Source organism: Acomys russatus, chromosome 7 (assembly GCF_903995435.1).
Source record: "Acomys russatus chromosome 7, mAcoRus1.1, whole genome shotgun sequence".
Classification (NCBI taxonomy): domain Eukaryota; kingdom Metazoa; phylum Chordata; class Mammalia; order Rodentia; family Muridae; genus Acomys; species Acomys russatus.
In genome coordinates this window covers 13,883,933-13,956,021 of record NC_067143.1, presented here as the reverse complement: position 1 = coordinate 13,956,021, position 72,089 = coordinate 13,883,933, and the positions used below count along the sequence as shown (strand labels likewise).

General features: G+C 42.0%; 1 protein-coding gene and 1 pseudogene across 3 annotated transcripts; both read right to left on the bottom strand.

The window, feature by feature from the left end:
- Positions 1-13,454: 13,454 nt before the first annotated feature.
- Positions 13,455-14,490, bottom strand: LOC127191510 (very-long-chain enoyl-CoA reductase-like; annotated as a pseudogene).
- Positions 14,491-14,651: 161 nt separating this feature from the next.
- Positions 14,652-51,289, bottom strand: Tubgcp5 (tubulin gamma complex associated protein 5). Of its 3 annotated transcripts, XM_051148634.1 has the most exons (24): positions 51,121-51,289; positions 49,584-49,637; positions 49,365-49,473; positions 45,114-45,210; positions 44,219-44,298; positions 42,800-42,868; positions 42,165-42,225; positions 38,756-38,870; positions 38,062-38,151; positions 36,802-36,895; positions 36,142-36,388; positions 33,835-34,037; positions 29,692-29,807; positions 28,414-28,682; positions 27,537-27,735; positions 26,755-26,943; positions 24,967-25,149; positions 23,581-23,665; positions 23,375-23,495; positions 22,093-22,271; positions 19,630-19,755; positions 18,893-18,981; positions 15,931-16,031; positions 14,652-14,786 (listed from the first exon to the last, which is right to left on the bottom strand). In XM_051148634.1, exons 1-24 carry the CDS (start codon positions 51,264-51,266, stop codon positions 14,740-14,742), a joined length of 3,069 nt encoding a protein of 1,022 aa, XP_051004591.1. In that variant the 5' UTR covers positions 51,267-51,289; the 3' UTR covers positions 14,652-14,739. The 3 variants fall into 3 exon arrangements, with proteins under 3 accessions (XP_051004591.1, XP_051004590.1, XP_051004592.1); XM_051148633.1 differs by lacking the exon at positions 42,165-42,225 and having other exon boundaries at positions 42,733-42,868; XM_051148635.1 differs by lacking the exons at positions 19,630-19,755; positions 42,165-42,225 and having other exon boundaries at positions 42,733-42,868.
- Positions 51,290-72,089: the final 20,800 nt, after the last annotated feature.

The following is a 72,089-nucleotide window of genomic DNA, read 5'->3' as shown; positions in this document are numbered from 1 at the left end:
AAATATTAATAACTCGATCAGGTTAATGAATGAACGTCCACACCCCCAATTTTCAGGCAATATAGGTGCATCCAAAGCTCACCCCAAAATGGAAAAACCCAGGTGGCCATTTCATGTTACTGAGGTTCCCTGATACAGAAGTCATAGGTGTGGCTCTGTCAGTGCACAGCCCACCGGACCCCAGCTTTTCTGTACATATATCCAGGTATCTGTCCTTTCTTCATTTTCTCACCATTCCCTAGTCAGAGTTCCAGAGAGACCCAAGTTGCATTAGCTGAGGCACTTAGATTTAGTGTTACTGTCTCAGTTACTTTTCTATTGCTGTGAAGAGACACCATGACCAAAGCAATTTATAGGTAAAAAGAGGTTATTGGGGCTTGATTACAGTTTTAGAGAGGTAGTCCATGCCCATCATGATGGGGAGTATGGCAGCAGGCAGGCAGGTATGGCACTGGTGTAGTAGCCTATATCTTATCCACAAGCATGGGGCAGAAAGACAGACAGAGACAGAGAGACAGAGAGACCGAGACAGAAAGAGAGACAGAGACACAGAGACACACAGAGAGGGCAAGTTTACCCCAGTGACACAATTCTTTGAACAAGGCCACACTTAATCCTGCCCAAACAATTCTACCAATCAGGGACCAACCAATCAAATACTTGAACCTCTGTGCTGTGTGATGGCTCTTCTTGGTTGTCAACTTGAGTACATTTGGAATTAACCAAAACAAATGCCTGGGCACACCTGTGAGGGTTTGGTCCCCCCCCCCCCCTTTTCTTTTCTTTTCTTTCTTTCTTTCTTTTTTTTAATGTTTTTTGAGACAGGGTTTCTCTGTGTAACAGTCCTGGCTGTCCTAGACTTGCTTTTGTAGACAGGGCTGGCCTCAAACTCACAGAGATCCACCTGCCTCTGCCTCCCGAGTGCTGGGATTAAAGGCGTGCACCACCATGCCCGGCTTTTTTTTTTTTTTAATTTCATAAATCATTTGAAGTGACAAGACACTTTTTAAATCAGGATCTTCAGAGTGGGAAGATAAATCTCTATCCGGATCATTTGCGGTGGGTATAAAGTCATCACAAGACACCCCAAGGCCAGTTCTCTGCACAAAGAAAATTTGTTTGCCCTAGAGGGACAGAGGCAGAGATAAGAGGCAGTGACAGAGATAGAGGAGCCGGAGAAGGGGAAGGACACAGGGAGAGGGGGAAAGGGTAGTTGTCCCCAGGGACAAAGGACTGCCCCTGGATAGAGAGGAGACAGGAGTGGCCCATAGGCAAATTGAGGTTTATAAAGGGAAAAAGGGAAATCCCCGCATTCCGATGAAGTGTTTAATTTTAACTGGGCATGTTAATTAGATGGGCCAAAGGGGGCATTTTTTTTTGTTTTTTGTTTTTTGTTTTTTGTTTTTTGAGACAGGGTTTCTCTGTGTAGCCTTGGCCATCCTGGACTCACTTTGTAGACCAGGCTGGCCTCGAACTCACAGCGATCCGCCTGCCTCTGCCTCCCGAGTGCTGGGATTAAAGGCGTGTGCCACCATGCCCGGCCAAAGGGGGCTTTTGATTGCTGGATTTCAATTCTTTGATAGCTGGACCTTGCTAGTCAGCCTCAGGAGGAAGAAGTGGCCAAATAAGGGAATAGACGTTGGTGGCTAGCTTTAGGGATGTAAGCTAACAGTTTTTAGCAAGGCAGAAGGAATGAGGAGAAAGGCAAGGACTGCCAGAGCCATGCTTCCCAGCTGGCTAGAGTCCCTGCACTGCGAAGATCCACATTTAATCTGGCCACACCGTCTGCTGACGGCCAGTAAAAGGGATCTGGAAGAGCAAAGGTTGCTCTCTCTCTTTATCTGCTTGCTCTTGCTGGGAAGCCCATTCCTTCACTGGCATTACAGCCTACTTCTTCCGGATTCCAAGATATACTGAAGGCCAGGTGAAGATCTAGCCTCACGGACTGAATAATTACTGGACTCTTGGACCTTCTGTTCACAGGCAGCCATTGTTGGAATAGCTGGACCACAGCTTGTAAGTCATTCTGATCCCATATATGCATAGTATATGTACATATACACACATACATACATACATACATACATACATACATACATACATACATACAATGCATTAGGACATTTACTGGGAAAACCATTATTTCTATACCTTCTGTTTGTTTTGTGTTTTGAGACAGGGTTTCTCTGTGTAGCCTTGACTGCCCTGGACTCACTTTGTAGACCAGGCTGGCCTCGAATTTACAGGGTCCAACAGCCTCTGGCTCCCAAGTGCTAGGATTAAAGGGGTGTGCCACCACACCCAGGTATCTACACCTTTATGAAGATATATTCAAAAAATTATAAACTCAAAAAAATTTATAAACTCAGCAACAGAAACATTAGAAGTTTGAGACATTATTTGTTTAAGCCACTAAAATTATGATGTGTTACAGCAGCTTCAGAAAACTAGCTTAGTGGCCAGGTGGTGGTGGCCCACACCTTTAATCCTAGCACTTGGGAGGCAGAGGCAGGCAGATCTCTGAGGCCAGCCTGGTCTACAGAGTGAGTTCCAGGACAGCCAGGGATACACAGAGAAACCTTGTCGCGAAAAACAAAAAAACAGCGGGGGGGGTGGGGGGGTGGCTCACACCTTTAATCTCAGTGCTTAGGAGGCAGAGGCAGGGGGATCCCTGTGAGTTCGAGGCCAGCCAAGGCTACACAGAGAAACCCTGTCTTGGGGGGAAAAAAGAAAGAAAGAAAAACAAAAAAGAAAAGAAAAAGAAAGAAAGCAAGCTAGCATAGTATTATAAATTCTGTATCCCTGAGGTCCAGCTTAATCAATCTCCCAGGGTAATTAATGCTTGCCTGTTATGAGCACTGATCCTGTAAGCATGCTACTTTTTCTTTTCTAGTCACTATTGGCAGCTCCCTTATCTCAACTATTGCCCCCTTTGCCCATCATCAAAGCCAGGGCTTAATTTCTCTCTAATACTGCTTCTATTATCAGAACTCTTTTTCTATCTCCATGCTTTAAAGAACCCTTGTGATATCATCCCTCCTCCTTGCTACCATGTTATCATGGTAGACTGGAAAAGGACACACAGACAAGAACGAAAGAAAAGGTCCCTTCAGTTTCTGTCTTGTGGAATAAATTGAGCAGTATTGGTGTTAGCTCTTCTTTAAATGTCTGGTAGACTTCTGGAATGACTCCATCTGTCCACGGGCTATTTTGGTTGGGAAACTTTTAATAAATGTTTCTATTTCACTAAGGATTACTGGTCTGTTTAAATTACTTATTTGATCTTGATTTAACTTTGGTTAGGCCACATATATCAAGAAAGTCATCCATTTCTTTTAACTTTTCCAGTTTGGCGGAGTACAGACTTTTAAAATATGCCCCATGATTCTCTGAATTTCTTTGGTTTCTATTATAATATCCATCCTTCCTTTTCTAATTATGTCCATTTGAGTCTTCTCTCTTCATCTTTTAGTTAGTTTGGCTAAGGGTTTGTCAATCTCATTGATTTTCTCAAAGAACCAATTCTTCGTTTCATTGATTCTTTGTATTGTTTCTATTTCACTACTTTAGCCCTAAGTTTGATTATTTTTTGCCATCTGCTATTTTGGGGTATTATTTCTTCTTGGTTGTTCCAGAGCTTTCAGGTGTGCTGCTAAGTTAGTAATGTGAGATTTCCCCAATTTATTAGTGTAGGCACTCAGTGCTGTGAACTTACCTCTTAGAACTGCCTTCATTGTGTCCCATAGGTTTGTTTGGTGTTTTGTTTTTGTTTGTTTGTTTGTTTTTTTCGAGACAAGGTTTCTCTGTGTAGCCTTGGCTGTCCTGGACTTGCTTTGTAGACCAGGCTGGCCTCAAACTCACAAAGATCCACCTGCCTCTGCCTCCCAAGTGCTGGGATTAAAGGCATGCACCACCACGCCTGGCAATCCCATAGGTTTGGTATATTGTCTTTTACTTACTTTCTTCGCCGCCCCCCCATCCTTGAACTCAAAGAGATCCACCTGCCTCTGTCTCCTGAGTGCTGAGATTAAAGGTGTGCGCCATCATGCCTGGCTCCATGTGACCTTTCTTAACACTCAGAGTATAAATGGTCTGGGGCCCTGCATACAGTTGACGATTGCATGAGGCTTTCTTTAGTCTACCTCATTGACTTGCTCCATCCTTGCAGGCCTCACCACATCTACAGTAGTAACACATGACCACTAAAAACAATGTAAAAGGGCTGGAGTGATGGCTCAGAGGTTAAGCGCACTGCCCGCTCCTCCAGAGGTCCTGAGTTCAATTCCCAGCAACCACATGGTGGCTCACAACCATCTATACTAAGATCTGGTGCCCTCTTCTGGCCTATGGATACACATGCAGGCAGAACACTGTAAACATAATAAATAAATAAATCTTTAAAAAAACAATGTAAAAGGTCATATGGTAGCCGGGCGTGGTGGCGCACGCCTTTAATCCCAGCACTCGGGAGGCAGAGGCAGGCGAATCGCTGTGAGTTCGAGGCCAGCCTGGTCTACAAAGTGAGTCCAGGTTGGCCAAGGCTACACAGAGAGACCCTGTCTCGAAAAACCAAAAAAAAAAAAAAAAAAAAAAAAAAAAAAAAAAAAAAGGTCATATGGTGTCTGAAGTGATATATGAAGTCAAGACTTTCTGCCTGGCTTTAAGTGGAACGTATAGTAAAGCCTTTATGTCTGGCTTGGAGTGAAATATTTCAGCAAAGCCTTTGCTATATATTTGGGCCAATCTGAAGAGGTTAAGAAATTGTTTTGAGACTGTTCAAAACCTTGAGAAAATGTTGTCTCTCTGGAGAATCTGCAGATGGTGCTTCGTGAGAGCTTGCAACTGCATAGACCCTGGTTCTAAGACACTCTTGGAAAACTGGAAGCTCTTGCTTTTGATTATGGCTAGCCATGGTCAAAAGGGACTGAGACTCGTTGTGGGGTGTCTGCTCTTATGGGCAGGGCAAGGGCAAGATAACTTTCATAGTTCAAACCGTTCCCAGCCCCAATTATCCATGTATAATGTTTGACTAAAGTAACTGGCATGAGCTAGCTGGGCGTCAGCCTTTTCCAAGAAGACTGAAGCCCTCCGCTCCGTCAGAAAATGAAGGCTTAGCAACTTGGTGAGCTTGTTTCTCGGCTGTGGCAGCTACAACCAACATCAATCAGTAAGTGTCTCAAGGTTTCTGTTGCTTCAACAAAACATCATGACCAAGAAGCAAGTTGGGGAGGAAAGGGACCTATGGGAGGCAGACAGTGGTCTTAACCTCTGAGCCATCCTTCCAGCCCCTGTTTATTTTTTCAAGACAGGTTTCTCTGCTTAGTCTTGGCTGTCCTGGCTTCACTTTTGTAGATCACGCTGGCCTCAAACTCACAGAGGTACACTGGCTTCTGCCTCCTGAGTGCTGGGATTACAGGTGTGCACCACCAAGCTGGGCTTTCAGACTCCGTTTAATCAAAGGGAGAAACTAAATTCAAGGTCCCAGGCCCTAGTGGAGCTGGGGACTTCCCAATAGCTGGACAGCTTCTGGTAAGGAGGCTGTTGTCTGAGTCCAGACATCTCAGGGACATCTCAGGGACAGCTTGTTAAAGAGACAATTGTGGCCAGCCATTTCAAGGACAACTCCATCTTGCTGGCAGTCCTACACTGACTGGACAAGGCTACAGCCCACCTCACTTCCCCTTGCTTTGTGGTTTCATCCTTTAAATATGCTGTACAATGTTCCTTCAGGGTTGTAGTTCAGCTCGACTCTGTTCTGCAGCCCTGATCGATCAGTATTGGCTTGATTACAATATATGTTTTTGTCGCCTGCAACCACATGGTGTTTGAGTTATGTTGGGTTTAAGTGGATCCCACAACAGTTTGTAACCTCAGTTAAAAACAAACAAACAAACAACTCATTGGGGGCTGGGTATGGTGGCTCACGTCTTTAATCCCAGCATTGTCGAGGCAAAGGCTGGTGGATCTCTGTAAGTTCCAGGTCAGACAGGGCTATGTAGACAGACTTTGTCTCAAAACAAAAACAAAACGAAAATACAATATTCATTGTTGCACCAAACTTGACACTGGTGTAACTGTTTAGTCTGTAGCGGGCTCCCTTTCTGGGGTGATTAGACCCATATGTGTTGAATTACTCCTTCCAATTCTGTCACACAACACTGCTTATTGATATTGAGAAAACTTTTGGTTTGTAATTATTACTACTATACAAAAGTATTTTATGTTGATTTTAAATGCTGACTTACTACATTCACTTACTAGTTCTTGTAGTTGGAAATTTCTTTACATTTTCTACATATGATACAGTAAAAACTGGGAATAATAAGCTGATATTACAAAGGATCTACTAAACTTGATTAGGAAATCTTGTTACACAAAACAGAATTTAAAGGAACACTCTGGCCCTATCAAGAAAAGCATAATTTTGTCAGGCAGAGAAGATGACCTTGGTTAAAAGCTATGGCAATATTTTACATTGTAAACTTCCCCGTTTATTCAAGCAACCGAATCTTGGAATTTCTGTATTTGTGAGACATGTTTGATTACTCAAAATGCTGACACAGATTTTTATTTAGGCCTAGTTCCCTTTCACCTGACATGCACTATTAAAACATTTTTCCTTTATTAATCTCTAAGTGGTAGGTTGGTTTCTCAGTGGGCATATTCTACTTCACATATACATATGTAAAACCATGTAACTTATTGAGTTCGCTTTTTTCCCCAGTCAGAGCGTTTTTTCTGTTATATACCATGTAGTGCTTCCAATATAACACTGAATAGAAATTCTGGATCAGATAGACATTTGTCTTGTTCTCAACCCCAGGAATAAAGCAGTTTTTCACATTTAAATAAGATTTTTAAAATGTCCTTTAGAGTGGGGCTATACTGGTCTGGAAATGGTTTGAATGTATCCCTCAGGGATTTATGTGTTGGGAGCTTGATGCCCAGTGCGGTGATTCGGAATAGGTGGCCCAGTGGTGGGTACCTAGGTCACAGAGCAGCTGCCCTCAAGGTGTCACTCACTCGACCCTTAAACTTTTAAAGAATGGGCCAACTGGCCCAGGCGGTGGTGGCGCATGCCTTTAATCACAGCACTCAGGAGGCAGAGGCAGGTGGATCACTGTGAGTTCGAGGCTAGCCCGGTCTTCAAAGCTAGTCCAGGACAGCCAAGGCTACACAGAGAAACCCTGTCTGAGGGGGGGGGGGAGTCTCTCTCTCTCTCTCTCTCCCTCTCTCTCCCTCCCTCCCTCCCTCCCTCCCTCTCTCCTCCACTCCCTGTTTGCGGGGGTGGGGGGGGAGGGACAGGGGAGAAGAGGGAAAGGATAAGCCTGTCCTCAGTGTTTGTCTCGCTGGCATGGTGGCACACATCTTTAATCTCAGCATTTAGAAGGCAGAGGCAGGCGGGTTGCTGTGAGTTCGAGGCCAGCCTGGTCTACAAAGTGAGGCCAGGACAGCCAAGGCTGCACAGAGAAACCCTGTCTCAGAAAACAAAACGAAACAAAAGAATCGACCAACTAGTGATGAATAGCTTTAATCCCACCACTCAGGAGGCAGAGGCAGGTGGATCACTGAGAGAGAAGTCCTGTTTTGAAAAACAAAAAACAAAAACCAACCAAACAAAAAGAACAGGCTTCATTTTCAGATGTTCTCTCTCCTTGACTTTTGATATTTACTAGAGGCCAGACATTTGGGGCTCTTTCATCTAAACTTCTAGCCTTGGAAACTGAAGTTCTAAAACCTGTTTATAGAATTTAGTTCAGCTTTCCATTATTGTAATTCAAACGTGTGTGTGTGTGTGTGTGTGTGTGTGTGTGTGTGTGTGTGTGTGTGTGTGTTTACCCTTTTGGTACTGTTGGGGATGGAACCTACGGTCTTGCACATGCTAGGTAAACACTCTACAACTAAACTTCATCTACAACAAAACAAACATAGGAAAACAGGACATTGGTTCTAGAGTGGAGCTCTTTAAAAACATGGAAGCATCTTTGGAACTGTATCACAGAAGTTGGAAGAGTCTGGAGAAGCATTCATAAAGAGACAGGTAAACTAGTCTCCAAGTGCTGGGTGTGGTGGTGCACGTCTTTAATCCCAGAATCGGGGAGGCAGAGGCAGGCTGATCACTGTGAGTTCGAGGCCAGCCTGGTCTACAAAGTGAGTCTAGAACAGCCAAGGCTACACAGAGAAACCCTGTCTCAAAACAACAACAACAACAACCATGTTATGTTCTAATACTTGCTAAAGGCACTAACAGGAACCCTAATCTTCAGAACTGGGAAAAGAACAAGGGGCTCTCTGAAATCTTTTTATTTATTTATTTATTTATTTTACTATCCTTACTTTAATTTCTGTTTCTCGGTGTGAGTATATGCCATATCTGTGTTGGTGTCCAAAGAGGTCAAAATTATAAAATTTTGGAACTCTGGAAAGTTCCAAGTGCTCTTAGCTGTTGAGCCTCCAGCTTTCTGAGGCCACTTCTCCTACCACAGGGTTGGAATGCTCAAAGGCAGAGTCATCTCATGGGACACCACAGTGGTTGTCTATAGATGTCCAGACACAGGACCATCCTGGGATTCCTCATGCTTAACCAGGAAGTAAGCTTTCCAAGAAGAAAAGCTTAAGGTCTTATCTCCTTATTGGTGAATTTCTACCAAACATTCAAAAATATGAAAATATTAACGGGCTGGAGAGATGGCTCAGAGGTTAAGAGCACTGGCTGCTCTCCCAGAGGTCCTGAGTTCAATTCCCAGCAACCACATGGTGGCTCACAACCATCTGTAATATGATCTGATGTCCTCTTCTGGCCTGCAGGTGGACATGCAGATAGAACACTCATATACATAAAATAAATAAATAAATCTTAAAAAAAGAGCAAACATTAGCAAGTTGATTCCAACAGCATATGCATCATGACCTGGATGAGTTTATCCTAGGACCAAAAGGTTTGTTCAATGTAATAAACCAATAGACCCAAAGAACAAGGGACAAAAACAAAAACAAACAAACAAAAACCTCAGACTCACCAGGATATGTAGAAAAATCATCTTAAAAATGTAATTCTGTTATAGTAAAAATACTCAACAATATAGAAATTATAAGGGAACTTTCTCAAATAAAAAGCATATATATTAAAAAATAACACCCAGAGTTAACATTATAACGTTGGAAGACTGAAAACTTTCTCTTTAGGCCAAATGCCGGGACATTGTCTTATACTTAAGACTGTCGTATAGTTTCTAGCTATGACAATTAGGAGAGAAAATGAAGTAACTCACTAATATTGGAAGAATTACTGTGTATGTGTAGGTGTGGGCATGTGTGTATGAGTGTGTGTATGGAGGCTCTATGTCAACTTAGTGTGCTGTTCCTACGAAGCCAACAACTTTTTTAAATAGAGAATTTTATTATAATCTCTATGTGTGGATGTTTTGTCTGCATATACGTCTGTGCAACATGTGTGTGCCTGGTGCCTGTGGAGGCCAGGAGAGGGCTGATCCACTGGAGCTAGAGCTATAGAGGTTGTGTGTTGCCACGTGAGCACTGGGAACCTACCCCAGTACTCTTAACTGCTAAGCCATCTCTCCAGATTCCAACTTTTCTTCTTACAGTGACAATGAAAGGCGCCATTGTGTGTGTGATGTGCATGTGTGGGTATACATATGTTATGACATGTGTGGAGAAGTCAGGGGACAGCTTTGTGATGTCAGCCCTCTCCTACCTTTAGATGGGTTCCTGGGACCAAATTTAGGTTATCAGGCTTGTGTGACAAGCATTTCATTCACCGAGCCATCTTGTGGACCTTGTCACACTGTTTAAAAAAAAAAAAAAAAAAAAAAATATATATATATATATATATACAATTAATTAATTTATTCATATTACATCTAAATTGTTATCCCATCCCTTGTATCCTCCCATTCCTCCCCCGCCTCCCATTTTCCCTACTCCCCTCCCCTATGACTATGACTGATGGGGACTTCTCTGTATATACTCATAGGGTATCAAGTCTCTTCTCGATAGCCTGCTATCCTTCCTCTGAGTGCCACCAGGCCTCCCCATCCAGGGGCCGTGGTCAAATGTGGGGCATCAGAGTTCATGTCACACTGTTTTTTGAGACAGTATCTTGTGCTGGAACCCTGAGCTTGCAGGTTAGGATATGCTGGCTGTCTGGAGAGGCCCCGTGCTGGAATCACAAGTATATGTCACCATGTCTGGCTTTTTATGTGGGTGCTGGAGATCAAACTCAGGACCTCTCACGCTGCTGACTAAGCCATCTCCTGCTCATCAAACATTTACTGATGACATGATCGCATATGTAGAAATGCATAAAGGCAACATGTATACACAGAAGAGTACTGGTGTGCAACAAGGCCAGCAAGTTGAAGGATATGACTGATATAGACAAATCACCTATGTTTACATATTAAAAATTACTAACTGAAAAAAGAAAACAAATCTACAATACTATATATAAGAAAATACTCTCGGATAAAATTAACAAAAGTATAAAACTTTTACACTGAAAAACAACACTGCTGAAAAAACTTTAGACCTATGTAACAGAGCAAAGATCCCATGTGCTCACCATGTAGAGCCCCGTGTCTGGAGACTCTCACTCCACGTGCAGCTCAATGAACTTTTTGGCAGCTAGAAAAGCTGATCCTAATATTCATAAGACTATGTAAAGAGTCTTGAGAAGACAAAATAATCTAGGTAAAAAATGAATAAGATTACATGACTCAAAAACTGGAGTTAAAACACCCTACACGTATACACCATGCTATCCTGAATGTGCTTGACCTTGGAAATTAAGAATAGACATATATAAAGGAATAGAGATAAGTGCATAGAAATAAACTCATGCATCTGTGATTAGTGGATTTAAAAAATTCAGTGAAGAACGCTTTTAAATAAATTATCCTGGGATATCTTGGTTCTTTACATGAAAGAATGAATTCAGAACTATTTCATACATGTATTATAAGAGCTAAAATTTCATTTGTTGCTTTGATACATAAAATACTTTTTAAAAAGATTTATTTATTTAAGTATACAGTGTTTTGCCTGCATGTACACCAGAAGAGGGCATCAGACCTCATAGATGGTTGTGAGCCACCATGTGGTTGCTGGGAATTGAACTCAGGACATTTGGAAGAGCAAGCAGTGCTCTTAACCTCTGAGCCATCTCTCTAGCCCCCCGATAAAATATTTTTTTATAAGTTGAAACAATGGTTTATTCAGTTAACTCAGCATCTAATGCCTCCCCAGAGCTTCAGGGCCACATCTGACTGAGACTCACAGATACCAGGCTCCAAGACCAGGGAAACAGGAGCAAGTCTTGGTCTGGAGTTCCTGCTTGAGCGTGAGGGCTGAGTTCAGCAGAACCCTGACAGCCCACTGCTCCGGGAGTGGCTGGTACTTTCAAGTTTCGTGGGGACATACACATTGTGTTTCTGTGCATCTCCTGTTCTCACCACAGGCCCACAGTCCATCTGGTCTTGGACAGTCCATGTGGCCTTCAGTCTAAGAGATTTCACTTCCCTGTCAGCCACAAAATTATCTTCAAGCTGATTCTCTACGGCCATGACTCTCACCCTGTAGGTTGTGTCCCCTTCAGCTGTCAAATGACCCATTCACTGGGGTTGCCCAAGGTCATTGGAAAACACAGACGCTTACATTACAATTCACTACAGCAGCAAGGAAAATATTTCTATGGTTGGGACTTACCACATGAGGTTCTTTTCTTCTTCTTCTTTTGGTTTTTTGAGACAGGGTTTTTCTGTGTAGCCCTGGCTGTCCTGGACTCACTTTGTAGACCAGGCTGGCCTCGAACTCCAGAGATCAACCTGCCTCTGCCTCCCAAGTGCTGGGATTAAAGGCGTGTGCCACCACTGCCTGGCTTATTTTAAAGGGTCACAGTATTAGGAAAGTGGAGAACCACTGCTTTATGGGATCTTGTACTTAGCACTTTATTTGCACTGTGACTAGAAAGTATACTTTGTGATTTGTTTCTAAAAAGTGAGTGTGGTGGCAAGTTTTATGTCAACTTGACACAAGCTAGAATCATCTGAGAAGAGAGATCCTTAGTTGAGAAAATCATTCCAGAAGATCAGGCTGTGGGCAAGACTGTAGGACATTTTCTTAATTGGTGATTTATCATGGATCCAGGCCATTGTAGGTGGTGCCATCCCTGGGCTGGTGGTCCTGAGTTCTGTAAGAAAGCAGGCATGATGACCAAGCCAGTAAGCAGCATCTCTCCATGGCCTCTGCATCAGCTCCTGCCTCCAGGTTCCTGCCCTGCTTGAGTTCTTGTCCTGACTTCCTCCAATGATGAAGTTGTAGGTCATGGTGTTTCACCACAGCAATAGTAACCCTAAGAAGGACAGTAAGCACATGCTAGGTATGTTTGTGCATGCATGTAATTATAGCACTTAGGACACAGAAGCAGGAGGAGCCTGAGTTTGAGGCAAGCCTTGGCTAAAGAGCAAGACTGTTTCAAGAATGCAAAAAATAAACTGATGGTACACACCTTTAGTCCCAGCACCCTGGAGGCACAGACGGGAGGATCTCTGAATTTGAAGTTAACCTGGTGTAACAGAGAGTTCCAGGACAGCCTAGGGCTGTTACATAGAGAAACCCTGTTTCCAAAAACCAACCAACCAACCAACCACCACCACCAAACAAAACAAAAACCACAACAGAACAAAACAAAACAGAAATCCCAAGAAACCAAAGAAAAGATTAGGTGCATCTCATGCACAGAATATACAGACTATCTGGTGAGTGTATTTTATAATCTCAGAAAGGTAGGTATTATCATGGCTGGATGAGGATATCAGTTTGACTCAGCTGGCTATAAAAGTTCAGTTCTGCTATGTCCATACTGTACTTATCTGCTTACATTTTCCATCTGTTCTTATACAGCACCTACTGAAAAATACACATAAAGATACAACGTGGAAAGTTGAATTATATACAGTTTTATTTGAGATATTACTGGTTAGCTAATGAATGCTAAACATCATTATATAACAGCTGGCCGTAAGTAATGTTCAGTTTACACAACGATATTGGTTGTTATTTTCCTTTTGGAATTTCCTATATACATAAAAATTCAAATGCTTCAAGGATAGTCAGATCTAAGGTAACATTTAGGCGAGAGAATGTAAAACTTACAGGGTGTCTGATGCCCCCTGAGCACCTGCTCTGCTCATGGTGCACGTATAACAAGCAGGCAAAATACTCATAAGATAAAAATAAGTCAATTTTTTAGAAGAAAAGAAAAATTAGTAGTCTGTTTTTATATAATACCTATACATATTTTGCAATTAGATATACAAATATATATATACACACACACATATTTGCTAATTATCTACAATTCATTTGTATAGATAGGTTTAAAAATAAAAAAGATTCTTTTTTTGTTTTTCTCTTTCTTGGTGTGTTGGGGGGGATAAGCAGGTTTTATTATTGCTGTTGGAGAGCCATGGCCACATCGGGACAGCGGGGCAATGGGTGGAGAGCTCATGAGGAGCTGCTCAGAGCAGGAAGGGTATAATGGGCATGCGCAGGGGCGGGAAGTAACGGAACTTCTTCAGGTAGGGGCGATGCTTGCCCTTGGCCCAGACAGTCATCTGGGTGAAGCCCACCAAGGAGAAGAGGGCCACTGGGACATACTGTGTCATGATGGCAAAGCCAATCCAGGACCCAACCTCGTAAGTGTAGTTGGGACAGACACCAACAGAAACATCCAGGTGAAGGGGTTCTTGGTGAGGTATGGGGTCATCCTTTGGACCCAGAAGGCTGAAGGTCCTGAAGAGCCATGAGGATGGAGAAATTGCCAAGCTGGCAGATCGCAAAAACGGCCAGCACTGGCTTAACTCCATAGGTAGGGGGTGTATACGAGGATGGTTGATGTAATAGGCCATCCACGCAGCAGAGCCCCAGTAGTAGGTGCAGTTTTTAAAGATGTTTCGCAGAGGCATGGTTCTGTGAAAGAGGCAGTGAACAAAGTGACTCCGGCAGGCGCTTGATATGGTGGAATGGGTGGCAGATGCAGGCGACGTGTATCACTATGTGTCGGCAGGAGGTGAAATCCTATTTGCGGCCATAAATGAAGGGCATCTGGAAGTAGAAGAGCAGATAGATGAAAAGGGGCCCGGCATACTCAGTGAGGAAGACCGTCACCCAGCTGATCTGGGGCCCCAGGTCCCAGAAGTAGAGCATGGCCATGGTGGCCACAGGAAGCTTCTGCATGACATCCTCCTCTCTCAAGGACTTTGCCTTCAGGTCCGCGGAGGGACTGGAGGGCAGGACACCACTGCAGGCGCGTCTTGGTGAAAAGGTTCTTGATCTCAGCAATGGTGGCTTGAGGCTCCACCAGTCCAGGAAGCACAGCTTCCCCCTCGGCTTTGCATCCTGAATCTCCACCTTGCAGTGCTTCATGGTTCCTCCACAGGATGTCACCCGCTCCGCTGCAGCTCAGTGGCCATGCTGCCTGGGCCTACACGCGAGGAGCCCCACTTTTTTTTTCTTTCCCAAGACAGGGTTTCTCTGTGTAGCTCTGGCAGTCCTGGACTAGAACTCACATCGATCCGCCTGCCTCTGCCTGCCGAGTGCTAGGACTACAGGTGTGCACCACCACGCCCAGTTGAAAAAGATTCTTAGTCCTTAGCTGCAAACAGCCAAAATGTACACGGATGATGATGATGTGTGAGGTACTTGTTACATTAAAGATATTTAACTTTGCTCCATGCCAGCCATGAGTGAGAGTGCAAGAGATTCCACTGTGGGAAGAAAAAAAAAAAAAAAAAGGTTCAATATTAGGTCTAAATATGTTTAAATATGTTAAATAAGGCTGCAGTGAATTCAAGACTTGAAGGTATTTAAAGATGTATTATATTTTAAAGTATCAATATTCTTATTATATAATGAGGAGGATATTTGTTAATATAAATGTAAACAGTTGATGACATTTTTATCTCAGATCTTTTAATCTTGAAAATGAAAATCAGCTTTTTGTTGGACACATCATTTGTTTATATGGCATAAACCCTGGGCTAGCTCATAATACAGTGCCGTATTCTAATCTGCGGATGGCATCTGCTTCCATAACCCTGGCCCTGTGTAAATACAGACAGAATACATCAGTGTTACTCAACAGGCAGACTGCAGTATTTCCCCCCACATCCGGTTATGCTTAGTAAATATATTGCAGTCAGAAAATGCACACTATATACATCCTTTTTTTGTTTGTTTTTTGTTTTTCAAGACAAAAGTTTCTCTGTGTAGCCCTGGCTGTCCTGGACTCACTCTGTAGACCAGGCTGGCCTCAAACTAACAGAGATCCGACTCCCTCTGCCTCCCAAGTGCTGGGATTAAAGGTGTGCGCCGACGCAGTCACCACCTGGCTTACCACTACACACATTCTTTACCAAAAGGGGGGCGGGGGTGGCCAGATACCACTTATCTGTTGCCACAGATTAAAATCTCCTCAATGATTCACTTCAGAAATCTCTTATCTCCTTCACACTCTATATTCTGGACTGAAAAAATGCACATTTCTTTGTAATGAGAGGTAATTTGAAAGTTCTGAAGTTGCTAAAATCTGTATTTTTTAAAGAAAGGAATAATAACAAAGGATTCAGATGACAGTCAAGAGGGAGAAATTAACTCTCCAAGCCACTACATTTCAGTTTTAGGAATCTACTGGATAAAAGGCACACAAATAAGCAAGACCTTCAGTTTTAGTGATATCTATATAATAGTTATCCCCATCATAATTCTGCAAAAGCAATTCAAATCATGGCTAAGTACTTTCTTTCCAGTTTTGAAACGAGAAGAACTCATCCTCCCTGAGACTAGTAGCAAATACTGACACCTACAATGTAGTTACAATAAAGCAGTGACAAGGTAAGATGATGTACTCACAATGGGGAAATGATCCTCTACAGACTGCTTTATTTAAAATGGTTACGAGAAACATGTGGCAGTTTTTAAAATCGGATTCCATTTTTTCTATAGACTCCATTCTAAGAAGGAAAGCAAATTTCAATTTTTATTAAGTTCATAGGAACTAGTAATAGGTAGACTATAAAATTATCATTGGAGTTAATTTCTAAAATCCTAAGGCTAATTATTATAAACTATGAAACATTGTACTTTACATTAATTTGCATTATTTCTCATAGACAGCACCTCATTGTATTGGCTTGGTTTGACAGGCACTTAATACCTTAGCTCCTAAGTAGCTGGAACTACATCTTATCTTTCTTTTTCTTTTCAAAGACAGGGTCTCTCTGTGTAGCCCTGGCTGTCCTGGACTTGCTTTGTAGACCAAACTGGCCTCAAACTCACAGAGACCCACAACATACACAGGAGAACACGTTACAATATGTTCATGTTGTACAGGGGTTTCCTCCAAGCTGATCTATTCCCTGCAATCACCCACCACGCCCCACCCTTCAGGGAAGCACAAGACTCATGTGTGGGAAAGTGGAAACTAGGAAGCTTCTGGATGTTTCCTCTTCACCTTTACAGAAGGTAAGACTCTGCTTACAGGAGGCGTAGAGGAGAGACTGTCAAGATGCCTGCAGGTCCTGCAGAGAGGTCCCGGGATGGGATGAAGCTTTGATAAGTTATCACCCATATTGTGGTGACATGGCTGATAAATTTTTGATTATCCTTACTCTTGACCTATCATCCGGACTCATGTTAATATCCCCAGTGTGTACTCACTGGTTTACCAAGATGGACTCTGGTCCATTTATTAGGTATATTTTCTGGGTGGGTGGGTGGTGTGTGTGTGTGTGGTGTGTGTGTGTGTGTGTGTGTGTGTGTGTGTGTGTGTGTGTGTGTGTGTGTGTGTGTGTGTGTGTGTGTGTCCGTCCCCCACGCATAGCTCATCAACCATCTTTGGCAGTCATTTACCTAGAGCCAACAAACCTCCTCTCATCTTTTCCATAGTACTTACTTAGAAGCAATTTTGATACATTTTAAACCAAAACATTTCATAAATATTGGTGTGCACAGAGACTTTAACTCACGATCTTCCAGCCTCCACTTTTCAAGTAGGTCAAAATTTATGTCTCCACACCAGCTCTAAAGTGCTTAAGTCCTCACCCTTGCTTTTTTGCTTTTGTCATACAAATGGAATAATTTAAACTTAGTAAAGCATCTGGAGTAGTGCTTCTCTCTTCTGGCTCAGTGTTACAGAGAAAGTACTTTTGTATACTTTGATAGGATATATCAAGCCAGGAAGACTTCTGTTTTGTGTTGTGGGGAACGGAACTCAGGACATAAGCTGTCCTAGGCAAGTGTTTCACCACTGAGCTACATTCCTAGTGTCTGTCTTTTTTCTTGTATTTACTATTATCATGCATGGCTGTGAGTAATGTGTTGGTTATGTGGGCACCACTGCATGCGTATGATCTCAGGCAGCAGCTCTCTGCAATGAGGGCTCTATCTCCACCTTTATGTAGCTTTCGAGGCTTGAGTTCAGGTTGTCAGGCTCGTGTGGCCTTTCTGTGTTGAATCATCTCACCAGCCCAAGGCGAATCTTCTCATACCCACAATTGTGAGCATCCTTACTATCACAACGCTACAGGTTAAGCTTTTGAATGACAGCAACACAGAGGTGAACGCTTCCCTCTTTACTAACATGGACTAAATACAGATGTTGTTATAAAACCCAGTCAAGGGTTGGAGAGGTAGCTCAGCTGTTAAGAGTGATTGCTGTGCAACCTCGAGGCTCGGAATTTGGATCCCAACACCTATGTAATAACCTCTCACATGCCTGCAACCACAGCTTTGAGGAGGGTGGAGACTAAAGGCCTGCTGGAGCTTACTGGCTTCCAGTCTGGCTGAGGGACTGTGAGTCCCAGGTTCAGGGAGAGACTCCACCTCAAAGGAATTGGTGGAGAATGACAGAGGAAGATATCCAGACACCCTCTTCTGGCCTCTATGTACAGACTAAGCTACTTGCATCCTTGCATATTTGTATGAATATACTCCTGATACAGGGACAAGCACACAAACAAAATCTCCAACCCACAAGGCATGAACTTTTACCTCAGCAAAGTAAACTATCACTGCATATAATTCATAAAGGAGACAGGCTAAACACTGAAACGCATATTCAAGTTGACATAAGAAGATAGCTGGGCTGGTAGTGCAGCTCAGTAGTAAAGCAGTTTCATAGCATATGCAAGGCCCCAAGTGCAATGCTCAGCATAAAAACAAAGCTGGAGATGTTCTTGGAGACTGGAAGACAGAGTTCCTGGGCCCTTTGCTGCTTATCGACTTTTAAGTCTTTATGATACAAGTGAAAATCATAATGGAAATAAAATATACATTCTTTTAGAGCTTACAAACACAGAAATCTGCACAGTATCCCAGCATAATGTTCATAATTTAAGTTGTTTCAGCAACTGTGAGGTGGTGGGGCTCTGTTCATCTTCAGAAACTGCTGAGGTGAGTCACGCTGGTTTGTTATGCTGTCCTATACACTTCTCCATGTTTGAAGGTATCTATAAGAAATTGAGCCTTGTATATAGTCTAGGGATGTTTCTTATTTTAATTAAAAGATGTCAGATTAAAAAAAACAAACAAACTTGTTTTGCTCCTTATAAAAAAACTGACTTTCCTGATGCTATTTAGTTTAACTAGACAGATTCTATTTATGGTACTGCATAGAATTGAACTTCAGTCCTTAGGCATGGTAGGCAAGCCAATAAAGTACACTCCCATTCTTCAAGTTAAAAATGTAAATTCTCAGTTACAGTGGTGTGTGAACCATTATCAAGATTAGGCGTGAAAAGACTCTTCAAATGAAGCTACTTAGAAGGAAAGCTGAAATGGCTACCATACGGGTTACCACATCGCACATACTTACTGCCAAGCTCCTAGGCCTGCCTGCCAACCTTCTGCAAACATGAGCGCCAGGTTCAACACTTTCATGATGGCTTCTTTCACAAAGCTGACCTAAACATCAATGTTGGAGACAAAATATGGGTTTTGTAACTATTAACAATGACACCAATACTTCTATTTTTAAGTCACAGAAAAAGTAAATCATTAGAATGACTGTCTTTTATGTGTAAGGAAGGTGCGAGGCTTTGGACCAAGGCCAGGTGGAATGTAACCCTGCACTCCAGGCTGGCAAGCTTTCTTGCCATCTAGACTCATCAGTGAACCTGGGGCAGAAGGTCAACAGGAGTAAAACTACTCATACTCAGCTCCACATATTCATAACAAATTGGCGGTGCGCTTTCATTGCCTAACTGCACACTTGAGTTTTCACTCCTGCAGGCAGACTGTGGGCACCATGTGTAACCCGTTGAACCTGTTCTTCTCTAAGAGAAGATGGTGTGGGACAGCAGGTTCTTTGTTTTTTTGAGACTGGGTTTCTCTGTGTACCCTTGGCTGTGCGGAACTCTCTTTGTAAACTAAGCTGGCCTTGAACTCACAGAGATCTGCCTGCCTCTGCCTCCCAAGTGTAGGATTAAAGGCGTGCACTACCACACACGGAGGGCCGTAGTTGTAAGATTCTAAACTCCACAACAGACAGACATTCCTGCTTGCCTAGATTCCTTTCCACCCACTGGTTATACCCAATGGTACTCTACATACCTTTTCTCTCAGCAGACAGCGATCATGGATGGTTGACAAATACCTGTAGTGAATTTTAATCAACTGATCTAAATCTTTGGCTTCCTCAACTTGATGCTGAAATTCCAGCCCTGTACTGTGAAGAATCTTGAATGAGAAGACAAGAAGCTTAATTAGCACTGATCTGTTTGTCCAGGCTGCACAGGCAGCAAGCTCTAGGATTCTCTTGTCTCTGCCTCCTCCCTAGGTGTGTGCAACCACATACGGATTTTCACGTGGGTGCTGGGGATCCAAACTCAAGTTATTAATGCCTTTGGGGTAAGTACTTTACCAACTGAGCTACCTCCCCAGTATGCCTTTTCTTTCTCTCATTCACTCAGTGCTGGGGATAGAACCCTCAGTTTATTTTTGTTTTGAGACAGGGTTTCTCTGTGTAGCCTGGCTGTCCTGGACTCATTTTTGATCAGGCTGGCCTGAAACTCAGGAATCTGCCTCTGCCTCCCTGAGTGCTGGGATTACAGGCAGGCACCACCATACCCAGCTCCTACGCATCATCTTTATAATACAAACATTTTCAATGAATTTTTGTAAGTTCAGACAGTACAGTATTGATCTTTCTCTAAGAAGAACCTAACTTTACTTCAAATAGAAAACAAAAAACTAAGTAAAAATTAAGCTCCTATTTATCCCTTTTCACAGTTAAGTGCTTTACGCTGGCTCTGTGAAGGCTAGTGGTACTGCAATCAGGCATGCAGAGCAACCCAGCCACATTCTCACACTGGCTTTTAAGTCACTGCATCCCAACAAGATGAGTTAGACCATCTTGCCTAGAGGTAAACCAAAGGGGCAGCACGAAGGGTCTTTGCTGAAGTGAGTGCTGTCCTCTAGTGCTGCCACAGTCCAGGCATCTGAGCTCTTCTCTGACAACTGCATCTCTGGAACTGGTTTTTGCATGACTGAAAAATGCACCTTTCTTGCTTTCTGGAGAACTTCTTTTCACCTGTACGTGTGTGTAGTGAGTATGCGTGAGCACATGTATGGAGACCTTCACTTTATTTACTGAAGCAGGTCTCTTTCAGAAGCCCAGGTTCCCTCCATCTGCTGGTTTATCCTGCCCTGGGCATTTCCAGTCTTTGGCTCCCTGGGCAGGTCACCACCATCCTTGCTGGGCCCTGTGTGTTCTGGAGACCAGTCCTCATAAGCGCCTTATTTACTAAGTTGTTTCCTTAGCCCATTACATCTTAAAAAAAAAAAAAAAAAAAAAAAAAAAAGATATAATCCAGTTGTACCTCTTTCTTAAATATCACCCTTACCTAGGATTTAGATTATTATTAAATACCGAAGCCATTTTTCAGAGACAGCTATCACCAATGATGAAATTTTAGTGGTCTACTAAAAAGTTCTAAAGGCCATTCCACAGGCTCAGACACAAATGGGCATCTATCTTATAGCCCTTCCCCAAGGCAAGGACCATCATGGAAGATGAAGTGGAAAGATTGTAAGAGTCAGGTGATCAGGGAGGACAAAGCAAAACAGTGTCTTGTGGATATGATGGGACCACTGCGCTCAGGAAGCAAACAGCAGCTGTCAGTGCCTACTTAAGATCAAACCAGTTAATCTTGGGTACGGGGTTCATGAGCTCCCACTGTTAAGTGAGGAGCTATGGACAGCTGGTGGCATTTGGGGGAGAGACAATCAGTTTTCTTTAGGGGTATGGCTCCTTGTTAGTAGGTCAACCATGCTCCCATGGATAGGGCCTCCACTCAGGAGTATACGGACACAAAATGGAGTTCATGAGTTATTTAAAATAAAACAAAATAAGAGCCGGGCATGGTGGTGCACACCTTTAATCCCAGCACTCGGGAGGCAGAGGCAGGCGGATCACTGTGAGTTCGAGGCCAGCCTGGTTTACAAAGCAAGTCCAGGACAGCCAAGATAACATAGAGAAACCCTGTCTTGAAAACCAAAATAAATAAATAAATAGATAAATAAATAAATAAATAAAATAAATAAGAGAAGTGGGTCTGGGAGGAGTTAAGGGGTGGGACTGAGATAAATATGATCAAAATATATTGTATGATTTCTCAAAGAATAAAAATATTTACTAAAAATATATTGTCAGGAAAAAAATATTGTCAGGGCTGGAGAGATAGCTCAGAGGTTAAAGGCATGATTGCTCCTCCAGAAGTCTTGAGTTCAATTCCCAGCAACCACATGGTGGTGGCTCATAACCATTTATAATGTGATCTGATGTCCTCTTCTGGCCTGGTAGAGCACTGTATACACAGTAATAAATAAATATTAATATACATATTACCTCTCACAGACATGTTATTGAATAATGAAATTATGTTTACTTTTCTTTTTTTTCATAATCTCTAAGTGTTTGGTGGCTCTTTTGTGGTTATAAACACATGATGAGTGTTCTCTTTGAATTATCACCTACATGAGACAAAAGAACTGGGGAGATAGATAAACACCAACCCTAGTCATGATGTAGTTGTGTAAACTATTCACAAAGTGCATGAGCTTCACTCTTAAGAGAAACATGCGATGAATCTGCTGTCTCAGTGATTCTTTTGGTGGTCCAAACTGGGAGGGTGTGTCTTGTTCATGTAGAATGTCTTCCTTTGCTTGGGATCTTTCAGCAGCATTAGCCAGCTCTATAAAATTGAAAAGACAAAATGGGCAGAAAGGGAATTAATTGGAAGCCACCGGTTCCCTTCCATGAAATGAGGGATGCTGCATCAGCAGGGCTGGGAACCCAACAAGGGCATATTTGTGCCTTAGGAAGATGAAATACCAAGCTTCAAGAGGCTGGAGCTGGAGCTCAGCTGGTATAGTACTTGTCATGCATATTTTTTTTTTTTTTTTTGAGACAGGGTTTCTCTGTGTAGCCTTGGCTGTCCTGGACTCATTTTGTAGACCAGGCTGGCCTCGAAATCACAGTGATCTGCCTGCCTCTGCCTCCCAAATGTTGGGATTAAAAGGCGTGCGCCACCACTGCCCGGCTTTGCCTCTCATATTTGAGGCTCTAGGTTTATTTCTCAGTACTGAAAACCAGTCATAAAGACACAAATCTGTTAATCCCAGCATTGGGGAGACACAGGGAGATGGATAAATAATAAATACTTATCACGGTTGAGATTAAAATCTCTGTAAGACCCTGACTAGACTTTTTGCATGTTGCAAGAATATTTTAGAGTCAATTCCTTACAAGTAATTACATTTAAGACCCATCCTATGGGTTCCTGATACTTCATTATTTTTATCTATGTGTGACTGGGTGTCATATGTGTTTGTGTGTGCACTGTGCACTGCAGACCCCAGAGCGTGTTCTGATACCTTGGATCTAGTATCAGGAGTAGATGTAAGCTGGCCAAAATGGACCCTGTAGAAGAGCAGCAGGCACTCCTCACTGCTGAGCTATGCTTCCAGCCCCAAACTTAATTCCTATAGCTGGGGACTGGTAAATATGCTGCCATACAACTGTGCCAATTTGGTTTTTCTTTGCATATACAAAATAATGAAAACCTTAAAAAAAATTTCCAGGACCAAAACAAAGTAGTTAATTCATTGAAATAAGTCTTCAGCACTCGGGAGGCAGAGGCAGGTGGATCGCTGTGAGGTCGAGGCCAGCCTGGTCTACAAAGTGAGTCCAGGATGGCCAAAGCTACACAGAGAAACCCTGTTTCAAAAAACCAAAAAAAAAAAAAAAAAAAAAAAAAAAGAAAAAGAAAAAGAAAAAGAAAGAAATAAGTCTTACCACCAAACAGCAGAACATCCAGGCTGTATTTTGCCCATTTTATTTGCAATAGGAGAAGAAACACTTGATTATAAATTTTTTGACATTCTACACTTATAACAATGTCCACAGGCCATGGGACCTACGAAAGCAAAAATACAAGTTACTTATATACCTTAATTTTAATTAACATTTTTTTTTTAATAATAAAAATGATTAGTGCTTACCTTGTAGCTCAGGGTAAGACCATCTAAGATATGAACTGGTAGTTTCTTCTTGGTTGTATCAACATTTTCAAAAGATATAGATAAACTAAATGAAGAAGTTTCAGTTTTAGTTTGTGATAATACTACAATCACATAAAATATGTCCTTACAAAAGGGTCCATGGGCAGGGTGTGTCCCTCAGTGGTACAACACTTGTGCACTGTGAATGAGGTCCTGACATTATTAATACCCAATAACCACCGCCCTGTCATGCAATATAAATATGCTAACAAACTCATATTTTCCGGCATATACCTCAAAAAACAAACTTGCTTTTAGAAATGAGTGGCAGTTGTTTTTGATGCCCCTTATGCCCCTCCCCTTTATTTTTTTGGGGGTGGAGGTACATATATGTGTGTGGAGTGTGCAATGTGTGTGTGTCTGTGTGTTTAGGTTACAGGTTAATCACTTTTCATTTCACTCCCTGAGGCAGGGCTCTCACTGAACCTGATACTTGATAGCCAGCCTGCTCCAAAGACCCTATCCCCACTACCTGACACCTCCCAAGTGCTGGGCCTACAGTTTAGCTATCATGCCCATATGGCTTTTGTATGTGGGTGCTGGGGACCCAAACTTCGGTGCTCATTCTTGTGTGGCAACACCGCTACCTAATGAGCCATCCCTTAGCCTTTTTTTTTTTGGTGTGTGTTTTGCCTGGAGATAAAAGGCTGGCCTCAAATTCCCAGGCTCAGATAAGCTCCTTGCTTCAGACCTTAAATACCTGGCACCAGAGGAATATGCCACCATATCAGCTTGATTTTCTTTTCCTTTTTTTTTTGAGACAGGGTTTCTCTGTGTAGCCCTGGCTGTTCTGTGACTCACTCTGTAGACCAGGCTGGCCTCAAATTCAGAGACTTGACCGCCTCTGCCTCCCAAGAGCTGGGATCAAATGTGTGTACCACCACTGCCCTGCTCAGCTTTCATTTTCTAACTTGTAGGGTTAATATAAAGACAAAATAACATAGGTGGTATGGTCTGAATACATAATATTCTCCATATATGCAAGATTTGAATGCTTAATCCTCAGAACGTAGAGCTATTTGGAGAGGTTCTGAACACTCAGGAGGTGGGCTCAGCTGCAGTAAGCAGTTCACTGAGGTGTCCTTGGGACTGTTTTCCTTGGCGCTGTTTCCTAGCCCACTACTATATACTCCCCTTGACAAGATGTCAACTGCTCTGCTTAACTGCATCCTCCCTGCCACGACACACACAAGCCTTTCAATCTGTGAGCCCAAACAACCCTGCCTTGAAGTTGCTTCTATTAGGTAGCCTGGTTATAAGGACAAAAATTAACTAATAATAGTGAGTAAACATTCACAATGATTTCTTGGCACAGGTCTATGTTACCGTAAACTGTCTTCGGGATACCGCTGTCCTACTGCTTCTTGGAGTTGGACATTAAGAAAAGACACATTTTGCCAGGTTTCCTTTTCTCTTATCTTATCAAAAATTGAAGTATAGAAGTCATACATGGTGTCTCCACCTTCCATCAAGAAAAAATTCCTCATGGCCTGCAAGTACTCCACCAACCTTGAAGAGAGAGAAGACATGTAACATTTTATGCCTATCCTGTAAAATTCTGGAACAATGCCAGGTTTATACAGTCATTTGTCAGTCAGGTATATATAAAACATTCACTCATGAAATTAGAATATTCATTCCTATCAAAACTTTTGGCAAATCACAAAAATGAAACAAAAAAAATAATTAAAATTCTACTATCCAAACATTTACTTAGTAACTATTTGGAATATTTCCTTTCAGTCTTTTGCTGAGCATTAAGGAAAATATATCTATCCTACTGTATTAAACATCCTACTTATTAACCTCTGTATTTAACCTAATATGCTGGCAAGTTTTTCATCAACTTGACACCACTTTGGTCATCCTGAAATAGGAAACCTCAATTTGGCCTATAGGCAAGTCTGTAGGGACATTTCCTGATTCATAATTGAAAAGGGATCCCCAGCATACTTGTAGATGATGACACCTCTGTCCTGGGGTATAAGAAAGTGAGGCGTAGCTGGGTGTGGTGGCGCATAGCTTTAATCCCAGCACTTGGGAGGCAGAGGCAGGTGGATCACCGTGAGTTTGAGGCCAGCCTGGTCTACAGAAAGTGAGTCCAAGATAGCCAGGACTGTTATACAGAGAAACCCTGTCTAAAAATAAAAAAAAAAAAAAAAAAATAAAAAAAAAAAAAAAAAAAAGAAAGAAAGAAAGAAAAAGAAAAGAAAGCAAGGCGCCAGGCATGGTGGCGTATACCTTTAATCCTAGCACTTGGGAGGCAAAGGCAGGTAGATCTCTGTGTTTGAGGCCAGCCTGGTCTACAAAGCAAGTCTAGGACAGCCAAGATTACACACTGAAACCCTGTCTCAAAAAAAAAAAAAAAAAGAAAGAAAGAAAGAAAGAAAGTGAGGCATGGTGGCATAGGCCTTTAATCCCAGCACGCAGCAGGCGAATCTCTGTGAGTTTGAGGCCAGCCTAGCTAAAAAGAGAGTTCTAGGATAGCCAGGGCTGTTACACAGAGACATCCTGTATCGAAAAACCAAAAAAAGCAAAGAAAAAGAAAACAAAGCAAGCCAGTAAGAAGTGTTCCTTCCTCTGTGCTCTCTCAGCTCCTTCCTTGGCTTCCCTCAATGATGAACTGTAAGCTGTAAGTCAAATAAATCCTCTCCTCCCAAGCTGCTTTTGGTTAGTGTTTTATCGTAACAGTAGAAGCAAACTAGGACACTTTAATTTTATGAACGTTATGGAGTTTACACACGGATATGAATAAGTTAGCGTTAGAACTAGCTATCTATTACCAAGTAATTTATGTTTTGAGGGTTTCTTTTTCCTTTTGGAATGTCTTTTGGCACAAACTCTCACATAATGAATTAGAGTTACAACATACTTAAATTTTGATGGTTAATTGATCTTTTAAAAAGAAGACTTAACTACATATTTATTCTCTAATTAAAGTTTACTTGAAATAATAGACTTTAAATAATATTATACAGAAGGTTCTATACTTAACTCTCAGTACCAAAGACCAATATACACACAAAGAAAAATAAAAAAGGAAAAAAAAAATCCACTGGTTAACAAACAATAACTAATTACTTCTAAAGCTAAATTACCTTTTTTTTTTTTTACCTGAAATCTCTCTTTAAGGTTTGCATGAGATTTCCACAGCAATGTAGATACTGTTTATCAATGTGAGGATAGAGGCAAGATCTTAGTGTTAATTCAAAAGTCTGGCAAGTCACAGATTCTGATGATCTATCCACACATATGTCACCACCAGCAAACTTCTCATGAAAGTCGCTCTGCTCCAAATACAACCTTCAATATTAAAATGTGAGTGAGTCTTCATTCTGTGAGCAGCTGTTGACAGAATTCTAATAAACCAGAGCTGAGAGTCCCACTTTCACCGTTACTTTCCGATGATCAATCATCATAGAAAGAAACTTCTCCCCCAGAACATCCTTTCTGGATCACTGCTGTTTAGGGTCAGCACTGAAATTAGTGCTTCCATTAGTGCACTACACAATGAATGGTCCTCAGAGAGTATGAGACCACAAGGGAATTACGGCTTATTCCACTGGAGTTAAGTTCCTGAAAGCATCTCAGCCCAAGACACACACAATACAGAGGGAGACCGTGCAGAGCCTTTCCAGACTTTCAGAAGCATACTTTATGTAAGTTACAATATTCTTAGGCATATGCCAGCTGGGTCACATCTGTATGCTTTCATAAATGAGGGGGCAAAACTACCCACTGATATAGGTGAGCACAACCTTCTCGTATTCCATTGTGAGAAAGGACAAGGCTTTTGTTTTTAAGCCAGCAAAAACCCACCTGACAGAAGCAATTATGAAGTGTTATATAGATACTTCTAGCTTAGCCACTGAAAATATGGTAAGTTATGTTATCACCTTGCAAAATTGATGGCCAGCAGGGGGTCATGAATATCATCCAGCTCAAGATGCCTTTCAGCAATGGACTGCATCTTTACTAAGTTCTCTTTGGTTGCCTGCTGATCAGTAAGAATGGGCGAAGTACAATCTTCTCCATGTTGAAGACGCAACTGTATAGATTCCAGAAAGAGTGTATATAAGCTTTTTCTTTCTGCATCTGAAATACAAATACACAAACTGAATTTTGTTCTCACCTGCACAACACCAAGATGGCTAAGAATGAGGGAAAGGCTTTTGAGGCTATCCTCTGAGTGGATGAGCTATTGCAGGTTAATGGCTACTGAGGGACAGTAACTCTTCCTTGGGGATGTGGCCAGTGTTAGGTTGCCCATACCATGTACCAATGAGTACAGTTAATTGGATTCAATGAATTATAAAAACATAATATTTAAGAGGGATAAAATTAGAAGGATGTATGTTGGGGGAAGCCTGGGAAGACCTAAACAAGTAAAGAATCAAAGGTGATTATGATCAAAATATATTGTATACATGCATGAAATTTTAAAAGAAAAAAATGCTATTAAAACAAACAAACAAACCAATCAACCAACCAACCAACCAACCCAAGGTGATGTCTGGGTGTGGTGGTGCACACTTTTAATCCCAATACACAGGAAGCAGAGGTAAGAGGATCTATGAGTTCAAGACCACCCTGGTCTACAGAGTGAGTTTTAAGACAGCCAAGGAGACCCCACCTCAAAAAACCCAAACGAAGCTAATAAGCAAAATCTATGGTGATAATTTCCACTGACATAAATGGCTTTGCTCACTTTGTGTTTGAGGGAGACAACAGTTGAGCCAGGCCAAAGAAGACATGCACAGACAAAACGGCTACCTCTGGCTGCTGCCTGCCATGCAGAGCCCTCTGCACAGCTCAGGTTCTTCAGCAGCTGCATTGACTTGCCAGCCATGATGATCTGCTTCAGCACAGGCTTGAGGAAGGACACCATGGTGTGCTGTCTGCTGGGGGCGCCCTGGTCACTCCCAGAACTGGCGCTGCCATTGTCACTCATTTTTTCTTCATTTTCTGTCTTTTCTGATACACTATACAACGTGTAAGTTGCATACCAGAAGTCTCTGTGATTTACTGGAACATTTTTGTTCCTATGGAGATTAAAAAGAATTTTAAGTGTTAATTTATGTTCCTTAAAAACAACAGTATACTTTGTTTTAGCTTTAGGTAAGTTGTTCAGACATTCTATACTATAGCTAGTAAAATGATCTTCAGGAAAAATGGAGTCGTTTTTATCTAACCTCATTCAGTTTCATGTATAAAAATAAGTAGTCCCAATTTAATTAGAATTTAAATTAGCATTTTCCTAACTTGGAATTAAACAGAATATAACTACTTAGTTCCCTTTAGAAATAGTACAAATTGTTTTCCATTGCAGCTTATGAGCTTGTTTGAAAAGTCAACTGACCAATGGGAAAGTTTTATAAATGGACTAAGATTTTTCTTTATTAAATATTATGTTAAGAAGAAAATATGTACCTTATTTTAAGAAATAAACTCTGGGCATGGTGGTGCATGCCTTTAATCCCATCACTTGGGAGGCAGAGGCAGGAGGATCACTGTAAAGTCGAGGCCAGTCTGGTCTACAAAGCCAGTTCAGGACAACCAAGATAACACAGAGAAACCCTGTTACAAAAAACAAAAACAAAAACAAAAACAAAAAAAACAAACATACAAAAAAAAAACAAACAAAAGACCACACACATACACACACACACACACACACACAAGCGCGCGCCTCAAAGGCATGTCCTATACTATTGTCATATCTTACTGATAATTTACAATAGAAATAGTTTGTAACATTTGATGTCATGTAGGTTCATCTCATAGGGAAGCAGCACACATTTAAAAACCATTCAAAAATTTAATTGCTATGAAAAGATATGAGTTGCCGTAAAACTCAAAGATATGTTTAATTGGTTGGGACCTGACACCTCTTTGTAAAGATGTAGCAGAACAGGCCTGTGCTATGGTAGCAATACACCTCTATCACCACCCTACCCTCTCAGTTCCATGTGAAACTTACTAAGTATTCAGTTTTGAGGTGGTATCAGATAAACGCCAGCAGCATCCCCTGAACTCAATGCAAAGCCTCACCTCTGTATGATAAACTCCCTTGCACCATCCCATAGGTGTCCATGCACGATCCATTCATCTACAGTCTGCAGGTAGGGTCGCACTGTTTCCACCCAGAGAGAGAACAGGAGAGAGACCTAAGGATGAGACCTTGCTTGGTTAGTCTTCAGAGCTCCTCTCACTAGACTAAGATCAAATTTTAAAGTTCAAAATGCTTTTAAAAGTGACTGTTTGGGCTGGAGAGATGGCTCAGAGGTTAAGAGCACTGACTGTTCATCCAGAGGTCCTGAGTTCAATTCCCAGCAACCATGTGGTGACTCACAACCATCTATAATGTGATCTGGTGCCTTCCTCTGGCCTGCCGGTGTATAAGCAGACAGAGCACTGTATATGTAATAATAAATAAGTCTTAAAAAAAAAAAAGTGACTGTATTGGCTGGGCGTGGTGGCACACACCTTTAATCCCAGCACTCGGGAGGCAGTGACAGGCGGATTGCTGTGAGTTCGAGGCCAGCCTAGTCTACAAAGCGATTCCAAGACAACCAAGGCTAACACAGAGAGACCCTGTCTCAAAAAAAAAAAAAAAAAAAAAGGGACTGTATTGGCTGGATGTGGTGGAGTCTACAAAGCGAGTCTAGGACAGCCAAGGCTACAAAGAGAAACCCTGTCTTGAAAAAACAAAATGACTGTATTTCTATACTTTCTGAAACAAAGAAACTGAAATTCTTTTCTTTCTTTCTTTTTTTTGGTTTTTTTTTCGAGACAGGGTTTCTCTGTGTAGCCTTGGCCATCCTGGACTCACTTTGTAGACCAGGCTGGCCTTGAACTCACAGTGATCCACCTGCCTCAGAAACTGAAATTCTTAAAACATAACTGTAAGATTCTTATTTAGAAAGCCATCTAAACGGGATAATTTTAACATGCATCATTTATATGAGAACCCTCCTGTACTGATTTGCCTCTTTGTTAACTTGATACATCTTAGGGTTATCTGGAAAAGAGAATCCTCAACTGAGAGAACGGTTCCATCAGACTGGCTTGCAGGTAGGTCTGTGGGGTATTTCCTTGACAAATGGTAAATATGGAAGGGCTGGGCCCATTGATGGTGGCTGTGTCATCCTTAGGCAGGTGGCCCTATGTTGTATAAAAAACAAGCTGAGCAAACCACAAGGAGCAAATAGGTAAGCAGCATTCCTCTAAGCTTCCTACCTCTGATCTGCTCCTGCCTTGAGTTTCGTCTTGGCTTCCTTGGATGATACACTGTAACACGGATATATAAGCCAAATAGACTCTTTCTCCAAGTTGCCTCACGTAATGGTGTTTATCACAGCAAGAGAAAGCAATTTAAGACAAAAATTGGTACCACAGAGTAGGCTAGTGGTGTGAGAGACCAGACTATGTTGTTTTGGGGAAGACTGTGGAAGGACTTCGGAACTTTGGCATGAAAAAGCCATGGAGTACTTAGAACTTAATGAGATGTATAGGAGCTTGGCAGATAAGAATGCAGAGAAACGAAGATGATGGAGACCTAGCTTGTGAAGATTCAGTGGGAAGCTTCCTCCAAGACTAATGGGGATATTAACATGACATATGTAAATACCCGTTTGCTCCTTGTGGCTTCTAGTCAGCTAGGGCTGAAGAATCAACTGTGATTAAGAGGAGACCAGCATCATTGTGTCAACATATTCAGGGACTATTTCCTCAGGGTAAGAACACAGACGCTGTGGTCCAGAGGGAGCGAAGGCTGCACATCGCATGCTGGCAGATGAACTAGTCATGTGTAAGAGTCTCTCATAAAGAGGGCATGGAGAGTAGCTGAGGCTGTATCACAAGAAGGAAGGAGAGGCCATTGGTCATGGCACAGCCTCAGCTGCAGTTGAGACTCCAGGATTTGACAGGGTCAGAGAGAGGCTGAGGCTTGACACTTTGTAGCAGGGCCAGAGTCCCTGAAGAGAGGCCAGGAGGCCATTGGTGAAAAAAGTGCAGCCTGTAGAAACTCTAGCGTACTGGAGATGGCAGGACAGTGGGACAACTGCCAAGCACAGCAATAGCTGTGGAGTGAAGCTGACCTGAACCTGTAAGATGAGCTATGTGTGCATTAAATGGCAAAACCAAAGAGGCAGAGCTGCCTAAGCTCTTTGAGCCCAGAAAACTGTGACTGAATCCCAGATGCAGGGCACTGATCTACTGTTAAGAGTTTGATTTTGCTTTGCTCAGTTTGCCTGTGTCCTGGTTCTTCTCTCTTAGAGTAAGATACAACTTACTTGTGATCATACAGGAGGACATCAGTTAGATTTTGGATTTTAGAGATACTTTAATGTATGGTTTCTTTCTTTCTTTCTTTTTTTCTTTTTGGTTTTTTGAGACAGGGTTTCTCTGTGTAGCCTTGGCTGTCCTGAACTCACTTTGTAGACCAGGCTGGCCTTGAATTTACAATGATCCGCCTGCCTCTGCCTCCTGAGTGCTGGGATTAAGGCGTGCGCCACCACTGCCTGGCTTTAATGTATGCTTTAAAGAAAGGGAGCTTAGCTGGGCATGGTGGCACACACCTTTAAGCCCAGCACTTAGGGAGGCAGAGGCAGGCAGGTCTCTGTGAGTTCCAGGCCAGCCTGGTCTACAAGGCAAGCTGAGGACAGTTAAGGCTGATGTTATACTGCTTTACATTATGATGATAACATGAGACCTTAGGGCTAAACAAGAAAGAAAAGGTTATGGTTAATAGTGACACATCTGTGTATCAAACTGATAAGAGGTCAACTGTATTGGTCAGCTTTTGTTAACCTGACACAAGCTAGGATTACCTGGGAAGAGGAACCTCAGTTGAGAAGATGCTTCAATCAGATTCCCTGTAGCCAAGTCTGTGGGGCATTTTCTTAATTAATGATTACTGTGGAGGGGCCCAGCCCCGTAGGTTGTTTAATAAAGCAGGTTGAGGAAGCCACAAAGAATAAGCCAGAAAGCAGCATTCCTCCATGTTTTGTTTATGTTCTTGCTGTCAGGTTCCTGCCTTAACTCCTATCCTGTCTTCCCTCAATGAGGAGAAAACTAAGTCCTTCAAGTCTTCGGACCTCCATAGGCATGCTGTGGCATATGTGTCTCCACCCCTACTCCCAATTAATAAAAAATGAGAAAATTATTTTATTCTCCTCTGGGTACTGACAGGAAAAATACTGCATAAATGAAACAAGTAAAATTCCTTTATGTACTAAACTTTGATATTAAAATTGCAAAAAGACAACAGTTGCACCAACTGTTGGAACAAACCAGTAACTTACCCATCAGTCTCTAGTTGGATTTGTAATTATAAAAAATTATGGAGGGGCTGGAGAGATGGCTCAGTGGTTAAGAGCACTGTCTGCTCTTCCAGAGGTCCTGAGTTCAATTCCCAGCAACCACGTGGTGGCTCACAACCATCTATACTGGCATGATGCCTTCTTCTGACATGCAGGTGTACATGCAGATAGAACACTCACATACATAAAATAAATAAATAAATCTTTAAAAAAAATTATGAAAAAAGCACGCATCACAAAATTTATTACCTTAGCCTCTATGTTTTGATAGGGATTGCCATGGAGCCAGTATCATCTCAACCTTACAACCCTCTTGCCTCGGCCTCCTGACTGCATGTGCTTACCACCATCTTAGCCACTGTGATATACAAGTTCAGTAGCATTAAGTACATTTATGCTGAAACTCTCCACCCTAGCTCCTAGAAGTCTGGTATACAATGTGACTACTTTAGACACCCCATGTCATAGGCTTGAGACCTCTTTCTTTTTAGAAAGGTGTCTCATTATGTAGCCTTTGATGACCTGTAACTTGCTATGTAGACCAGGCTTCAAGTTCTTCAACTTAGAGACCTGCCTGCTTCTGAATGCTGGGGTTAAAGGCGTGTGCCACTGTTCCTGTCTGTCTCGTATGTAAAGAAGATTTATTAGAAATATCTATATAGGTATTTTTAACTTCTTGTCTTTTTTTGCCTCATTCCTTTTGGTTCTTTCGATAATTAAAACTAATAAGCCAGACATGAATTCAGAAGCTAACTCAAACTTTGAACAAATGTCTGGCAATCATGACTTATACATCATTAAACAAAAAATTATGAAACAAAAAATTAAACAAAAAATCATGCACTTTAGTTCAAACAGAAGTCCAACATACGGTTTGTTCAGAGGCTTCGCCAACATTGTCATATTCAAGAATGGCCTTGTACAGGGTGTTAAGCAGGTGAGATGCCCGTACGACATTCCGAGTATCCGGTGGGACTTCCGCCACTCCAGTACTGAACACTTTGTGCAGGACTTTTAGCTGAGCCAATCGAGGTGCCAACTTGTTCACCACTATTGCAAGTGTTATTGTTGTATCTGTTAAGTATCAGTAAATCAAAATGAATAGCAAGGAAAAATGTCTGTGACTAACATATAATACTTATGCTAATAATGCTATTTCTTTGATATATGGGAAGGCTAGCCAAATGAGGATGGTAGATTTTAATATCATATCTTCCTTCAAGAAGGAACTCTCATAAGCCAAGGAGAAAATAATCCAGACAAAAGTATTGTATCAGGGAACTGACATACATCAGAATAGGAAAGACAAGTGGTTTTTAATGTAACAGAAAGGCACTCAACTTCATTTAAAAAAGAGCATTAACTAAAATTACACAAGGAAAAGCAACCCCACACCTACTACTACTAGTTCACCACCACAATCTACTAGTTCACCACCACAATCTACTAGTTCACCACCACAATGTACTAGTTCACCACCACAATCTACTAGTTCACCACCACAATCTACTAGTTCACCACCACAATCTACTAGTTCACCACCACAATCTACTAGTTCACCACCACAATGTACTAGTTCACCACCACAATCTACTACTAGTTCACCACCACAATCTACTAGTTCACCACCACAATCTACTAGTTCACCACCACAATCTACTAGTTCACCACCACAATCTACTAGTTCACCACCACAATCTACTAGTTCACCACCACAATCTACTACTAGTTCACCACCACAATGTACTAGTTCACCACCACAATCTACTAGTTCACCACCACAATCTACTAGTTCAGTGAGGGGCAGGGAGCTACAAAGGGGTGGCTCAACCAAGTTCCTGGATGGTAGCAGCACGACATCAAAGTAGGCGCACAGCTCTACATGTGGCACAATAGCACACCACAAAGATACTGCATGCCTCAACACACTACTGGACATGCAGCCTGGCTAACGTGTTGTGGCACCATCAGTTTCCTAGCTGATTCTCTAGCTTCACCACCCAGAGAAACAAGAAAACATGAGAGATCTTTGTGCTACTCTGTCCTTAGTTAAAGAAGAAAACAAAAACAGAAACAAACCCACACACTGGTTGACCTTTTTATATCTCTCATATTGGTAAAAACAAAAGTTTCGTGACATATAACAAGACCCTGCTGACAAGAGCATAAACTTATCTATTTTTAATTTTAGAGAAATACAGGAAAATCTAGCAAAAGTCACATATGTTATCATATACACTCTTTAACCTATCAATTTCATTCTGTGTATGTGTAGTTACTGTAACATGTAAGTGGCAATCCTTGCAGCTGGACTGCTAATCGTAGAATGGAAACAACCCATATGTCCACCATTGAGAACTGGGCTATGGTATAAACAAAATGTTTTTTTGTAAAAAGAAACGAGGGAGAGCCAGGTGGTGGTGGCGCACGCCTTTAATCCCAGCACTCGGGAGGCAGAAGCAGGCAGATCTCTTTGAGTTCGAGGCCAGCCTGGACTACAAAGTGAGTTCAGGATAGCCAGGGCTACACAGAGAGACCCTGTTGTAATAAACAAACAATCAAACAAACACCCCCAAAAAACGAAGAAATGAGGGAGCTCCCATATGTATACATAGTGCCTTCTAAAATGTAGCCGAAGCTGCCTGTCTTGGGAGGGGAGCTGGAGCAAAAAAAAAAAAAAAAAAAAAAAAAAAAAGCAACCACTGTAAGTTGTTCTGTATTTTTTTTTTTTTAAAGAAAGACTAATGGCTTAAAAATAAAAATTCAAGGTAGCTTAAAAATTATGTAACATTTTTATTACATGTAACTGTGTGTGTGAATGTGGGTACGGGTGGTAGAGGGGCAGTAAGCAGGTCGATGAGTGTGCCACAGTGCACATGTGCAGGGAGAGGAGCTCATGAAGGAACCGCTTTCTCCTCTACCATTCAGGTCCTACACACTGTACTAAGGTTGGAAGGCTTGGTGGCAAGTGCCTTTATCTGTTGAGCTATCTTTCTAGCCTGAAAAATGACTTCAAAAATCAATGTATTCATAAGAATTACTTATTTGCCATGTAAATTTAAAACCATTTATCAATAAATGGATAACTTTAATAATACCCAAATGAGTTAGGTAGCTTATAAATTACAAAAAAGTGTACCTAAAAAAAAAAAAAAAAAAAAAAAAAAGGTGTACCTACCACTACTGATGATGCACTTCTCAATCTCTGTAAGCTCCTTTTTGAAGTTAATGAAGTACTTGTAGAGGGCCCACATGAAAGCCTGGTAGGTTCTGAAGGGGGCTTCAGGGGGCTTCCTAGGTATGGAGCCATCTCCAGATGACAGGCTTTCAGAGCTGTGCCCCATGACTTCATCAATGAACTCCTGAAGCCGAAACACAACCTGGCCATATGCTGCTATCTGCTCAAGCACAGATCGTAAACAGCTCTACAACAGAAGTCACGCATAATCATTTAAAGCTGGCCTTCCACAGACTTGCAAACTAATTTCTCTTTAACTGTAAAAGACTGTTTTAAACTGTTTGATATATAACAAAGTAACACAATGAATTTACTTCATATTGAAAAGAAACAGTGGATAACTGATTTCTACATGCTACAGAATTATGGCCTATACCTTTAAAAAACAGTAGCAAAAGGTAAGATGAAATAAAAATTAAATATCACAAATAATATTTAAGAATTAGCTAAGCCCTGTAATGATGCACAACTTAATTTTGCTTTTTAGTTTTCACTCTATTCAATTAATTTGATATTTTAAATTGTTCTAAAGTTGTATTACCAACATTTAAGACTTCTGCCTAATTTTAATTTTAAGTGACAATAATCACAAATACTTACATGTGTCAAATGAGTTACGATAATGTTGTTTCTCACTGTTACTTTCCCATCTATCAACTGAAATATAAACAGCTTCTTTACCCCTGAAAGTAACCTGAAATGCAATTTAAAAAGGTCAATATACTTGAGGTTTACAAAAACAATCAATAAAGTATAGCTTCAAATTTTATTTTATTATTATTTTTTTTTCAAATTTTATTTTTCAAACCCAGAAATGGGGGACAAAATAGGTAGATAACAAGAAAAGGGGAAAATTATCAAACTTCATGTGTAGTGATATTTTTAAGAATTCTGAAACTTTGGTGTCTTTTAAAAAACACAGAAATATTAAGAATGTGCTTTCACTTAACCCCAAGTGTAAGGATGGGGGCTGCTGTGGACTGTCCACAGCAGCTGACCATGATTTCCCTTGTGCTCTAGCAGCAAGATGGTTTTGCTGGCTGCAGAAAATTTCTGCAATTGTACATTTGGAATTCTGGGAACTTTGCAGAGGGTATATAAATGTAAGGGCCCCAACAGGTGGTGTTGGTGGGTGGTGGTCATTTAGGGAAGTTGGTTGTGGTTTGCTAGTACCGGAGGTTAAAGAAGAATTAAAAGAAAAAAATCAGATTGGGGATTTTCCTAGTTCCTTGATCCCTTCTACCCTTGTTTCTCTCCTATCCAGTGTTGGGGTAGTGGTGTGGTGGGTAAAGAAGAAGCCACAAAGTAGAAAGACCAGCTACATTCACAGGAATTTTCCACATTCACTGAAATCTTTTTAGTAAAGCTTCTAAGAGGAGACATTTCATCATCATTTTAGAAGTTTAACTGTCCCCGCCCCCACCGACACACACACTGCACTCCCGAGGATGCAAAGAGGCCACTGCATGTCTAAAGCTGTCAGATGTTGGTGGAATGTTAGTATGGCAACTCACTGCAGAAGCACCTGGACTCAGAAGCTCATCTTAGGCTGCCTTAGACTCACAGTGTTGGGTCCTAGCACAGACAGCTCTCACAGACACATCTCAAATGAAAGCAGTTAGCAGCAAACCTTGCTTTAAATTCAGATAATCAAAAATGATGGTCTAACTCAGTCCCAATGTATTTAAAATGGCAAAGAATATACGAAAATCATACAGTCCTCACGGTGAAATCTGGACTGAACTTCACCTCTACAGCCTGTTTCTAGCCTTCAAGTTTAATTTCTTGGGTATATTCCTTAAAAACAAAACAAACCATTTTACTTCTCAATACACAATCTGCTAGGCTAATGTCTCTTACCATAGGGTTTCCCGAATAACCTGTGTCTCAGTAAGCACCACTCTGTCATCTGGAACATACAGTGGGTCACTGCTGTACAGGTGTTGGTCCCTATTAAAGAGCAAGCACCAAAGGTCAACAGAAAGGTTTAGGTAACATTACTTGCCTCAATGAATTATGCAATTTTATACTCAGCAATCTACAAATAAACACAATTAATGCCTTAAGTACAGTCCATATTATATTAATTTTCCACATTCACTGAAATCTTTTTAGTGAAGCATGTTCGGAGCAATTATAACTGTTTATCATATAATCAAACAAATGCTTAAAACTATGTGATTTAAAAAATTAGTATATTTTTATAATAAGCACACTAAAATGGCAATAAGATAAAAGCTGGTATACAACAGTCTACTTAAACTGAAAATAAGAATACCATTGTTACTAATTTCATAATGTTAAATATTACTTAGAAGTTTGCTTGAGGGAGCCAGGGCTTAGCTCAGCAAAACTGTGCTTGCCTAATGTGTCTAAGGCCCTCGATTCAATCCCTAGCATGATATATGTGCACTCTTGCACATACTCCACGGCAACTGTTTAAAACCAACAAGCTTACTGTTCAAGGATGGGCTTGACTTAATTACAAATCAAAGCCAAATGTTTAAACACCAAAATCTCTTCTATTATTATGTTAAACAAAATGTTAGCTTACCAGACAGCAGCTAAATTGGAGTGCAGATGTGTGCTGTGTGGAATCCGGAAACGTCTGGTTGTCCAGTACTGATGGACAACATGCTGTTCCAGCCAGCTCCGGCTATCTGGCTCATCTGTCACAAGAAGTGGATATGTATCAATTTGTGTAGTGTTCTAGGTACTTTCATCTCCCCATGACTCAAAGTGTAGCCTCCTTGGGATGAGACCCTGTCTATGAGGGACCCCCCCAGGCCCACTGCCTAGCCTGTAAATGAGAGGGCTTGACCTAGCCAAGCTGTCACAAAGATCCAAGGTTTAAGAATTGGAAGGAGGGGATAAACTGTGAATACCTGCAGATTAATACTAATCACTTACATAAACAAACAGACAAACAAAACACCCCAAATCAACAAACTACCAAATATAAGATAAAGATTCACCAAGAAGCCCAATACAGACAAACTGCAGAAACCAACAGTGTTCTCCTATGCCTATGTAAACAAAGTAAAACAAATTGCTCAAGAATCATAACAACCGGGCGTTGGTGGCACTGGGGAGGCAAAAGCAGGTGGATCTCTGTGAGTTCGAGTCCAGCCTGGACTACAGAGCGAGTTTCAGGACACCCAGAGCTGTTACACAGAGAAACCCTGTCTCGGAAAAAAAAAAAAAACCCAAAACAAAACAAAAATACCAATCACAACAATAAAAATGCAACAAGCACAGCAATCACTAGGTGACTACTTGAGAATCCCTAGCATTCACAAGGCTCTATATTTACTTCCAAGCAAAGTCCAACATAATACAAATTAATAAGAAAAAAAATAGAGGGATTGTCAGCCTCCCCAAGCTAAATCAACAAATCCACTAAAACCTTAATAAAAAATCCAGTTAGATTTATTTACCACACTAATTCTAAAATGTTCATGGAAGAGTACAGGCTCACTAAAAGAGCTAAGACAATTTTGAAAAGCAGCGAAGGACGGGATACACATTCTATGCATTAAGACAGGATACCACGGGCTGGAGAGATGGCTCAGTGGTTAAGAGCACTGACTGCTCTTCCAAAGGGCCCAGGTTCAATTCCCAGCACCCATATGGCAGCTCACAACTGTCTGTAACTCCAATATATGACTCCCTCATACATACATACATGCAGGCAAATAAAGTAAAAACAAGTAATTCTTAAAAAAAAAAAAAAAAAGACAGACACCACAAAGCTGCAAAACCAGAAAGTCTGTCCCCGGGTAGATGAACACTAAAGTAACAGACAATCTGTAATAAAGTACAAAGGAGAACCTGACTGACAAGCAAGATAAAACCACCAAGCAAGGATGTTGCTCAGAAAACTGTCCATTGAGACCGTAGAAAAATAAACTGCTCTTTAATCTCATGTCATATAAAGAAGTAGACCTTGGAGACATCTAATGGTCCAAATGCCATCCTCTCCAGGGTCTAGCCAGGTAAATGTAGTCCTCACCCCTCTTTAAGGAAACCTCTCTTTGCAACAGATGGAAACAACTACAGAAAACACAACCAACAAAAATGCAGCTAACGCATCCATGAGACTCCTGCACCCACAGTTAAGAGATCACTGCAGAAGAGGAAGTAGAAAGACTGTAGAGAAATGGGAGTTTGCTTTGAAGTTGTGTCTCCTAGGAATGTCAGTAAATACACTCATAAGTCTCTCCAATATGGCTGCTGCCTAACCCTGACTTGAACAAGGACAACAGCAACAGTGATGCTAATGTGGATTCAAGAAAGCTCACGAGGCCTCCACCCTGCACAAAGAACTGAAAGCAACCAAGGAGTGCCAAGCGCTGGGGGGTTGGTAGTCCTGTCCATGCAAGAACACATCGATTGGTTATCCAATATTAAATGGGCAGCCTGAAAACATACACACAATTAGCATTATACAGACTGAGTAGGCTGTATCATGTATAAAGCAACAAAATCTGAAAGAGAACAAAGGGATGGGACATTTGGGACGGTTTGGAGAAAGGAAAGGTAAGGGGTGATGATGTTATTGTATTATGATCTCAAAAAAGAAAAAAAAATCTACCTAAATGCAGCATAATAAATCAAAACACACACACACACACACACACACACACACACACACACACACACACAAATAAATAAATAAATAAAAACAGTCACAAAAATACGGGGAAATGTTGGTTTTAGCAAAAAACTTTCAAGACCAAACCAATCTGAAAAACTGGTTTTTAAGAAGGATTTAAAAGTTTTATTTGTGTTTGTATGTGCACGCATGCACAATACCTAGAGAAACTAGAGGACAGTGTTGGATGCTGTGGAGCTGGATTACAGGTGGATGCTCAGAACTTAGCTCAGATCCTCTGGAACAGCAGCAAGCTCTCTGTAAGTGCTCAGCCACTTCTGCAGTGGCTCAAATTCACAGGTTTGATTGGAAACAATAAAGAACACAGATTCTTTTTTATCTAAGTCAGAAGACTAAAACCTTTTGTCAAATGTTTAAAGCTTAAGAACTGCTATCAACAAAGAACTGTGGGGGAGAAGGCAGTAGATACAAAACCCAAATGAAGCTGGGCATGATGGTACACTTCTGTAATTCCGGCACTCAGGAGACAGAAGGAGAATAGATTCAAGTTACAAAGTGACACTGTCTAGAAACAACTCCAACTCCAGTGGGACCAGTAAATGATGGCAATTATAAGACAATTCCCCAGTCAGAAGAACAGACCTAATTGAACATGTAGGAGACTATGGGGCAGGAACTTGTATCAAAGCCAAAGTCTCACACGAGTCTAGATGGAGCCGGGATCTTGGGGTGGCAGAGGTAACTTGGGGACTATCAACAAGGGAAAATGAGATGGAAATAATAAACTGCATACATCTAACTTCAATAACAGGGTAAGAGCAGAGGAAGGGAAGTTCTCATACTAATATGGGAGAGGGTTCTAAGGAAAGGTAAGGAAACAGGATTTACATATAACACAAGTTATGTAATTTAGTATCAGTCAACGCAGTGTTTCATAATGCAGAACAATGACAGACACATAGCTAGAAGATGTATTAGAATAAGTGTTTAAAACTCATTAACTGGAAAGGGGAATTAAGACTGGGAATCAGAAATAAAAGTGGACAAAATATGTTGAACAGGATGACTTTATCTATAATCTAGCATTTTCTAAAATTTCTACCATTCCTAGTTGTTCACTAATAAATGAAACAATAAGCATTCAAAGTAAAAACAAACTCTACATATCTTTCTCCTTTTACTAAACTCAGAAAGGTTAACCTTTTAAAAACAGCATAAAAGAGAACTTTTAGGACTAAGATATTAAATTATTATTGAAAAACTACATTCTAGGGCTGGAGAGATGGCTTAGTGGTTAACAGCACTGGCTGCTCTTGCAGAGAACCCAAGTGTGATCCCCAGCACTCACATGGTGGCTTATAGCCATCTGTAACTCCAATTCTTGGGGATCTGATGCTCTCTTCTGACCTCTGTGGGCACCAGGCATGTACATGGTACAAATAGGAACATAGAACATGCCCCACATAAAATAACATTAAAAACATTAGAATATTAGTGCTACTTTTTTTTTTAACTGACAGAAGGGATAAAAGCCATGGTGCTACTTCTTAGGCACGCACTCAAGATCTACTAGCACGGTGGTTCTCAACCTGTGCATCACAACCCCTCTGGAGCTTGCATCACATGCCCCGCATATGAGATATTTATATTACAATTCATAACAATAGTAATATTAACAGTAGCAAGATTACAGTTACGAAGTAGAACTGAAATAATTCTACGGTGGTGGGCCACCAGAGCATGAAGATCTGCACTGAAGGGTCACAGCATTAGGAAGGTTGAGCACCACTGCACTAGCGGTTGAAGATTTGGTAGTGCCGTCAGGGCTTACCACTCTTCTCATCAATGCCGTCAGTCTTAAACCTGTACTTGAGAGCTCTTGTGAGAAAACACCAGCACTGAACCATGTAAAATACCTTCCCAGACGACTTGAGGCCCCCCTTTTCTGTTGTGGTCTTGTTCTTCTAATGGGGTCCTGTCTACCTGTATCCCAGAGTCTTCTCTGCTTAATGGCTGCTGTGGATCTTCATTGTCACTGTCTTCAGACCAATTCTGATTTAGGAGAAAAAAGATCTTACTGGAGTCTGGAACAGTTATAGTGACTTAGGCGTAAAAATGAAGAGCATTTCTGAAGAGAAGCAAAAGCCAAATAAAACCTTGTTTATCTCTTAAAAGTTTCCATAATGGGAACAGACTGATCAGAGGTGATAAAAATCCCAAGACTGATGCACACATGTGAGTAGTGTAGGCAAAGGCTACATTTACAAGGAGGCCTAGAAAGGGTCATAAAAGGTGATGAGGAAGGACAGAGTGTAGACAAACATTTCTATTGGTCATGAAGAACTATAGAAAGCCCCCCCCCCCCCCCGGAAGTTTCAACTCCTCCAGTTTTCCTTTTTTTTGTGATGAACATGTAAATTTAACTTTCTGAGATTGGAACTAGCAAAAACCCCTTCTGAACTCTAAAAGAACTGAACATGTATTATTGCTTTGAGGCAGTGACTGTGAGAATAAGGCGTGCTTTATAAATTTCCTCAAACAAAAGTACAATAGGAACTGAATATAATTAATCACTTAGTACATTTATTGCACTTATCTATTTAAAAAAATTGTTTTGGGGAAGGGGTATTATAACCTGAAACCCCCTCCATTTTTCTGTTTTTTTGTTTGTTTGTTTTCCAGACAGGATTTCTCTGTGTAGCCTTGACTATCCTAGACTCACTTTGTAGACCAGGCTGGCCTCGAACTCACAGCGATCCGCCTGCTTCTGCCTCCCGAGTGCTGCGATTAAAGACATGCACCACCACATCTGGCCATTTTTCTGCTTAAACATCACCAAATAATTCTAATATTATTTAACATGTAAACTGTATTGACCTATATTAATTTAGCTCAGAATCCTAATAAATCTTCCAGAGTTCACATCTTTAAAATTTTATTTTTTTACTTTATTTATTTATTTATTTTTGGTTTTTTGAGACAGGGTTTCTCTGTGTATCCTCGGCTGTCCTGGACTCACTTTGTAGACCAAACTGGCCTCAAACACCCAGAGATCTGCTTGCCTATGCCTCTCAAGTACTGGGATTAAAGGCATGAGAACCACTGCCCGGCCATTTTTTACATTTTATTTAGAGTGATATATATGCACATACACAAGTGAGCATGGTCACCCATGGCTTACATGTGCAGACCAGAGGACAACTTGCAGGAGTTCCTTCTCACCATCCAACTCGGGTGTTTGGGTTGGCAGTAAGCACCTTTGCCTAAGGAGCCAGACTCACTGGCTTAGTGAAGAGAGTCCCTGTTTTAATAATGTGTTCTATGGCAGACGGACACACTAAGGCTACTGCTGCCATGTGGGAAAGTCCTTATATTTGCATCATCAATACAACAACCACTTACCGGTGTATCAATATTTGGACCAAGGCCAATTTCTTCACCTTCCATCAAGTATTTCCCCCAGTCAAAATCATCTTTCTTTTCTAAAATGTAACAGAGGAACCTCATCAGCGTTATTATAAGTATCTGGGAGAAAAGTCCACAAAACTAGAAGAAAGGAAACCCACATAAAACTCAGAATACATTCAAGAAACTAAATTTAAAAATTTTTAGACACTCGGGACTGGGAAGGTAACAGAAGTCTGCCTAGCATAGCTCTTTAACACTGTATGGGATGGGCAGAGTGGATTACACCTGTAATCCTTGACTTGAAGGAAGTTCAAGGTCATCCTCACTTACATAGTGAGTTTGAAGCCAGCCTGGATATTGTGAAACTTGTCTTAAAAAAGAAGGAGAGAAAAAGAAAATAGGGGGGAAAAAAAAAAAAAAGGAAGAGATATGCTTAATAAATCTGAATTCTAATGTATCTTTTATCACTTGAATTAATTCACCCTCAAAATTGAGTTTTTCATATAAAAAAAGTCTAACAAATTCAGAGCTTATATTTTAAATGAAACTCTGCCTCCATCCATAGCAACAGAAATAATTTAATTTCCTGATTTTAGAGCCTTTTTTCTTTTTTTGAGAGAGATGGTATTTCTGTGTAGCCTTGACTGTGATTTTACAACTTTTAATAAAGCCCCCAATGGCAGGGTGCGGTGGTGCACCCCTTTAATCCCAGCACTCAGGAGACAGAGCCAGGTGGATTACTGTGTGTTCACCTGGTCTACAAAGAGAGTCAAGGACAGCCAAGGCTACACAGAGAGACACTGTCTCAAAAAACCAAAAAACCAAAAACAAAAAAACCCCACCACCAACTCCACGATTTGTATCAATAAATTTGTATCTCATAACGTACCCACTTCTTTATCTCTTGGTGTTTCCACATAGGTGCTGTTTGAAGGAGAATCAGACAGACACAGAAGGAGTGACAGTATGGAATAATGTGCATCTGTCTTTAAAAGAAAAGTGAAGGAAGTCAATCAGTCTGAGGTTGTTAAGTGCTTCTGAAACTAGACTGAGTAATGGAAGAACTACACAACAGTTATTTACACACTTAGTTTGCTTGTTTGTTATGTTATGATAACACAAGTTATCATAAAATAAATTCTAATCTCCAAACTTCTTTCATAGTTCACATTTTGTTAGGTTTTTTGAGACAGGGTTTCTCTGAGTAACAGCTCTGGCTATCCTAGACTAGCTTTGTAGACCAGGCTCCACCTGTCTCTGTCTCCAAGTGCTGGAATTAAGGGCGTGAGCTACTACACCTGGCTCATAGTTCAAATGTTTACATATAAGGAACCTAAGTATATGAGGTTTGGGCCTATTTCTAGCGAGCGTAAGTCGGGCGTGGTGGTACACACCTTTAATTCCAGCACTTGGGAGGCAAAGGCAGGCGGATCTCTGTGAGTTCGAGGCCAGCCTGGTCTACGAAGTGAGTCCAGGACAGCCAAGGCTACACAGAGAAACCCTGTCTCGAAAAACAAAACAAAACAAAACAACAACAACAAAAGAGTCATATTTACATTCAGCACAAATACTGTACATCTATAGGTGCACAGGGTGGAAATGGACCTGTTTCCTACACTCAGCCAAATGAAAGATGTTCTTGGTCTTTGCTTTTAAGGATTTACTTTTTATTGTATGTGTGTGGGCACTTTGCTTTCATGTATGTATACACCACAAATGCATGCAGCACTCTTATAGACAGAAGAGGGCGCTGGATCCCCAGGAACTGAATTTGTGAGTGGTGCTGGGAACTGAACCTATGTCCTCTGGATAAGCAGCAGTTGCTCTTAACTGCTGAGCTACTTTTCCAGACTTGTTGATGTTAAGTTTGCATTTATCTTATAAAGAGGTCAACATTAAAAACAAAACAAAACAAAAATAACTTTAAAAGTCTTTCGATTTTTCTTTACTAGAAACCATACCACCCAAACTTTCCAAGTCTCAATACATCTTTGTTACGATTCTCAACCAATCCAATTTACTTAATGAAAAGTAATGTTTTTGCATGTTCGCTTTCTATCCCAAATTTCTGAGCCTTTCCTTTTCACAGCACTGATGACTAATAGCTAGCAGAAAAGATCCAAGTAGCCAGAGCTTTCAACAGTCCCCAAAAGGGCTTGTTTTCATGAATGGTGTGCAGCCAATTTCTAGTTAACAGATTTACATTGTCCCCCCCCCCTTTTTTTCTTATATGTGTTTTGTGAACAATTATGGGCTTTCCTTTAGGAAATCTGGAACTTCAGTAAAAGCAGCCAGTTATACAGTTACTAGGTGCCCTTATGACCAGTGCCCTGCCAAATATTCTAGAGTCCTAAGTTCAGGTACACAGGTAGCCAACACCAGACACCACACACAGCACGTGGCCCAGCAGATAAAGTGCTGCAGAGAAAAGGAAATGATACGGGCCAGGGGCTTGAACTTGCATAAAACACAGAGCATTAGACAGGGAAAATAAAGGCAAAAGACATTTTGGTATTTTTCATATTCATTGTTGATCCAGTAATAAGCCTGTTTTAAAAATTGTAACAGCAGCAAAATACTGAGTGAAAAGAATGAGTGATACACCACAGATGAAAGATGATTAGAAATCTTGTTATGAAGCACTCAGACTACTCATGAAAATCTCAATCACAGTGGGGGCTAGAGAGATAGCTCAGAGCACTGGCTGTTCTTGCAAAGGTCCTGAGTTCAATTCTCAGCAACCACATGGTGGCTCATAACCATCTATAATGAGATCTAATGTCCTCTTCTGGCCTGCAGGCAGAATACTATATAAGTAGTAAAATCTTAACCCCTACCCAGATCTAGCCAATGGACAGGACATTCTTCACAATTGAGTGGAGAGTGGGGACTGACTTTCACATGATTCCTGGTGTCCCATATTTGATCACATCCCCTGGATGGGGAGACCTGGTGGCACTCAGAGGAAGGATAGCAGGCTACCAAGAAGAGACTTGATACCCTATGAGCATATACAGGGGGAGGAAATCCCCCTCAGTCACAGTCATAGGGGAGGGGAGTAAGGGGAAAATGGAAGGGAGGGAGGAATGGGAGGATACAAGGGATGGGATAACAATTGAGATGTAATATGAATAAATTAATAAAATATATTTTAAAAAATAAACTTAAAGTAGACACAATCTACAAATAATTATCCGTAAGTCAGTGAGAGAATTCTATAATATCTGGAAATGAAGCAATATAATTCTAAAAACAAATGGGTAAAATCTGAAATTTAAACAAATAACATGTGATAAACTCTAACTCCACAAATGTGTGTGTTACAGCAAGATCAAGTGCTTAGATGAAAATTATACTACTAAGTACTAACTTCAGTTAGAAAAATAATAATGGCCTAAGATCTTAAGCTTTCACAAAGAACACTAAGAGAGAGGCTGGAGAGATGGCTTAGCAGCTAGGAGGACTGGCTGTTCTTCCAGAGGACCCAAGTTCAATTCCCAGGACCCACATGGCAGCTCACAACTGTTTGTAACTTCAGTTCCAGGGGATCTGAAACCCTCATGGATATAGAAACCTTCCTTACCCTAGGACAACGGGTGGAAGATTCAAAGCTAACACCCACAAATGAGAGAAAGCATGTGATCTTTCTCTGTCTGGGTCTTGGTGATCTTACAGGGGATGACTGTTTCCAGCTCTATCTGGTTGCCGTGAATTTCCTAGTTTTGTTTTTCGTAGGAACTGAATAATATTTCATTGTATAAATACACTACATCTGCATTATCCACACATCAGCTGGTGAACTTCTACACTGTTTTCATTTCCTGGCTAGTGTGAGAGCAACAATGAACATGGACGAACAGAAACCTCAATAGCCGGATATAAAGTCCTTTGGGGATGGGCCTAAGAGTTGGTACAGTTAGATCACATGGTAGATTTATTTGTAGATTTTGAGGCAGAAACTGTTCTCTGGCCACAGCAGAGCAGCTGCACATATGAACTCCCAGTGGTTTATCAGCATCCACAAGCCCTGTGCAAACTCCAGTCAGACCAAATCTCAGCATGGAGAGACAAGGTCCCACAGCCAGCTGAAGAGCTTCTGGCAACTGACAGCAGCTGGGAGAGGGAGTCAGGTTTTTTTTTAGAGTGTTGCCACTGGTAGGGTGACCACATTCCAGTAGGCCACATATCCATGACTACACAGGCAGTACAAATTAAGACTTGATGGATTAAAGTAAAAAGGACACAAAATTGCTGGGTAAGGAAGGAGGAATGGATCTGAAAGGAGTTAGGATGTGCGCGCACGTGCGCGCGCACACACACACACACACACACACACAACCTCATTCTAGCACACAACAAATGATGGATTCTTAGTTTAATTTTCACCAACCAAGAGTCACTTAGCATTTTGAGAAGTACATCATTAGGCAGTTTTGTCCTTGTGAGTGGAGTATTTACACAAACTCAGCGGTGTGTCCTATCACACATGTGCTTAGTCTCTGCTCTCTTCACCTTTACCTCTCTCTCCTGACTGTACTCTATACTAGTTAATGGTAATACACCGTAACAACAACAGAGTGAGGATTTTTGTCATAATTTTTTTTTTTTTTTGGTCATAAATCATTGTACCTAACGGCGGCCTTGAGGCCCCTAACATAATATCAAAGTGCATTTGGGATCTAGAAAACAGTTGCTATTTGAGAAATTTAAGGTAACCAGACAGTGCTGTAATTTGTGTCAACTGCTGATTTCCACAGCCACAGTAAATTTCAAGTGAGACAAGCAAAAAGGAGCATGTTGCTTATTTCATAACAAATCTGAGGCAACAGTTAACTCATTCTCAAGCAGGTCCTGCTCCCGCCAGGGGATACTCCTGAAATAGGCCGTCTGTGAGGAGACAGCACATTGATAACAATTATTCTGCAAAGAGAGACTACAAAAGCCTGGCAGTGGTGGCGCGCTCCTCTAATACAAGCATTTGGGAGGAAGAGACAGGTAGATCTCTGAGTTCCAGGCCAGCTTGGTCTACAGTGAGTTCCAGGACAGCTAGGGCTACACAGAGAGACCCTGTCTCAGAAAAGCAACAGTAACTACAACAAAGAATGAGTGCCAAACAGAGAGCTCACAATTGAAGGCTTACCTTTATTTTCTCTGTGCTGGGAAGTGATGCATTTAGAAACTCCTGAGTTAATCTTTTCCAACTAACAGCTTTGCTCAGATCAGAATGAATGGTGAATTTTTCATAAATTCTAAAATGGCAAAAAAAAAAAAAAAAAAAAAAAAAAATCAACTGATACAAAACCGAACTTCACTAAAACACATTAATGAATACATATGGACATATACAGAATCAACATACCCATCTATTGTTTTTTCTATTTTGTGACTGTTGACATCCAAGAAGCGATGGAATCTAGTGAAGATAAAATGCAGTGTTTAATGCCAATACTGTCATTTAGCTAAGTATACTTGAGTCATAGTTTTCCATATCCCTGCCTGTGGCTGATACTTTGTTTTTGTTTTTTGTTTTTGTAAGTCCCATACTTATGTTCAGCATAACATATTTTCCTAGGGTTTTTGATAATCTTGCAATGTGGCCCAGAACTCACTGTGAGGCTAACGATAGCCTTCAACTCACAGCAATCCTCCTGCCTGAGCCACCCAAAGTGCTGCAATTACAGGCATATATCATCATGACTAGATTTTGTCTTTTTAATATAAGAGAGAAGCCCAGTGAAGTCTTAAAATCCATCCTTTGAATAATTTTGCTAAATGTACGAAATAAAATACAAAGAAAAGCAAGCATATTCGAGTACATTCATCAAATTAAAGAAAGAAAGGGGAAAAAAAAAACTACTTTGGTAAGGGTCTGGCGAGATGGCTCAGTGGTTAAGAGCCCTTGCCACTGTTCCAGGGGGCTCAGACTCCAGTCAGAGCACCCACAACTGTTTCTAACTCCAGTTCCAGAGGATAAGCTGTCTCCTTGGGCATCAGCACACACAAGATACACATGTGTACACAGAGGCAAATCCCACATACACACACCCAAAGCTGCCGTCAGTGTAATAACAAACAACATGTGGAAACAACCTGAAGCAACTGTAATTCAACGTGAAAGCCACATGTTTTCTACTGGTGACAAAGTCATAGATATGCTTTTACTACTGATGATATACTGTGCAACATCTTGTTTCTCTCACAACTCCAAAATGATTATCCCCTCTTCTGACACTAGAAACTCTACTAGAAAAATTACTTGGGATACACTTACTTTTTGAGTTACATGACTTATTTGAATCATTGCTCTTTTTCTAGATTATAGTTAGAAATGGCACTTGTTATTTTGGACACTTGGCATGCTTTCCATGAACCTGAGAGGTCTGTAATTCTCTCAGATTAGGTAGACAACTTATGTCTGTGCTTATAATCAGGACCACAGCCTTTGACGAACTGTTCACTGCTTAAGGTGATTTTTACAAGGCATATTATATGTTGCTCAGTAATATAACTGCAGTTTGCTTTATGCAAAAGGATGACACAGAATTAGGGAAATGTGCAAGTGGCCTGACCAAGAAGAGAAGAGTTGTTGAGGCTAAATTTTTAACAGGGCGTAATCACAATTTCGCTCTAAAAATTCACTTTCCCCGCTTAATGACTTTGATGTGCAAAGTACTGCATTAGGGACAGCAGAGTCAACAGCTCTCTACCAGTGCGCCGCTGCTAAGGTGAAGTCGGCGTCCAACGACTTGCAACTCAGTTTTTTCATTGCATGCTTTTTGAAAAGGGCACTTTTGGGGGAAACCAAGGCACAGAGGCAGCCGGCGGTTTCCCCTGAAGGCCGCACTCCCGACCCGGACCCGCCCGCCTGGCTAGAGCTCGCAGCCGCGATCCCACACCTGAAGTTGGACCAGACGAAGCTCAAGGCCAGCTGGAAGTTGGGATCCGCCTCGTCCTGCAGGCCAGTAACCCGCCGGACGAGCGCACACACATCATGTTCCAGCAGTCGGTCCATCCGGCTCCCGGAAGGCTTAGGCCGGGCCATATCCACGACCTACCTATCAGGAGTCCCCGCTAAGTGACGGCTGTTCTCGCGAGAGTTCTGACTCGCGCCGAAGCGGGTATTCGAGAAGTGGAGAGCGTTTCCGCGAGAATTCTGGCTGTCTTGGTGCTTTGATTAGGGGAGGTTCGTGCGCTCTTGGTTTGGTTCTGGTTGTTGGGTTCAGTTTGTCCGCTCGCACGTAGGGAAATCTGAATGTTTTCAGAGAGTTAGCCGTTATTTATTATTAAGCCTTGTTAACAAGGGACTCTGGATAGGTTGATTTAAGTTCTGTTGGATTTTGAGACAACCAGTATTCTAGTTCAGTGCGTGGTTCTCATAATTTTTGAACACCACGACTTATTTGTTAATGCTCTGGGCTTAAGTTTCTCCTCCAGATGACCTAAATTGGGCTCCCAGTGCTGCCCACCCAAATACATAGTCCGATTTGACCAGGGACAGACACATGGTTAAAGCAGAGTCCATTTATTACAGTGGTTCTCAACCTTCCTAAAGCTAGCCCCCTCCAATACGATTCCTCATGTTGTGGTGAAACCTTCCCCCCCAATAAAATTATTTAGCTGCTACATCTGTAGTTTTGCTAGGGTTATAAAATGTAGTGTAAATACCTGATGTGCAGGATATCTGATAGGCTACCCCTATGGGGTCACAGTCCACAGTTGAAAACTGCTGGTTTGTTAGGAAAGGTCAGCTGGGAATGTGAGGGCGATCTGGCTGAGACATCTGCCACCCACTTGATGGCCAGGGATGTCTTTCCCTTACTGTTCCATGTGCAACCAAAATTTCGGGTTAGGTGGACCTATCCCAGTGAGGAGGGCTGGTCCTTGGAACCCTGCAAGTAGCTGTGCTTTCCTGCTAGAACCCTCAAACAAGTTCTCAAGAAAAGGGCCACACAGATGGCTCACTCAATAAAGCTGCTTTCTCTCAGGCCTGGCCACTTCCCTCCCATCCTCTGAATTCGCATGATAGAGGGAGAGAACCAAATCTTGTAAGTTGTCTTACGATTTCCATGTGTGCCCACCTCCACCCTATACAAAATAAAATTTAAAATGTAATTTTAAAAGTATAAAAGAGGGAAAGCATTCTTTTGTTGTTGTTGTTTTGTTTTTTTGAGACAGGGTTTCTCTGTGCAGCGTTGGCTGTCCTGGACTGGCTTTGTAGACCTGGCTGGCCTCGAACTCATAGAGATCCACTTGCCTCTGCTTCCCCCTAGTACTAGGATTACAGCCATGTGCCACCAAAGGACTCTTGAGAATAGTAGTCGGCTAGTGAACTAAAGGTAAAGAGCACCAGCGGAGTTTGAACCTTTGTAGAGCATGGCAGGTTTTTCTTGCTTATACTCTGCCCATTAGATAAATCCCTTATGAGGAAGGACTCTCAATCTGTTGAGGTCAGGGTCAGTTACTCCATAGTGTATAAAACAGTTCCCCCCCCAACTTGTACATTGCCCCCAGGAGACTGTTCTACAAGACGCTTTGACTCCCTCTGTTCTGCTGCTGAGTAGACCCAGAAAAAGCACCACTGGACAGGCATCCCCCATCAAGCAAAGACTGATAACTTATTCCTGAGAGTAGAAACAGAGCCACCCTGTAAGTTGAGTGGGGGAGAATTGAAACTGTGAGGGCACAGGGACATGCTAAGTCAGGTAAACCAAGCCCAAGGCCCTTGAACTTTTCCAGACGTACCAGGTGGAGAAAATGGTGTATGTTCCTCACATGGACCCCTCCGCCCCCAATAATGTGACAGATGCCTACCTCTGTGAAGGCATGGGCTCACACTAACCTATCATCTGGTGTGTGCATCAAGGACTTGGCTAAGTCTCCCACTGTTGATGTAGCCTTCCACACTGCCTCAATGCCCAGTTGTTCACCTGTCCGGACCTGGATCTAATCCGCCGTGCCCTGATCTTGTCTGACCCATTTTCTGCTGTAGACCAGGTTTGGTCTTCTCATCTTGGCATCCAGACTCTTTAGCTTCACTCTCAAACCTGACCTCTCACTGGTCTGCTTTGTTATTTATACAGATACCTCTTGAACTCATAGTCATTCTGTAGCCTACACACACACACACACACACACACACACACACACACACACACACCCCACAAACACACACAGAGACAGAGACTTGGGTATATTTATTGTGTGTTGTATGAGATGAGTCGATAAAGGTAATTAAGGTTGGAATAAAGAATTTGTATTCACCTAGGCCAAGCTACCAATGTAGGTAGATTCTATAGCAAATTGGTGTTCAGACAGTGGGGGAGGAAGGCCCCCCTCCCATCAGAGGTCTAGGGGAGGGGAAGAAGGTGGAAGAGGGAGGGAGGGTGGGAATGGGAAGATGCAAGTGAGGGGATAACAATAGGGATGTAATATGAATAAATTATAATATATAATATAAAAAATGAACACCCCCAAAACCGTGTGAATTTATTATTCAATAAATTCTGACATTGTGGAGAGTCACACTGCATGTGCACTCATGACACACAGTCTTCTCTGCTAATTGGCTTGAGTACTTTCCATTTGTTGGGGAGGCTTCCCTGGCTTTATTCCTATGTTAACTTGGGTGCTGTTGCTGTTGTCCCCAGCCCCTAGTCTCTCATCATATCCTCACCCCCAGCCTTTGGGGCATTAAAGGGTAAATCCTTGCCTAGGAGGGACTATAAGACACTTTATTTTATCCCTTGGTTTAGTAGGCTTTGGATTTTCTGTAGTAGTTGACTGGAATCACTTTGGTTTGAAACTGTCGTGTGTCCGAGAAGACACAAATAAATATAAGATTATAAGGTTTAAACTAGCCGGGCGTGGTGGCGCACGCCTTTAATCCCAGCACTCGGGAGGCAGAGGCAGGCGGATCGCTGTGAGTTCGAGGCCAGCCTGGTCTACAAAGTGAGTCCAGGACAGCCGAGGCTACACAGTGTAACCCTGTCTCAAAAAACCAAAAAAAAAAAAAAAAAAAAAAAAAGCCAAAAAAAAAAAAAAAAAGATTTAAACTAGAGCCACTATTGGCCCTGGGCTCTCGGGGGTGTAACTCTCCTTAGCCTCTACTGTCCACTCTCTTTATTACGCACCACCCAACCCTGGGCAGTGGCAGCAGCAGCAGCAGCAGGAACAGCAGCAGCAGCATGTCCAGTTGTGTACAGGGCTGCTAAGGAAAATCTAGGAGAATCTATCCTCTGGGCTCTTCCCTGAGGAACTAAGAGATTCAAGGCCTGGAGGAAGCCCCACTAGAAAGCAGGGGTGAGTCCATGACAGCTGCTGGCTCAGGAGGAGGAGCTTCAGACTCCAGCACTGTTGGGGTCCTTGATCATTAAAGATTAGCCACCCAGGTCCACAACTGGGGACCCTAAGACCAACATGTCCTATAATGACTATCACCTTTCCTCCCTCCCTCCCTCCCTCCCTCCCTCTTGTCATCATCATTGGGTGACATTTTCTGCACAGTGAAAAATGGGTCCCCTTTGACCATACCCAAGAGGTTTCCCTGAGACTAGATGTTGGAGAGGGTGGGGGAGATGGCAAGCAGTGAGGTGGGGCCAAGTAGTGGGATGGGGGGCCTGGAGTTTTCGGAGCTCTCAGAAGACCAAAATCTGTAGATAGGTGATGGGAAATACGGGACCGGAAACAGACACCTGTGGTGTTTTGTTCTCAAGGGGACCTGGAGTAGAGACTTCCAGGCTAGGAATGTCCCCTGCTGACAGCTAACAAGGCTAGCAGCTAGCTCCTGCTGCTTTAGGGGGTAATAGTTTCCAACTCTAGGCTGTGGCTATAGGTTGCTGAGAATGGGTCAGTAGCCTTAGGGCCACTTCAATAGATTTATTGCAGATTTATTGCTGTTCAGGATTCTTTTAACTTTCTTTTTTTTTCTTTTCTACCAAGATAGAGTTAGCTTCTTAATTTGTAGCTGTCTATGAATCTGTATGTCTGAAATTGTGTATTGAAATTTTATCTACAATTTCTATGAACTCCTAGATCAATTTTTGGATATTCGGTGCCTTGATTATATCTTTCATGGGCATGTTATACACATGCAAAATATTACAATAGAATGCATATTGGTTTCCTTCATTTCAGTAATTTATAAGGCTGATTTTTATCCTTCAAATTTTTTCTTCACTTTCAGATCTTGGAACACTGAGTGCTGAGTGGGATGCTGCCATTGTACCTCTCTTCCCAGGCATCCGTACAGAAAAGGGAGTGAGACTGTAAGAGCCAGAGGGATGGATAACACCAAGGAAACAAGGCCTTCTAAACAAAGCATGCCTGGCACACATATGCAACTCACAGAGATGGTGGCAGCATGCACAAGGCCTGCACAGGTCCAAATCAGATGGGGTTCTACTGCTGAGGGGAAAGTAGACACAACCCTAACCAAGAAGTTATCTCCAATTAAAAACCATTCACAAAGGGAAAAAAAATCAGTTTCTCCAATGGAGTCTTACTGGGTTTATAAACCACATTTAAGGGCAGGCCCCATGCTCAGCAGTAGACAGCCAACTCAAGTCGAACTCTGGTATTTTGGAGGGTTTTTTTTAGTCTCATATTGGTTTGTCTGGGCATTTTTAATTTTTACTGGTCTTTTACTTGTATATTATGTTTTCTGATTTTGTGATTTTATGTTTTTATTGTTTTGTGTGTATATGTTTCTCATTCCTTTTCTTTTTTTTAAAATTCTGGTTTGTTTGCTTTATTTGCCTGATTTTTTTTTTTTCCTAAAGACAGAGAGAAAGAAGGTGTCAAGTTGAATGGGTGGGGAGGATTTGGGAGGAGATGAGGGAGGGGAAACCATGATCAGAATACATAAGTGAAGATTTTTAAAAATAATTTTTTTAATAAAAAAATTTCCCTGCAGAGTGGTAGTGGTGCACACCTTTAATCCCAGCACTTGGGAGGCAGAGGCAGGTGGATCTCTGTGAGTTCGAGGCCAGCCTGGTCTACAGAGTGAGTTCCAGGACAGCCAAGGTTACAAAGAGAAACTTTATCTTGAAAAAATTTTTCCTGACTTTAAGTCTATAATTCACATAAAGTCTATTATTTCTGCCAAATATTCTTTATTACTTGAAAGGGCCATAGTGATATTATTTACTTGCCACTTAATTCTCTATTTCTCATCTTCATTAGAAAATATATGATTGTAGTCTGGAGAGATGAATGAAGGAATAAAGTGCCTGCTGCAAAAAAAAAAAAAAAAAAAAAAAAAAAAAAAAAAAAAAAAAAAAAAAGTCCTGAGTTCAGATTCCCAGTGCTCACATTAAGTATAAAAGCCAGATATGGTGGCATGCACCTGTCACCCCAACACTTGGTTCTGGGTGCGCAGTGTAGAAACAGGCAGATAGCCAGAGTTTCATGGCCTCCCAATCTACCTAAAATAGGGGCCGGGGCTCTAGGTTCAATGAGGCTCTGTCTCAAAAACATAATGTGGAAAGTGATAGAGGAAGATCTCTCAAGTTTCCCTCTGTTGTCCACATGCACAGGTGAACAGCCTCCCTGACATGGACCACACGCAAATAAGACCAAAGCAAATATGAATGACTACACATGCACACAACTTCATATACACATATGCCCCCCCCCCCACATGCCTGCACACACGCACGCATATTCTTTCATACCCTCTGGTCATCACTCAAATTGACAACTAGAAGTATTACTATCTCACAGCAAAGTCATTGTCACCAGTATGATTTCTCTCCAATGGTTACATGAATAATCAGATAACAATCTGTCTTACTCAGGTTGAATATCTTTAATTGAGGAGTTTAAAAATCTTAAATACGGGCTGCAGAGGTGGGTCAGTGGTTAAGAGCACTGGCTCTTCTTCCAAAAGTCCTGAGTTCAATTCCCAGAAGCTACATGGTGGCTCACAACCATCTATAATGAGATCTGGTGCCCTCTTCTGGCATGCTGGTGTACATGCAGGAAAAATACTGTACACATAATAATAAATACATAAATCTTAAAAAAGACAACCAAAACCAAAACTTAAATGCTTTAAAACCTAGAACTTGGTGCTTGCCTTTAATCACAGCACAGGGAGGCAGAGGCAGGTGAATCTTTGTGAGTTTGAGTCCAGCCTGCTCTACAAAATGAGTCCAGGATAGGTAAGGCTTCACACAGAGAAGCCCTGTCTCGAAAAGCCAAAAAACAAAAACAAAAAAACCAAAAACAAAAAACAAAACAAAACAAAACAAAAAAAAAAACCCACAAAAAAACAAAGACAAAAACCAAAAAAACAACCTCCCAAAACCAACAACAAACCCTTAGAACTTACAGAGAAGTTTCAGGTTTTTGGATTTCTAGATTAGATGTGTTATCACACCTGGCTTTTTTTCTTAATTCCGTGTTTATGAGTATTTTGCCTACATACATGCCTGTGCACCATGTGTGTGCCTGGTGTCCTCAGAGATCAGAAGACAGCATCAGATCCCTGCCTCCCTGGAAATGGACTTATGGATGGTTGTGTACCACTATGTGGGTGCTGGGAACCAATCCTGGGACCGCTACAAGAGCAGCAAGTATCTTAACCTCTGGGCAATTTTTCTAGCCCCTAAAGATTTATTATTCTTCATTTCTGTGTAAGCTGTATCTGTGTCATTGAATGTCACATGTGTTGGGGGCACTGTTACTGGTCAGAGGACGATATCAGACCCTACTGGAGCTGGAGTTACAGGCAGATGTGGACCCCCCCCCCCCAATGTAGGCTCTGGGAAGCAAGTTCAGGTTCTTTGTAGGCTTTCGTCTTTTAAAAACCTACTTTATTTGGGATTCTTTAATAACTTTCTTCTTTTCTAACCCACCTACCCTAGATAGGAGATAAAAGAGGCTAATGGGGACAGTAGAAGTAGACTTTTTAAGGCTCAGTTCCTTAGGCAGATTCCATTTTTTTTGTTGTCAGGATTCCAGCAGACCAGTTAAACAGCAAGCCAATCATTCGGCAAACGTGACTGCAACTGCAGCAGCTGGAACCCAGAACCTTCGGAACGCTTCTCTCTAGGAACATCTCAAAGAGAAGCACCGAACAGCCAAGAAATGGGAAGCGATGCACAAACCGGAAAGCAAGCCTCTGGTTTTGGGCTCATACGTGTCTCCTCTCAGAGAGTCTGTACCAGGATGTTTATCAGTTGGCAGAAACCATGCCCCAGCATGAGCCAGTTCCCCTTCTATCGGAAAAACACCACGTGCCCTCTCACAACATCTGTTTCACATTCCGCGCTTTGAGATCAAAACAAAAAACCTGTTTACACCTACTACAGATCTTTAGAAGAACAGCAAGCACTCTTAACTGTTGAGCTATTTCTCTTGCCTTCACCCTGTGATGTTTGGATGTGGTTGGCAGGTAAGTCCCAAACAGATGAACTAGGGTGGGTCTCATTGTGAAAAAATAATAGGAGTTTTCAAATTGTAATGAAAGGTCCAGGTATTGTGATACATGCCTTGAGCCCCAGTATTCAGGAGGCACAGGCAGATCTCTGTGAGTTCAGGCCAACCTGGCCTACCGTCAGGACTCTGTGGAGAGACCCTGTCTTTAAAAAAATAAAAAACAAACAAACAACAACAACAAAGAAGTAAATATTAGTTCACCAAAAGTACAAAGATGGAGCCTTATGTTAAATAACACTATGAGGAATGACCTAAGCCAAATCTAGACTGTTATAATGTTAAAGCTGAGCTGACACGGTGTTTGGCTAGCCTGCTCAAGGCCCTGGATTCAATCCCCAGCACCACATAAACTGAATATAGTAACTTACATCTATAATCTTAGCACATGGGAGGTGGCAGAAGGGGAGCTGAATGTGAGTTTATGGCCAACTTGGTACACATCAGACCCTGTCGCAACAATAATTAAATAAAAATACATTTATTCAGGAAATGAACAACATGAAAACAGGCAAGGAAAGTATTTGTAAATTAAAAAAGATTAAATATGCATATTAATTGAGTAGACTCTATGGACGTTAGTTGGATCTTGATATGATAAATTAGTTAACATGGTAGATCAACAAATCATTGCTACTTTGGGTTAGATGAACTATATGATTATGCAAAGAAAATATCATCACTTAGAGGTATCTTTACTTAAAGTATCTATGGGTAGTCTAGCTGGATTTTGCCTACAAATATCCTAAAAATGGAGTAAACAGGGCAGTGCACATTTAGGCAATTCTTCAAGGAAACAAATCATCCTTTCATTTGCTCTAATTTAGTTTATAGTGGGAAAATGTAACAACACAAGTTGAAAGTCCTCCACCCTCTGTTAAAGAGAAAATCTCATCAGAAATCTGCGTGTCTCACATGTATACTTGAACATCTGTTTGTTTCTATCTTGGTTTGGATGTAATTTTTAATGACTAAACTGTCTGAAGAACATTTTTTTTTTTTTTTTTTTTTTTTTTGGTTTTTCGAGACAGGGTTTCTCTGTGTAGCCTTGGCTATCCGGACTCCCTTTGTAGACCAGGCTGGCCTTGAACTCACAGTAATCCACCTGTCTCTGCCTCCCAAGTGCTGGAATTAAAGGCGTGTGCCACCACATCCAGCACCATAGATAGTTTTTAAGGTGTCAATCTTCCCACTAAATGTTTGTCCGTTTTATCTTTGTTGTCATTGCTCATTTGCTGTAGAAAGTTTCCTTCATATGAAAGTCTTCACACTGATGTGTGCTATTACAACTGATAAACTAATAGGTAATTTGACTTTCCCAGTTGCAATGTCTAATGTGAATAGATGGTTTGTTTTAGATTCTGGTCTCAGTTTCCATTTCCCAATAATCCTACCCAGTTTTCAAATTTCAGTAATTTTAAGAGGAAAATAAACTTCATTCAATGAAAAAGATATTTTTCAGAATTCAGAAATCAGATGTTGATTTATCTTAAATCTGTGTAAACATCAGTACTAACTTCTTCACCAATTTAGGCCAGTGCCCCGGTTTATACTCTGACATTACACTTGACTTCCTCAGTTGTACGTAATGAAGGTGCTTTGATTGTAGCCTCCTGCATCATGATCCTGTGGGCACCACCAGGGCACCAGAACCACTGCGTTTGCCATGATAACTATGATCACAGAGTAACTTCAGCAAATGCACAGTGAGCTCTGAGTACTGGGAGTGGGGGTGAGCATGCGTGGGACATTGGTGTCCTGAGCCCTACACTTAGCTTCTCCATGCAGGACCCTCACATACACTGTTTTCAGTTGCCAGCAATGGAGAGCTGGTACCTGCTGTGCTGGCATACTGGGTATATTTTTAAAGTGTGCATTTGGCATTCTATTCCTCATGTCTTGTCCATGGACCCGCAAAATGTCAATGATAACTCCAGAATAAGGACCACACAATATTTTCATCTGTGTGAGTGGATTGTGCAGCTATTAAAGATCGGGGCTGCAAAGGCGATGGACACAGAAATAAGATAAGCAGAAGCAAGGACTCAACCTCGGGGGCATGTTGAGCCCTGAGCTAAATCTGTGCTGTGTATGTATTGAGTTTTTAAAAAAGACAGTTTGTGCAAGGTAATAAAACAAGCTGTAACAAACAAAACAAAACAAAACAAGCTGTGCTTGGGTGTTTAAAAAGTGTCTGTTAATGTGCAACCAACTTCACAATCTCCTGGTGACATACTAAAAACAGAGTTCAACAGGTCCAAGAACTTGACATAAGCAGTATGCTGCCAGAATCCTTAATCATATCCCCTTGTGTGCAAGGGGTATCTAAGGAGTTCCTGGGTCATCCCAAGGATTGTGTTCTAAGATGACTCCTTCAAGCGGCAAAAAAGTAACTTTGGCTTAGCCGCTTGGAGAGGGAGAGTCAAGATCCAGTGGAAAACCACACAGCCAAGAGTATTTGGGCAGTACAAATTTGTCATGAAGGATTAAAAAATAACAAGCATACAAAGTTGAGTGGGTAGGAAGGGAGAGGTACCTGAGAAGAGTAGGATGGGGGTGGGGACGTATGATCCAAGTGTGTTGTGTGGAACTCTCAAAGAACTAATAAAAAACTGTGAAAATCAGCTTGAGGGTCAGATGGACTCTCATGTCATTCAGCACAGGCTTTAAGGTCTGACTTTTCTCCAGCATACAACGGAGTCATCCCTGTGATTCTGTGAGTGTCACTAGAATGGTCCTTTGTGTCACGGACAGGCACAACCTTGTTCCCACTACGCCCTTAGACAATTGACTTGTTTTGAGGTTTAGGTATCTGTGAAGTAAAAATCGCTATAGCGATGACAAGCCAGAGTCAGGAGCCCATGACTGGGTCAATGCTTAGAATTAAGTTGCTTACGAATATACTCCATCAGGTCTAACTTTGTGTGCAATTAGCCAACAGTTCTCTAGGTGGCTGCACATTCGCATGCCCGCTAAGTGACCTTATGAACTCCATATGTGCCACACCCACTCTAGCATTTGGAATCATGATGGTACTAAACTATTCATCTACTCATTCATCACTTTCAGTCACTCTAATTGGCATGTGTGAGCATCTCACTCTGGTTTTTCTATGTAATTTCCTAACAGCAAACCATGTTACATGTATTTGCATGTGTTATTAATTTTTTTTGGAGAAGCCAAAGCCAACATATTTGGGGCACTTGCTTTGTTATGGTAATATTTGCATTATAAATTTACTATATTTTTCTACACAATGACTTTCATCTCTCCTAAGATTCCAGCCCTTGGGAGGCTGAGGCAGGAGGATTGTGAGGCCAAGGCCAGCCTGAGTAATGCAATGAGAGCTTGTCTCAAAACATCAAGGACTTGGGGATGGAAGACAGCTCAAAAGATTTACAGCACTCCTTGCTCTTTCAGAGGACCTGAGTCCGGCTCCTGTACCCAAGCTGGATGTGTCACAACTGCCTGTAGCTCCAACTGCTGGAGATTCAGTGTCGTATTCTGGACACAGTGGGTGTTGGAACTTGTTTGAAGAATGGAATCATGGGAGGAGATTTCTGAGTGCTTGTGAGAAAACTCCAAGAAAACAAGACACGAGTCTCGTGATCTCCGTTTCTTCAGAACACAGAATTGTTTTTCCGTTATGCTTTTCTGACTCTCCCAAGTATAGCAAATAGGAGTGAGTTTACTTCAGATTAGTCACCACAGCGTGATATTGTTATTTGTTTATAGGCCTCTGTGGAAAAACCTGGTTTTGCCTAGTGTAGCTTGTTTGCCATGTTCAGCTTACTGTAACATGTGGCTTGCCCTTGTGATTGCACACTCTACCCATGTGACTCTACTTACCCCTCAGAGCATTCATTGTCTGATGCAGAGTATAAACTTTTCTTGCTTATTGGCTCCATTCTCTCAGGTCCCACCACTTCTAGAGCAGTAAGCACACGGGCACTGTGCTCACACGTGCACATTCACACACACATACTCTCTGTCACCCACATGCAATTTAAAATAAAATAAATCATTTTTTTAAAAAGCTGAGGGTCTTGAGAGATGGCTCAGTGCTTAAGAACACTCATTGTTTTCACAGAGGGTCTGTGTTTTGGTCCTAGAACCTACATGGTGGCTCACGACCCTCTGTAATGTCAATTCCAGGGATTCAACTTCCTCTTCCATTCTCTGAAGGCAGTGTGCACACATGGTGCATATTCATATACACAGGCAAAACATTCATACACACAAAATATTTTTATTTTTAATTAAATATATTTTCATATAATGTATTCAGATTACAGTTTCCCTTCCCCTAACTCCTTTCATATTCTCCCTAGTGCCCCACTCACCCATACATACTCTCTCTTCTTCTCTCTCATTAGAAAACAAAGAGGAATCTAAAAAAAAATAAGATAAAATAAAAACAAATAAACCAGAATAGGGCTAAACACACACACACACACACACACACACACACACACACACACACACACACGAGCTAAGAAGCACAAGAAACACAGATGCAGAGACACAAACACTGGCATACACAGAAAACCCATTCAAAACGAGACCAGAAACCATAATACATAAGTAAAAGACCTGTAAGAAAAAAAAAAAAAAGCCCAGACAAAGCATGAAAGGATCAAAGAAACATCCAGAAATACCAGAGTTTGTTTTGTGTTGGCCATTTACTGCTAGGCATAGGGCCTGGCTCTAGGTGTGGTTTGTATCCTCAAGGAGACTCAGTTGGAGAAAACTAGTTTTTTCCTTTGTGAGTTGTTATCAATTAGAAATAGCTGCTGGGTTAGGGATGGGCCTTGTATCTACTTCCTCTCTCAGTGCTGGGACTCCATCTGGGTTAGACCTGTGTGTGTATATATATATATTTAATTTAAAAGTATGTTTAAAAGAAAAGCAAAGTGACTTTCTAGTTTCCTCATCTGTGACTCTGCCAGTCACCTCCTGTGAGTGAACTCATACTATACCTGTCCCATTTGACTGTTGGCTTCTTTTAACAATGTAGTCAAGGTCTCTGCTTGCCAGGGCTGCACAGTCAGAGGTGGAACCGCTGGGTCAGATGCTCCGTGTCTCTCTGTTTGAGGTTCCATGGTGGAGCTCTCTGCAGCAGCTGCATCATGCCGTGTTCTCAGCAGCAGGGCCCCTGCACTTCCAGTTCCTCTGTCCCCTTCAGCACCTACCACTTCCCATTTTTTAAAAATAGTTATTCTTGAGATGAGTGTGAAGTGTTATTTGGTTATGGTCTTAAGTTGTTATTGACACATGCTCATTTTGAAGAGTCACAATGACATTTTTACACATGTGCAGAATGTGATTTGACCACATTTACCCTCTACTACTCTCTCTTACACCCAGTCCCACTCCACCAATCCTTTTCCCCATTAGCCCTCACTGTCTCTCTTCTACTTTCTTGTGTTGTGATGGCTAAAGAAACACCATTTTATGACAGACTTCCATCCTGGTATCCACTAACCTTTGTCTCTGACTTAAGACCCTGGAAGATAAGTTCTCGACAACCCTGATACTGTGAAGCCCACCCTGAAATGCACAGCTAAGATCATCTACTTGTTATGATGTCACTAACTGCTTTTTTTAAAAGATTTACTTATTTATTACCTCTACAGTATTCTGCCTGTATATGAGCCTGCATGCCATGAGAGGGCACCAGATCTTAGTATAGATGGTTGTGAGCCACGATGTGGTTGCTGGGAATTGAACTCAGGACCTTTGGAAGAATAGGCAGTGTTCTTAACTTCTGACCCATCTCTCCAGCCCCCCACCCCCACCCCCAGACCAGTTTTTGATTGCCTGTGTAAATGTTGAAGGCTTTATTGTGGTTTTGCCTTTAAAAATCCTTCCCCCACCCTCCTCATAGCAGTCTCAAATTCGGCTCAGAGACTGTTGTCCAGCCATCCTGCTGGCAGTAACTACTAAATCCTTTAACTAGAATTGGATTGAGTCTATGGTCTTTTCTTAGGAGTCAACCATTCCACAGCAGCACCGTTTCTATTCTGCACAGAGCAGAAAACATTTTATACCTATACTTCTCAGTCTGGCTAACATCACCTAACACAACGAGTCCGTTTTATCTGCTTTCCCGGGAACATCATAAAGGTGTTGGTTTTATTTATGTCTTTATGTTTATGGTTCTCAGTCTGCCCTGAGCTCACTGCATAGCCTTGGATGGCTTTAGGCTTCTGATCCTCCTGATACCACCTTCCACCTGCTGGGATTACCAGCACGCTGTAATTAAGGCTCCTATTGCTGTGAAGAGACAATATTTAATTTAGGCATGCTTATAGCATCAGAGCTCTAGTCCATTGTCATCATGGCGGGAAGCATGCTGGCATGAAGGCAGACATGATGCTGGAGAAATAGCTGAGACTTCTACATCCAGATCCCCACGCAGCAAGGAGAGCCACTGGAACCAATCTCTGTGGCTCCGAAAAATCTCAGAGCCCACCTCCAGTGACACGCTTTCTCCAATAAGGCCATACCTCCTATCCTTTCAAATTGTGCCACTCCTTGGTGGCCAAACATTCAAATCTATGAGCCTATGGGGGGGAGGCTATTCTCATTAAAACAACCACAGCCACCATAGTGCTGGCTTTTATGTGACGCTGGAGACCAAATGCTGTGAGTGCTGGACAAGCACTTTTCCAACTGAGCTGCATTCCCAAGCTCCAGTTTGAGGCTTTGCCTTACACTTTTGGTTATGTTGAGCCATTTGGTATGCCTGAATTGACTATGTATATGCCTGGCTCTGGAGAGATGTCTGTCCCTATCCCTGACTACTTTTAAATGCAATTGTTCCTGTATTGTGAAGCGGCTGCTTTAAAAAGGAAACAAAACAAGCTATTTCTGCTTGTTTACAGATTTCTTTAGGATGGGATTGCATATGCAGTGAGCTGACCTTGGACTAGTTTTGTAGCTAAGGATGAGCTTCAAGTCCTAATCATCCTACCTCCACCTCCCAAATGCTAGGACGACGACAGGCAGGAAACACCACACTCAGTTTCTGCCGTGTTGGGGATAAAACCCCAGGGTTCTGTGCATGCCAGGCAAGCTGAAAATGACTTGGTAGAAGATCTTGCAAAGTGGGGACAGTTCTGCATTACACAATTGGTCCTCACAATTCAATTTCAATTTCTCTCCAATTTCAACTTGTAAGGGCCCTAAAATCGCTGAAGGAAGACTCCAGACTCAAATACTATGTAAAAGCAAACAGCATTTATTCTGCAGAAACAGCCTGCACGCAGGGATCAACACCACCCATACAAAATAGCAGTGATGACCCCTAGTTTGAGATCGAAGGCTCTTTTAAAGGCTTCTGGGGGAACCTTATCTGTGGCTATTAGACACTAACTGGGGTTGGCTGGTGTGGAGGGAGGTTGCAAGATTCCAGCTGGGATTGGCTGGTGCGGGGCAGGGGGCAGTGGCTACATGACTTCCTTCTGTCATGGCACCATGGGCCTGGGGCTAAGTGACTTCGTGACTTATGTCACAGAACCCTGGGAATGTCTGATCCTCACAAATTGTCCCTCAATGAGAGAAGCAGAAGGAGATGGGTGGCAGATGCAAAGGGAAGTTCATATGACTACAGAGACAGAGACAAGACTCAGAGGGCAGGAGGCAAGCACATCAGTAGCCTTCACCACCTGGAGAAGTCAGAGGTAAACAGTCCCTGGCTCTCTGGAGGGACAACTACCCATGTGGCACCCATTTTACCACAGACAGTCCAATCTCAGATTCTGGTCTGCTGAGACGTCTGAAAGAGGAAACGTCTGTATTTTAGACACCTGCAGGATGTAACTCTGTCAGGGCCATCAGAGGCTTATGGGGGAGGCATCCACCAAACAGCCATGGCAGACCACAGAGCAGAAAGAAGCCAGAGGAACTTCACTGTGGCCGCTAGCCTTTTCTGCTTTATTAGTGTGTGTTCAGTCTGCAAAGGGAAGGTATAGCGATCCTTCGGTCTAACACACCACACATTTTTTGGTAAACATGCCCATTATATTCTCCCATCTTCGCTGCCTCTTCTTTTTCTGTCTCCTACCTGCTTTCATGTTGTGTGTGTCTGTATACATCAAGAAACCTACATTCCATGTAAGAGAAACCATGGCAATTCTGTATTTCTAGTTGAACTCTGCTTAGCATATAGGTCTCCAGTTCCACTCATTTTCCCAAAAATGATGACATTTGGTTGTTGTTTTTTGTTTTTTGTTTTTTTTTTCTTGAAACAGGGTTTCTCTGTGCAGCTTTGGCTGTCCTGGACTCACTTTGTAGACCAGGCTGGTCTCAAACTCACAGGGATCCTCCTGCCTCTGCCTCCCTGAATCCTGGGGTTACAGTTGTGTGCCATCACGCCTTGTTATCATTTATCTGACCACACTGCTAAAGAGCTGCCTGTGCTACCACAGCCCAAAGCCCTTTTTCCAGTTTTGCTGACTTTTCTCCAACCAAGTCTCACACCTGTCCCTGTGGCCCCATCAGAACATCCTTTGTGAGTGGTCTTGGGCCATACACAGGGACAGCTCAGAGTGGATAAGGTGTCGAAGGTAGGTCTCGAGCCACAGTCAATACTGTGAGAAACCTGGATTCTTCATAATAGCAAGCACAGGAGACTCAACATGATGAAGCTAGGCAGTTCATGACCATCTGGTGATTTGAAAGCTTATTGGGTATGTAACCTTGTCATGTCTGCAGGTGACGGGCAACCTTGGCTCTTAGCAACTCTCTGCTCTACTCTTTAGTTTGGGGCCCAGTCTTTTTGTCTAGTAGGGGCCCAGTCTTTTTGTTCATCTGTATCTAGATTTAAGGTGGCTGAGGCCATTTTCATTTTGAATAAGACTGTATTATTATTATTATTATTATTATTATTATTATTATTATTATTATTATTATTATTATTATTATTAATCTCCTACAAATACCACAACCACAGGCAGGAGAGCTGGCCTTGCCCCTTGCCTGGGCGGAGAGGGAAAGCTGGCCCTGGTAGTGTGACTGCAGGGCAATTATCGGCTGGCCAAGTCATCTACGATCCAGGCTCAGATCCGGGGCTTTGAGTTGGGCCACCCCAATATCTACTCCATCTATAAACTGCCGGAGCACAGGAAGCTGGTCCTGCAGAACCAAAGCTGCAGAATCTCAGTGACACAGGGCAACAACAGGATATCTGGGAGAAGTCCCAGTGAGGATCCAGTGCTGATGGCATAGCAGAAGCCTAGAACTAGACTAGGGACTCACTGCAATGAATGTTTGCAAGTACATTTGCAAGTGTGGACACAAGGGTGTATTGCGTGACACACCACAGCTTCTACTGTGAGATTTTGTTTTTGTTACTGTTTTCTTTGGTGGGGAGGTTGTGAGTGTAGAGAGCAGATATGGAGGGATGGGGAGATGAGTTGGCATGAGATACATGATGTGAAATTCATAAAGAATAAATAAAAAGCAAAAAAAAAAAACTATTGGAGAACAGAAGGCAGGCCTTGAACCTTGAGTCTGTGAAACTATATGTACCTGAATATAATATGACCCACCCCCACCCCAAGAACAGGAAGCAGAAACCAAAATACAAAACTAGGATTGGATCAAAGGCAAACCTGCTCAGCAAAGCAAGTGAATCTCCACCACCACACACACACCCTCTAGAAGCCCTTAGTCTGATCTTCCACACGCATCACACACACATCCTTGTAGGACCTGCCTAGTTCAAGGGACCATCACGTCCTCTAGAATGTAGTGGCCCTTTCCCCTTAAGTACAGTCTGAGTATGGCATGTCCTCCACCCAGCCTCATGGTTAAAGCCTTGGTCCTCAGCTGATGGTGCTACATGACGGACCATGAAGGAGGTAGAGCCTGGTAGAAGACAGGAAACTGGAGCTATACATCTGAAGTAGCTATGGGACATTGGCACATTCCCTGGCCTCTTTCTCTCTTGCTTCCCAAGCTGCCATGAGGCAAACAGGCCTCCTTCAGCATGCACTTGTCCCACGTTGTACACATCATTATAGGCCAATAGTACCAGAGCCAAATAGTGGTGTGAACTCAATCCATGATTCAGACTAAACCTTTCCTTTCTCTGAATTGTTTGTCTCAGGTATTTTGTCACAGTGATGGAAAGCTTACAAACACCGTTCTTGTCACAGCTCTAGGATTTGCCTTGTCCTGTTCTGAACAGGGCAGCCACGGTATCCTGTTAAAGTGAAAATCCACACAGCTTTTCTTTTCTCAAAGACTCTGCATTCTTGCTTTACCCTCAGGGCCTCTTGTTTGGCATTTTGCCATTCTTTGCTCTTAATCACCATCTCTTTCCATGGGTGACATGACATCAAACACTGTTTCTCTTCTGGGCTAAGCAGTCTGTTTCTGCCTTGGACCTAATGTACTCTCTCTCTCTCTCTCTCTCTCTCTCTCTCTCTCTCTCTCTCTCTCTCTCTCTCTCTCTCTCGGACACTCCTCTGTAGGAAATACACCAAATCTCCTTCCTCCTCACTTTGAGGGTATTGAAACATTACCCCGATGCCTTCAGACTAAGAGAGTGTCCCCAGAGTCACCAGCTCTTCTGCATGATTTATGTGAACAGACATCATCTCTGATTTGTCCTAATTAATCATTTATTTCTTTTCATTCCAACTATGAGTACTAGATGACAACTTCTTCCAACAGAAATGGGGATGCATCTTCAGCTTTACAAAAATGCTAGTCCCTGGTAGGAGCTCAGTATTACTCACCAATATGGCCCATACACAGTGGATAAGGTCACTCTTACAAACAGCCATGTGTGCATCACAACCACTCATCACCCAAAGTGACACACAGGCTGAGCCTGAGGAAGACTAGAATGAGGACAGACCAAAAAGGGGATGGAAGGGTATTTAGGAGTGGGAGCAGCGCATGCATAGTTTTTGGTTCAGGAAGGTGGGCAGGCAGTGTGATACCATCACCATGCAGGGTAAGAAGACTTAGGGTGTAGACACCACGAGGCCCTCAGTACAGGTGATCTTGTTTTTCAGCCTCTATCCATGGTGAGAACACAAAGTGCTCAGTCTGTGGGGGAAGGAATGATAGTTGCATCTACAAATACATCTCGGGGGGCCAGTGCTAGGAAGGCATTGTGGTATTGTGGAGTATCTACCAGAGGAGATTGCCTGGACATGGGTTTAAGTCAGTAGAAAGCCTTTATTAGTTGGCTATTCACTACACTGAGTATTTGGGACCCCAGTGTATCACTGAGCCTTTCTTAAGGTGAGCTTTTAACACAATTCAGTTAACGAGAACAGTTAGCCAGATGCAGAGCTACAGAAGCCAAAGAAGCAAGGTTAGCTCATTTAAAGACTTTCCCAGAACTATGGACTTTGATGGACTAGGTCTTTGTTTTCATTTTGGCAGGTGGTGCTGTCTATGTGCTGAGTTTTATGGCCTGACTCCATCATGGAGTCAGTTGTGCTAAGATCTAGAGGCCACTAAGGTTTGGGGTCATGAACTCTTCCTGTTTCAGTTGAGGATGCAAGGCTCAACATTAATCCAATTAGAATGTGAATTAAAGGCCTCGGCAGTGCTGATAATAGAGTTGCTACCCAGGGAGATTAAGAAGACAGACACTGGTGTCAGTTATTTTATTTTTGTCTTTGTCTCTTCTCTTTTCGAGTTTCTTTCCTTTCCTTTCCTTCTTTCTTTCTTTCTTTTTTTTTCAGACATGGTTTCTCTGTGTAGCCCAGGTTGCACAGTAAGTTGAGGCTTCTCTAATTTAGTAGGGCATTTCTGCAAGGGAATCTAACTATTATTTTATTTCAGAAACAAAAACTTTTAGTTTCTCTTAGTCCTGTTCAGTCTGTCTGTTTAGTTTTGAAAGTAGCAGGAAAGGCCCTTCCAGTCAAATCATTAGTACACTCCCACCAGTTGGTGTCAGCAATATTGCTGTTGTCTAGATGAGTTGACCCACAAGGCAGAAGAGCAGGCATCAGAATAAGGGGAGATGCATAGATGAAAGGTTTGGGATATTAGACAAGTTTTAGTCACCTGTGAGTTCTCTAATGCCAATCTGGGCCACCCCAGTCACAGTGAGTCTTGTTAGTTAATGGGCTGACAGTCTGGTTAGTTCCTATCCTATAGAGTTTGGGCCCTGGATGTCTAAGCAATCCTGGATGGTTTTTGGCTGGGAATAATAAACTCCTGTGGGGACCCTGGGGACAGAGTCTGAATCCCCAGCTTTTCCAAAGGCCAGAATCTTTTTAAAGGAAAATTTCAGGAAGCCTCAGTCTCACAACTCCATTTTAAAAATTTTTTTAATTTTTTATTTTTAGCAGATACTCCCTTGTTCCTAGCAACTAGGTAGGAGGCCCAGCTGGAGGGCATGCATAGAATTGTATTTATATCTCAAAAGATAAACTCCTATATCTTAGCTTTTTTTTCAGTACAAACTAACATTTAATGTGGGCATCAGTAAACAAAGGTCAAAATGAATATGGGCTGCTGGCCTATAGTCACACTAGCTAATACCTTCCCTCTGTGGGGGTGGGACCATAACCCTATATTAATACCCATAGAGCAAAACAGAAGACTCAGAAGGAGATAAAGAAGCAGGGAGTGGAAGGGCCTGGGGCCAGATGAAACCTTAATTTTAATGGGTCCATAGTTCAGAGACAGTCCACTTGGCATCATCATCCATGGCTTCTACTTTCTTGACCTGGGTGTGGTGGATCGATGGTGAAACCCCAGCTATCTTCACAGCCATAGGAATGGAGATCATCACCTGGAGGGTCCTTTCCAAGTTGTTTTCAGTGCCCTTTGGCTTCTTGTTTGACCCAGAGGGTATCAGCAGACTCAAAGAAGGAGAAACAGGTGGTGGACTCAGAAGTCAGCTAGCTTTCTTTGATAGCGCACTGAACTGCCTTTTTGGAGGACTGGAGGGCCTGTAGTGACTTGAGACAAAAATAGAGAGTTCTGTCAACTTCTAGTTGTAGGTATAAGGTTATTGTGTAGTTAAAATGCTTATTTCTGCATCCGCCACTGCCCCCCCCCCAATATCTGGTTGCAACCCATTGGCTAGGAGGAGGCCCAGTCATGGGGCCTGCTGAGACACACTGGAGTTTAGAAAGCACTGCGGAATTAGATCAGCATATATAGGTCCTAATCCCAAAATGGAAGACAGGGCATGTATTGTGTTGAGGAGGAGAAAATGCTCTTGTCTCAACAGGGGGAAAAAAGCTATGTATTTCATCCAAACCAATGGAAATCAGATTTGACAGGGGGAGACTTCCTGAAGATCTTGGCTCCAGATAGAAGGAAAGAAATCAAGAAGACTAAATAGGACAGGCAACATAATTTGCTAATCTCTCCGTATGGGAACATCTGTGTGACTGAGACATGAAAATGTCTCCAGTCAGAAATTCAGCTACGCATGGGCAATAAA

Excerpts from the sequence above, each read along its gene's own strand:
- Tubgcp5 (XM_051148633.1), bottom strand. The coding sequence starts at position 51,266 with ATGGCCCGGCCTAAGCCTTCCGGGAGCCGGATGGACCGACTGCTGGAA. Across the intron at positions 22,272-23,374 it reads GGATGTTCTGCTGTTTGGTG|AGCTGGCTAATGCTGCTGAA; the intron begins GTAAGACTTATT and ends TCAATTTTATAG. Across the intron at positions 14,787-15,930 it reads TAGAGGATCATTTCCCCATT|TGGAATCTCTTGCACTCTCA; the intron begins GTGAGTACATCA and ends TTCTTCCCACAG.